At 46.1% G+C, this 66,574-nt stretch overlaps 2 protein-coding genes and 1 pseudogene across 2 annotated transcripts; 2 read left to right on the top strand and 1 right to left on the bottom strand.

Annotated features, from left to right (window-relative positions):
• Positions 1 to 444: 444 nt before the first annotated feature.
• On the top strand, positions 445 to 1,446 carry LOC142290064 (olfactory receptor 5B17-like). Its single transcript, XM_075334006.1, has one exon. The coding sequence runs from the start codon at positions 445 to 447 to the stop codon at positions 1,444 to 1,446; it is 1,002 nt and encodes a 333-aa protein (XP_075190121.1).
• Positions 1,447 to 11,483: 10,037 nt separating this feature from the next.
• LOC142290063 (alpha-actinin-4-like) lies at positions 11,484 to 38,526 on the bottom strand (annotated as a pseudogene).
• An 8,951-nt stretch (positions 38,527 to 47,477) lies between these two features.
• On the top strand, positions 47,478 to 48,479 carry LOC142290758 (olfactory receptor 2A25-like). The gene has a single exon (XM_075334750.1). The coding sequence runs from the start codon at positions 47,478 to 47,480 to the stop codon at positions 48,477 to 48,479; it is 1,002 nt and encodes a 333-aa protein (XP_075190865.1).
• The last annotated feature ends 18,095 nt before the right edge of the window (positions 48,480 to 66,574 follow it).

Genomic DNA, 66,574 nt, shown 5'->3' with positions numbered 1-66,574 from the left:
GTATGGGGACCTCCCGATTTTCCCCAACAGCAAATGTTAAGGGAGCTAAAGATTGGGCAGTTCAATTTATATTGACCGATTGCTATCTTCTCGAGGGGTAAGCCAGTAGAGTCTACCAGCAGCTATCTCCTCAGTTCCCTACACAATCCACTTTTTTTTTCTTAGGGGGAGGGGAAGAGTTGAGAAAGATGGTTATCAACTAAATGACTGTTCTTCCAATAGCTATAGTGCCTAATGTGTAGATAGGCATCGGCCTGATCTTCAGTGGTTTTAATTGAAAAGATGGGCTTCACTTTTAGTTGACGATCCCCATTTCTTTTCCTTGATGATTCGTTAAGGATAAGTATAATGTGGATACAGTCGTATGACTATCTGACAGGTCTTAATTTCTGATATTTAGGGTCCTATGTTTAAGCATCTCTGGTTCGGAAAGAAAAAAGCAACATGGAAAATGCATTCAACGTCAGCAAGAACCTGGTCCTCCTGGGAATTCTGGAAATGGAAGAACTCAAATATCTGTACTGCGTCCTGTCCATTGTCTTATATTTGTTCATTGTACTCTTAAGTATTATTATTGTGCTTGTGGTATTCTCAGATACAAGGTTACATGAACCTATGTACATCCTCATAAGTAATCTGGTCCTCAATGGAATATTTGGCAGCTCAGCATTTTTCCCAAAGCTGATCGTTGACCTCATCACTTCATCCGCCACCATCAGTCATGGGGATTGTATCGCTCAGGCTCTGTGTGTTACATTATTTGCCATCTATGAAATGAGCACATTCTCCCTTATGGCTTTTGACCGATATTTGGCCGTTTGTCACCCACTGAGATACGGCATCCTGATAACAAATGAGAAGGTCATAAACCTCATCGTTGGATCATTTGTGGTGGCCTTCATACTTGTTCTCACAGCCGTGCTCCTCACCTGGAAACTTCCTCTGTGCGGGAACAGATTAAACAATATTTTTTGCGACAATATGTCCATAATTGTTCTCTCATGTGTAGACTCTTCCATCAGTCAACTCTTCTCAGCTTCTGTGGTGGTCTTCTACTTGGCGGTCACCATCTTTGTCACTGTTTTCTCTTATTTGCAGATATTTCTTGTTTGCTTGAAAGTCTCAGAAGAATCCCGACAGAAAGCCGTCCACACCCTGGTCACCCATCTACTCAACTTTTATATCTTTTTGATTGGCTTTCTATTTATTTTCATCAGGTATCGGCTGAGCAGAGTAAAGTTGCCGGTTATCCTCCACGTTCTATTCTCGGTAACTACTCTAATTGTTCCACCATTGTTCAACCCTTTGATATACGGAGTCCGGACACACGCCCTGAAGACGAGGGTGATTTATTATTTACAGAAAACTCACCCTTGGCCAATGTGGAGTAAAATATCAAAGCCTTGTATGTCTGTATCTGTCATAAGTAACAGCCACAGTCATTGAGTAGAAGAAGCCTCCAGGGGATTATTAGGCTTAAGACGTATTTGTTTCTTTGGCTTTTTTTCTCTTGTGGAAGGAGCCTTGTCGTTCTTAATGTGTTATCTGAAAATTACTTATTGTTTAATCTAAGTTTTATGTTAAAAATATTATTTTTAAACATTTTTTAATAATTTGAATTTTCTGTATCTTTATATATTGAGAAAAAAAATAATAAACACTTAAAATCCGGAAATTTCCACTCCTTGTGCTATACGGATCATTTCCCAGCAGTTATCTCATTACCATCACAGAGAGGATTAAAATTAAAAATAAAAATAACATTGAATATTAACCTTTTCCTATCCAATAAAATGTCCTGTTCTGCCCATTGAAATCCTATTATAACTGGGAAAAAACATCAAACAGAATTTTGCAATATGAATGAATTTTGGAAAATAAACAATTTATTCACATGTGAATGATAAACAAGGCAGTGGCCGCTAGAAGGGACTTAGGACAAAGGAGCGTAACGGAATTTTTGGAATGTCCCCCCCCAGGGGGACTCAGGATAGGAAAAGGTTCAAAGTTTACACACCTTTGTTAAAATCCTACCAAGAAGAATCATTTCAGAACTTTTTCTACCTTTAGGCTATGTGCCCACGTGGCTTTTTCGTGTACTTCTTTATTGCACACAAAAAAGGATGTTTTGGCAGGAAAAGTTTTGGCAAAATGTTTTATTGTTTGTGCATTTTCTTCATTTGCGCTTTTTTCCTGCTTTTTTTTTTGTACTTTTTTTTAGTCATGGCGATCATGGGGGTTCACGCACTGTACCCCGGCGATTGCTGCCAGGTCTCCAGCTGATGTTACAGCCAGAACCCGGTTCTCACTGCCGTTCCCGTTCCGCTCCCGGCATTTTAACCCCCTGAATGCTGCAATCAGTGTGATCACAGCATTCAGGAGGCAAGGAGAGGAATCACTTATCTCTCCCTGGTGCTCGGTTCCCTGTAATATGATTGCTGCCATAGTAATCTTGGGTCGTCACCATGATGGCCCCGGATTACTGAGCTATGGACAGCCTCACACACCATGCATATTTGGCACCCCAGCATCTGGTCGCCACAACAGTGTTGCCCCTCCAAAGGGTTAATGCTGAGCCTGGAGGTAATTGGGGAAGTCTATTGGCCAGTAAATACCAACATTGAACACCGTTTCTCCCTCAGGCCAGCAGAGGGAGCTCTAAACCTGGAGTTCCAGAGAGCACTTCCTTAAGCCTAACCTGGGGGTGGAGTTAAGTAGTCTGTGAGGGAAGTTCAAGGAGAGAGGAGCTGAGTAGTGCGGTCTTGTGAGCTGGGGTTTGGAGCTAGGTTAGCTCAACCCAGGAAAACAGGAGCTGTAGTGAGGCACGTAGAGAAGACGCTAGAGGAGGACGGGTCAGAACCTGTTCGCCTCAGAAGAGCATGCAACAAAACATCAGACGTCGGATTCTGTGGTTGCCAGGGTATAAAACCCTTCCCCGGTAGCCGAATCCGACTGGCAGGAGGGCTGCAGGTCCCCTGGCCCTCATAAAGAACCCGAAGGTCCAGCTGTATCACAAGGGCCCGATGTGGACTCCAGCAGAGAAGCACCAGAGAGGGCCTGCGCAGCCAATCACACGGGGAAAGGGACGTACCACAAGTCCCAGCAGCAAGAGGGCCACTGCTAAACCAAGATTGCAGGGTCCTGTAGAAGCAAAGAAAGAGCAGGGAGTAGGCCTCATTACTCGACTGGCCAAGGAGATCACCCCAGGTACTTCCAGGCCGACCGGATCGCCCTTACCACCTGTGATGGTCTCCCAGGACTGAACTGTTGCCAAGTAAAAGAAAAGAAGGTAAAGAGACTGTTGTTTGTGTCGGTTCTTTACACTACCTGATTGGCCCTGCACCGCCCCCACCCTTGCATAGACTTTCATAAGCACCAATGGTTGCCCCGGGGTACCGCTCCACCTGTGGGGAGCAGAACCATCCCAGCTCCCATTACATCAGCCCCGAAGGTCCTATCCAGCAGCGGCGGCTCCATAGCCGCAATCCACAGGTGGCGTCACGAATATTTCCACAAACTGTAATTATAATCACCACCCCCACAGCCGTCATATTAGTTGACCCCGCCAGGGTCACAGAGCCGGGCCCTGCCCCCGCTGACTACCCTCGGACTAGTCTGGCTCGTCACCGGGTGTCCCAGAGCCCAGGGGTGGGCGAGTCACATACAGCATGGTAAGTGAGGATAAGTGCTGCAATATAATATCCCCTGTAGTGATAAATCATTGCAGGGGATTATAGAAACGCAGATAAAAAACACAGAAACAATTGACATGCTGCTTCTTTTTTAGCAACAAAATCTGCAGGGAAAAAAGAAGCAATGTAGACACAGCAAGTCAGGATTCTAATAGACTTTGCTGGCATGCCTTTTCCTAGTTTTTATTGATTAACCCTTTAGTGACGGAGCTAATTTTCACCTTAATGACCAGACCAAATTTTGCAATTCTGACCAGTGTCACTTCATGAGGTTATAACTCTGGAACGCTTCAACGGATCCCGGTGATTCTGAGAATGTTTTTTCGTCACATATTGGACTTCATGTTAGTACCAAATTTAGGACAATATTTTTTGTGTTTATTTATGAAAAAAATTGAATATTGGCAAAAATTTTGAAAATTTAGCAATTTTCAACTTTTGAATTTTTATACCGTTAAACCAGAGATTTCTGTGACACAAAATAGTTAATAAATAACATTTCCCACATGTCTACTTTACATCAGCACAATTTTGGAAACAAAATTTTTTTTCGTTAGGAAGTTAGAGGGGTTCAAAGTTTATCAGCAATTTCTCATTTTTACATCAAAATTTACAAAACCAGTTTTTTAGGGACCACATCACATTTGAAGTGACTTCAATAGGCCTAGATGACAGAAAATACCCAAAAGTGACACCATTCTAAAAACTGCACCCCCCAAAGTACTCAAAACCACATTCAAGAAGTTTATTAACCCTTCAGGTGCTTCACATGAACAAAAGCAATGTGGAATGAAAAAAAGCAAAAATTAAATTTTACCTAAAAATGTTGCTCTAACCCAAATTTATTCACTTTTAGAAGAAATAACACAACAAAATGGACCTCAAAACTTGTTCCCCACTTTCTTATGAGCGCGCCGATACCCCACATGTGGTCAGAAACCTCTGTTTGGACAAATGGGAGGGCTCGGAACAGAAGGAGCAATATTTGAATTTTGGAAAGCAAATTTGGCTGAAATAGATTGCGAGCACCATGTTGCATTTACAGGTCCGCTAAGGTACCTAAACAGAAGAAATCCCTCACAAGTGACACCATTTTGGAAACTAGACCCCTCAAGGATTTTATCTAGGGGTATAGTGAGCATTTTGGATCCACAGGTACTTCACAGATTTTGTTAACGTTACGTTGTCATATTGAAAATTTTAATAATTTTCTCAAAAATGTTGCTTTAGCATCAATTTTCTCACTTTTTCAAGAGGTAATTCCAAAAATTTGACCTCAAGGTTTGTTAACCACTTTTTTATGAGCGCGGTGATACCTCACATGTGGTCTGAAACCTTTGTTTGGACAAATGGGAGGGCTTGGAACGAAAGGAGCAATATTTGAATTTTAGAAAGGAAATTTGGCTGAAAAAGATTGCGGGCACCATGTCGCATTTGGAGGTCCCCTAAGGTACCTAAACAGCAGAAACCCCACACAAGTGGCCCCATTTTGGAAACTAGGCCCCTCAAGGAATTTATCTAGATGTTTGGTGAGTACCCTGAACCCCCAGGTGCTTCACAGAATTTTATAACGTTGAGCCATGAAAAAAAAAAATAAAATTTTACCACAAAATTGTTATTTCAACCAGGTAGCTTTTTTTTTTACAAGAGTAAAAGGAAAAAATTCAGCATAACATTTATTGTGCAATTTCTCCTGAGTTTGGCGATACCTTATATGTGGTGGAAATCAACTGTTTGGGCGCATGGCAGGGCTCGGAAGGGAAGGAGTGCCATTTGACTGCAAAATTGGCTGGAATCAATAGCGGACGCCAGGTTGCATTTGGAGAGCCCCTGAGGTGCCTAAACAGTGGCGGTCCCCCACAAGTGACTTCATTCTGGAAACAAGACACCTCAAGGCTTTTATCAAGGTGTATAGTGAGCAGTTTGAATCCACGAGTACTTCACAGAATTTGATAAGCTTAGGTTGCCATATTGAAAATTTTCATTTTTTTCACAAAACTGTTGCTTTAGCATCAAATTTCTCACTTTTTCAAGAGACAACAACAAACCGTGGACCCCACAGGTTGTTATCCAATGTCTTATGAGCACAGGGATACCCCACATGTGGCCAAAAACCTCTGTTTGGATAAATGAGAGGGCTTGGAATGGAGGGAGCACCATTTGAATTCTGGAAAAGTTGAAATAAATTGCGGGCACCATGTCACATTTGCAGGGCCCCTTGGGTACCTATACATCAGAAAACCCCCACAAGTGACCCCATTTTGGAAACTGGATTTTATTCAGGAGTATAGTAAGCATTTTGAATCCACAGGTACTTCACAAAAATGTTGCTGTAGCAACAAATGTCTCACTGTTAGGCTATGTGGCCATGATCCAGCGACACGGCATCTAGTACACAGTGTCAGCCTCCTGCAGAGATGTGAGTGTTGTCCACGGGAGAACGCAGCTGCCCAAGCCCACGATTTGGGTTCAGGCCGCTGTGGAGCTCTATGCTACCTGCAGAGAACACTCATCTCCGCAGCATAAATTGACATGCTGAGGCTCGGGAAGCTGCGCCACAGGTCGGTTTATGCTGCGGAGAAAAGAAGCACATTGGGCATGGGATTTCTAAAAATCCTTCCACTGTGCTTCTACTGCACAACGCAGCATTATGGACACAGGGAAAACACTCTGCGCCCAAAACGCTGCAAACCCTGATTGTGGGCACACAGCGTAAAATGCTACAATGGATGAATGGATAGATGTCAAACAAATATAACGTCCCATTCCCCTGCATATTCTAAGCTGGCGCCCTTTAGTGCCTTTCATGTGGCACTAAAGGGTGCCTAGCCTTGTATTTAGCCCCCCAAAAAATTAATAATTAAAATAAACGACGTGGGGTCCCCCCTATTTTTGATAGCCAGCTAGGGTAAAGCAGACAGCTGTAGCCTGCAAACCACAGCTGACAGCTTCACCTTGGCTGGTGATCAATTTGGAGGGCTCCCCAGGCGTTTTTTTTAAAAAAAAAAAAACGTGGGGTCCCCCCAAATTAGAACACCAGCCAAGGTGAAGCGGACAGCTGGGGTCTGGTATTCTCAGGGTGGGAAGAGCCATGGTTATTGGACTCTTCCCAGCCTAAAAATAGCAGGCCGCAGCCGCCCCAGAAGTGGCGCATCCATTAGATGCGCCAATCCTGGCGCTTCGCCCCAGCTCATCCCGCGCCCTGGTGCGGTGGCAGACGGGGTAATATATGGGGTTGATACCAGCTGTAATGTCACCTGGCATCAAGTCCTGGGGTTAGTGATGTCACGGCATCTGAACAGATACCCGACATCACTAACCCAGTCAGTAATAGAAAAAAAAAAGACAAAAAAAAAATTTATTTGAAAAAACACTCCCCGAAACATTCCTCTTTTACCAATTTATTGAAAATAAAGAAATTCCGGTCGCTGTAATCCATTTTGGAGGTCCCACGCCGGCTCTGGATCTTCTAGAATATGGGGGGCACGTTCAGGGAACGTATCCCCCATTTTCTGGAAGAGCAAGCTCTCCATGAGCAGTGTGGGTGCAGTAATCTGAGAATACTGCACTCACACTGCCCCGGTCCAACCTAGGGCAGAGTGACCTGCAGTAACCTCATTCCAGAATATGAGGGGCACGCTCACAGAACGTACCCCCCATTTTCTGGAACAGCAGCCTCTCCATGTGAGGAGTGTGGCTGCAGATCACTGCACTCACCCTCCCCCGGTCCACAGTGGAGCCTGTGCATCAGCGACGTCAGCAGGATTCCTGCTTGCAGGGATCCAGCTGACAGCCGCTGTCTGCGCATGCGCCGCCAGCATTGAAGAAGAAGGAGGCGGCGATCGCGGGCCCGGAGCGGCAGACAGGTAACGTATAACCGGGGGCTTGGGGGGGGGGTGACGGGGGGTGACCTAGTGGGACCTGGGGACACCTTTCTGCCGCATGTGACGTGTCACATGCGGCAGAAAGAGCAGAATGAAGGCGGCCGCGCGCTGTGCGCCGCCATCTTCCACGCTCCGGAGGGGGGAGGGGGGAGGCGGCTCTGGAGACCGGAGGGGGCTCCGGTGACCAGAGGGCTCCGGTGGACCGGAGGAGGGGTCAGGGGGAGGACATTTCCCTCCGATCTGAAATGTTTGATCATTTCAGATCGGAGGGAAATGACTGCAGAGCCGGCGCCGGCGGCAGTTTTCTGTGCGCTTCGGCGCCATTTTGGATGTCCAGTGGGGGTAGGGGTGGGGGTGGGGGGACTCTCCGGTACCGGGGGCTTTGGGGGCACTAGGGGGTTAGATTTCTTTCTCATCTGACATGTTTGATCATGTCAGATGAAAAAGAAATCAGTTTTACCGGCCATTTCTTTTTTTTTCATGTGTTCGTCGGTATACGGTGTATACCGCCGATCACATGATCGGGGTCCAAAAAAAACACCCCGATTCATAATCTGGGGGGTCTCAGCTACCCCCGGTAGCTGAAACCCCCGAGATTTTCGGTCGCTGGGGGGCGCTACAGGGTTTTTTCGGGCCGCCGCTTTAAAGCGGCGGAACAGAATAAGTACCCTGTTTTGCCGCCGCTTTAAGTCGTACGGCCGTCGTTATGAGGTTAAAATAGCAATGAAAAATGCATAAAAAAAGCAAAAAAAAAACGCCACTTGGGCACATAGTCTTAATGTATTTCAAAATCTGGACAAATCCATTAAGAAAAAAAACAAATAATTTTGAGGGGGGAAATAAAAATAACAAAAGTAAGATAATGTGGTTGCAGAAGTGTAAACACCCCCTTATTAATGGGGACCTGGTTGTGTTCAGAATTAGCCAATTTCATTTACGCTCATGTTACAAAGTGGTCAGTGCTCGGCCGCCATCATTTATAGTGATTCTGATAAATCCACCAGAAAGTTTTGCTGCTCTAAGAGGATTTTCCTGATATTGTCTTAGAAAAGAAAAAAAATTGGTCTAATGCATCTCCAACAAAAAATACATGAAAACCCAAAGGTGTAACTCTGGCCTAAGGCTGCAAACGTCTTGAGAGAGCTCACTGGTTTTACCCATTATGAGATGTTTCTTGTGTGGCCCCTTGGTAATGAGACACCTTTTTATAGGCCATCAGTTGAACCAGCTAATATTTTTCACTAAGTGGCAGGATTGCTTTCTAATTACTGATAGATTTCAGCTGGTGTCACAATTTTTCATGGGTTTCTGCCAAAAAAAGGATGAAAACGCTGGAGGGCAAGTACAAGACAGGGGGTAGGGGAGTTCGATTTAAAGCACTACCCCAGTGTTAAAAAAATACAAACAAAAAAACACTGAAGTGGTGCTTTAATTTATGGACATCTATGGTTTGTTTTGTCTGTGTGGATTCATTGGGTTTTTACAAACACTGTTATGATCTGGTAACCGTGGAAGATTACAACAAACTCCCATTGGTGAAAAAACACCAAGAAACAGGAGTAGTTTGGGCTGACCGCAATCCCCTATCAGACCACACTAGAAGTAGCCGTGGAGCGTTCCTAAAAACCTAGATGCCACATCACAGCCTGAGAAACTAGCTATGCCTCAAAGAATGAAATGAGAAAATCTACCTTGCCTCAGAGCAGTCCCCAAAGGAGTAGGAAGCCCCCCCACATACAAAAATTATGGTGATATAGGAAAACCCAATTAACTTGATACAAAGAAAAGGAAAGGAACTGATTGTGGTCAGTACAAAATCCCTGTAGAAAAACACCAAACTCCTGATAGTAAAAAGGCCCTGGAGGACATACGACCTCACCCCCACTATATCAGGTACTCCTGTAAATAATAACAAAATACCAAAAAAGATCACAAAAATACAGGAGAGCAAATAATAAAATCAGACAGGGATAAAATCTCTTTTTCTGCAGGAGAGCCAGCACAGGGGAAACCCCCATGCTCACAAAACCATTGAAACAAAACTTCACCTGCAAGAAAACAGAAACAAAGCAAAACAAGGAAAAACAACACCCTAAGGTGTAAACCAGGAAGAAAGGCAAAACTGAGAACTTATCTGCAGAAGTCTTGCTCAGGGATACAGGGAAGGACAAAGCTTCAGGCCAGGAACAGAGACCAGGGAATATACAATTATAACTGGTGTCAGCCGGGCAAAAAGTGCTCTCCTATATAGACCAGACTTGTCTGCAATAGGATTTCCCCAATTCCCAATTAACACCGACACCTGTGTGAGTCACAGGCTCAGAATCAGCTCCACTACCATTCCTGGCCACCAGAGGGTGCTTCAAAACAGCACCCACACAGACGACATTCACAACAAAACACATGGTGAGAAATTTATGTCAATAGCAGCTTTAGAAACGTATGACTTGTTTCACCCACTGAATACACACACGCTAGAGCAACATTTTAAAGTCAAGTAACTGCTAAGTTTCAGTCCGTAAGGTATCCTTTTATTTTCAGACCCACCTCTCTCATAAAAAAATTAAAAAAAATAAAAAAAAGTGAGCTGGAGTATGAGTTGGTATACATGCAGCTTGTAAGCTCATGTTCACATAAAGCCATCATACCCAACTGGGTGCACCTTGTCACGGTGGGATGGCTTTATGCTTTTTTTGATCAAAAAACAGTGTTTACTAAGTCCCTTATGTCTATTTATATGTATTATGCTTTTATTTAGTTACAGTTAGGGCATATGGCCATATTATTAATATCTTTGGTTTTTCACCCCTGTCACATGCAGTTAGCAAACATTTCTTGTAGCCCAAGCCCATGCTCCTTCTTAGTGTGTATATATATATTTTTACTACGCTGCGATCAATAGTTAAAGCAACATAGATGTGATTTCATTAAAACTTCATGTCTGCTGGGCATTTAGACTCTAAACTGCGTTTTATTTTTTTAAGTGAAGAATCAGAACATATTTCAATGAAAAAAAAATGCGGCAAAAATGAAATGATCACGCCTGGTTACTACTGCAGAATTGTAATGTGGATACCTGCAGACAATACACGTTTGTGCATGTGGGAACATTGCCCGATACATGCCGGATGCTGAGGTCAGGGACTCTTTCATTTCGCTCATGTATCGGCACAGCTTCCTTTCTGAAGTGATTTCTCATCCACTGCTCATGAAGGGTCCAGTGCTGTCCTCCCCATCTACATCTTAAGTGAGAGGTCTTCCTAAATAACATGAAAGCTTTTCCATAACTATCCTCTCTGCTGTATACAACTTCCTCTTTTCCTTATTATTAACATTAAAGCTGGCAATACACATTAGACAGCTGTCATGCTGGGGTGAAGGAATGTCCAAGGTACAGCGCAACAGAGGGAGAACCAGGAAGGCTCTAAAAATAGGAAGAGGGGATGGAGTTACCACCTCACACTCACCTGTAGCTGATTCCTGCACTGCCCAACATCCCTAGATGGGTCCTTCCCCCATGTGCAGTCACATGCCTACCTAGGCCCTCACTGAACCTGAAGTTAACCTGGCTAGTGGGTAGGCTAGCGAGACACTAGTCCCACTATTACAGTAAAACAACACAAGGAAGGAAAGACAAACAGGTGGAGAAACACACAACATATAGTACTCCTTGGTTTCTTCATCAGGAACTTCATAGCTGCAACTGAAACAACATCTCATCTTCTGCAGAGACAAACTCCTTCAAAGTGGTCAGTATAGAAGATCTATCACCGGCATGGAGTAAAGCCAGGAGTGGTTAAATACATTCATTGTGTGAACTTAGCCTAAGAATTCAACTTAACTGCAGCAAATGCAAAGATTGGCCGATCAAACCAGAGAATCAAAAAATACACACTGACCAGATGTATCTTAAAAATATTGCTTTTATTATTCTGTACAGAGATGAAGGAGGTGCAGGAATGATAGAAAAATGCTGCCTCTCTGACATTTCTCCTGGTGGGCCGCTGGTATGAAAAGATGAGATAAGGAATGTTACAGACCTTGTGATAAACATCTGCAACTTTTTTTATTTTATTATTATTATTATTATTTAGAAAACAAGAAAAAAAACTACAAATATAGGTTTTGCTAGGTGAATATACTTTATATTTATATCATAAATCCCCCTAAATTAAGTAAATAGTAATCCTCTTAAAGTTTCATATTTATTATAATTTGTTTTTTGATTATTTTTTTTGTCCTTAGGGAAAATAAAAATTAAATAAAACCATTATAGGGCTTAAAAAGTGTCCAGACAAAAAACAGAGCGCGTTCATGATGCCATGAGAATATGCAGAATACAAAAAAGAGGGTTCTTATCCCAGGAATGGGTGACTATCACCAATAAGGTCATGCAAATTGCGATATGGAATGATATGTGATGTTTTTTTTTTTGTTTTGTCCATCAGGAACGAGCCAGAGTTACGTGGGATGACATCATTTTTTTTTTTTCCGCCCGTTTCGGGTATTGTAACAGATCAGAGAATTTCAGACCAGCTGCCTCTGTGCCCCTTTCTTAAAATATTATATTGTAAAACAGCTGGAGGACGTAAAGCACCCCCCACCCCCTTTATTATGGACCTCTCCCCTACCTGCAGTGTGGAGCCCTCTATGCTTAGGGCCTCACCATGAGGTCATTTAATTATGAAACTATGATATAAGGAAAAAAATAACCACAAAGACGTTAGTACTCTACTGCGTGGGCACGGACCGCATGCCTCTCCCAGGGATTTTTAGGACGAAGAATAAATAAATCAAGAAAGGAAGAGGGAAGGGGGTCTGTGAGAGAACTGTACAAGGTGTGAAATATGAAATAAAAGATACCCAGAAGTGCAGTCTATGTGCCAGCCGTCCTGCAGCCTCTGCTGCGCCTTCTCCTCCCTCCTTGCAAAGAAAATCAAAGCTAATGTGATCCCCCTCTCTCTTCGCCCTTGACAAAAGGGGGATGATAGTGACCCCCCATCTTCCATGACCATCTGGCGCTTCATCCCTTAGGCAGCTGTAAGGGTGTGTAGGGCACCCACCACAGACCTGCAGACTGTGACTATTGCTTTGTTGTGCACTTTTATTGTTTGGCCACAAGATGGCGATGGTGTGCTCAGCCACTTCATTGATCCTGAGAGTTAGGAAAGGGTTACTGGGGGGGTGGCGCATCAGTAACAAAAGCAGTAGGAAAAGGGGAAATGGCAGGAGAGTCCCCGTAGGAGAGTACTTGTGGAAGGTGTGGAGTGTAGCTCCAAGTGCAGTGAATCACTGGACCCTAAGGGTCAATCCTGGACTGGAGGAACGAGGGATCCTGATACCAAAGGATTGTATTAACCTCGTCCACTGCTGTGGAGTACAGTTCGTCCAGTCGGGAAGGCGACCATTCCCTTGATGCAATTACCCGAAGATCCCCCAGGCAGGTGAAGGTCAGTTGCGCCCTCCGGAGTAGGGTAGGTCTGGTCTTGGCCAGAAACAGTCGTCCAAAGGGAAACAGGCTGTGGACCCCTTTCAGGCGTAATGCAAGTCCCAGTGGGTGGGATGAAGGGGGCCAGGAGATAGACTGATCTGAGCCCTGTACGTGTGACGCTAGCCAGGGGGATGAGGGGCCTAGGAGTGCTCGAAGGTACCGGGGTGTCGGGAAGCGGCCGGCCGCCAATGAGTACTATATGTCTGTGGAAGTGGAGTGGGAGAGGAACCCCTGTGGCACCTAAGTCGGTGCCCTGAAATGCTGTGACAGTTGTGTTGAATTACGGGCAAAGTATCTGATTACCAGTAAAATTTCTTCAGTTAAGAAGGCCCATCTGATGTGTCGTTTCCTGACTCAGTGCAAGAATGTGGAGCTGTGTGAAAGACACATGAAGTCCACTGTACATAGAGCAGAGACTGGGAGGCATGGGGTTGACCGCCAGCCATGTTGTGACCTGGTAACCCCTGAAAGAACAGCCAGTACTGCCTGCCAGTCTCTAGCCCACACAGCTGAGAGACATTAGTAGCTGATGGAGGGTGTCGGGCAGTGGTGATCTCGTCCCCATCCAGTTCTCACAGGTCACTCTTGCCATACAATGCAGTAGAAAAGGACATGTAATCCAGTGATCCAGGCACTCGATCGGGACCGTGGTATGGAGCCAAACGGGAGATGGAATATTCTGCTTGATGTGGCGGCAGCTCTCGGAGCAGCTCGGCTGCGGTGATGTAATTCTGGAAAATAAAGAAAAAGCAAAACGTTTTGCAAATGTGTCATACAAAAATCAGAATCACCAAGGCACCAGACGAATATAACAGCAGCCACTCACCTTATCTCCAGCGAGGACCTGAAAGGATGCGATAACTTTAGTTTGCAGTGTTAGTGTCTGTGGTCTTTTTTGACATGAAGTCAATGAACGCTTGGAATGTTACCATGCCCGAATTGTTGGGGTTGACACTGGCCATGATATGGTTAAATTCTGCATCGCCCTGAGGGTGGATAACAAGAGGATGATCAAATGGAGTAAGTAAAAGTTAAGATATTAGGAAACACCAGTGGCACCACAGAAATAACAGAAGCGAGAGAAGCATGCCAATCTGTATCTGTAGCGCGAGGGTCTCCGGTCTCCAGACCACCGTCTGCGACCTAGCCAACGTCTCCCAGGGAGCTACAACTCCCTCAGCTCCTCACTCTCTGAGGGCTACTACTGAACTGACTATGTCCCTCCCACCAGTACTTCCGCTGATACATCTCGTTACGCCCCCTTGGTTTTCAGCAGTCAGCTCTCCAGCTTCCGGCTGCTCTCTCAAGGCGAGGGGCACAGCTTCAGCTTCATGCTCTTTTGGTCAGGAAGATGGCGTAGTTGTCCTTTTTAGGCGCCAAAAATGGCGGAAAATGGCAGGAACGGAATTTTGACATTTGACACCACAACTTGGATTTTCAATGCTCACATCACCCAGGTTAGTGGGCCCAGTCCGAATCCTGTTTGTGACACCAACGTTTTCGAGTTGTACCGCCTCTACAGCAGTCGGACTGCTCGGATCCGGGGGTTGCTGTGGCTCGAGGGCCTCCAGACCTGGGGGCTTGTGGCCACTCGAAAATAAAAGGGGTCTATTTACAAGGGGTAAGAGTTTGTGACGCCACCCGTGGTTCACGGTAAGGGGAGTACCGCCACTGCCAATGGGAAAACTCGGGGGAGATGGAGTGGGGCAGCCAGATGACGTTTCCTCCACGGTTAGGGGAGGTCCCGGGACTCCGGATCGTAGAGGTGTGGGGGAGCGTGGTGCAGGCTATGCGGGAAGGCCAGGCACAGGGGAGGGCAGCGTACTCGCTCAGGCCGTGTTGGTGTTGATGCGACCATAAAACAGACTCTGACACAGGAGTAAACTAAGTCTCTGGGTGCCGCTGCCACTTCAGGGGAGCTCATCCGGGAATCTGTTCCTGTTGGTATTGCTAGTGGTCCGGAGCCTGCCTCCATGCACTTCTATTTAGATGTTCTGAGTGACCCCTCGGCCTGAAGCTGTCGGGGTTCCGCTCCCTATAATTAAATAGAGGAGCTGTGCACTCGATGGCTGACACTTGGGATTTTAGCAGGCCGCATAAGCTGGAAAGCCCTATGCCCCTCGTTGTGTTGGTGCCTTCGATCTCTGAGCTCTTGGGGAAAGTTTATAAAGAGACTATCCTCCGCAGATGAATTATCAGGTTGCGTGAATCTACTCCCTGATCTAGGGTCCAGTACCCCACCGTGCTCGGTCCCGGTTCGGTTACTAGGTACTCCGGTGTCGACCGTTCTCCCAAACTAAGTTTGGGCACTTTTCTCCAATACCCTGCGACCAGGTCTCCGACTCTTCCGATCCCAGACCATCGTCTGCGACCTAGCCAACATCTCCCAGGGAGCTGCAACTCCCTCAGCTCCTCACTTACTGAGGGCTACTACTGAACTGACTACATCCCTCCCACCAGGCTGCCTGACCCCTAGGCAGGTGGCCCTTTTCCAGCTAGACCACCCACTGGTGTGCCTGACAGGGCGTGGTGTGAGGTGTGGTTAGGATTTGGGTGCTGATGGAAGCAATAATAATGGTTAGGATCCCAGAACCATGGAGCGTTAGTTCTGCACCATAAGGGCAGGAGTGCAGTTCCCTGTGACACCCTGAATAGGTCAGGGGCGTCACATATCCAGTAGGTATAAGGAGAGCTCGAAAGTCATCGGCATCCAGAGCAGAAATTATCTTCTTTTCTAAGAAACAGTAATAAACATTGAACAGAGTAATAAAGAGAAGAAAAAAAGGGACAGACGTAGCAGAGGAAAAGGTGTGATAAATGTCAAAGGAGGAGCATTGGATGTGAGAAGACAGATCAAGGAAAGGAAAGTGACCAAACAAACAGAGAGAGGAGAGAGAAAGCGGCAGAGAATTAGTTTGACCTAGCATGATCATTTTGGTACCTGTCTGTCATTTTTCGCAGCATAACCCAGACTGATGAGACAAGCTTTGAATTCTACAGGTCCCAGGGCACGCAAATGATCCTGGCATGAGTAGAATATGATGGGGGAAGGATGTGATGGGTCCAGAAGAGCAAGCGGTGGGCAGGAGACGCAGGCGATGAGATGGAGTGGAAGCCAATGGGTGGACAATGGAAGAGAAACAGAACATTACATTACAAAATGGAAACAATGACCTGGGGGAAGTCATTCATCTTACTCCGAGGAGGGAGATGGATTTGGTTATAAATTGGGCTTCGCAACCTGCCTGTACATCTCATACTACATAACCACTCAGATTTCCCTCTCACCTTGTCAAAGTGATTGAAGGACGCTCTGAACTTGTTCATTTGTTCCTGGCTGATCCCCTTGGCGTCACATGTTAAGATCTGGTTCTGCATCTCGTTCATGGTCCTGGCGATGGTGGTGAGCAGATGTTCCCAACCAACACAGTTAGGCTGCAAAAGGACAAATGCAAGACATTACCGACTGCTAGGACGCAAAGCTCACATTAAACGGTTGGACGGCACCAGGCGTTGCACCTCCATGGTGTAGTTTGTGTGCTTGTTATCGAAGATCAGGGCTTCCTGGATGAGCTGATGCTGGTGTTCCAGCTTGTCAATGTTGGGCTTATAGTTTATCACTCTTTGCTCGTACTGCTTCAGGTGACTCATCTGATCCTCCAGGGTGCCGTGCATTTCAATGGCTATTCTTCCAATCTCCTGGAAAGAAAACATCACGTGAATGCTTCATTTTAACAGCCAAACAATAAGCATACATTGCTCACAGGCATGCAGATAAAAGGGAGGTGTGTTATGTGACGTCCTGGACTATCCAGGTCGTCCCAGGTAAACACAACAACACTACACACACCCCTTCCCAGTTAGGTAATATCAGTCAAACTTAAAAGCCTTGTCACCACCCTCCAGGTTTGATGCCCACACCAGGTGGGGCGGAGCCAGGCGGTTGGCTCCACCCACCGAGGAGTTCACAGGCCTGGAGGCGGGAACCCAAGTAGTCGAGCTCAGGCTCTGGAGGAGTCAAGTTCAAGTGAAGTGTAGAGCAGACAAGTTCACGGGCAGTCCTGTGTACAGGCTGCCCAGAGACTACCAGGTGGCTGGGTCGGAGCCCAGTCACCACTGGCAAGGAGGCAGATGGTAGTGGCCGCCTGCAGGAGACCGGGAAGACGACCGGTGGAACCGTAAGGGACCGGGACAGGGTAGTGGCCCGCCGGAACCGAACCGGGGAGCCAACTGGATACCGGAGCACCAGGCAGGGTACTCAGACCCTGAACTAGGCTAGAAGCCACCACCATAGTCAAATTAACTGATTGCGGTCTGGACCTCAGGGGTTCATTTCCACCTAAGTCCTGATTGAAGGCAACAGCCCAACCATTCCGGATAAGTGCCACCGCCAAGGGCAAGAGGTCCAAAGGGCCAGCGTCTTCGGGCAAACGGGCTCCTACGACAGATACACGTCGGGGAGTGGACTACCGGTGTCGAGGCACAGAGGTCAAGATTCACACACAGAGGTGCGTATTAGGTTCGTGACGCCACCCACGGTGTGTGGTGAGGTGGGACACCACCGCTGCTGTTATGGGGCACCCAGGGGAGATGTAGTGACAGCTGGATGTTAATCCCTCCGTGGGTAGGGTTGGTTGCCCCGGGACCCAGTGTCTGGTGCAGGGTATAGCGACGACAAGGGGATGCTTGGTACTCACAGTCAATAAATCACACGAGTCTCTGGTAAACCAAGGTGCTGGTGGCCGGTGCCGAGACCAGTTGCATTCGGATCCCCGACCCGGGTTGGTGGTCTCTATCCTTTTCCTCTGCACTCACTTTGTGTAAGGTGGACTTCCCAGTCTGGAATTCAGGAGTCTGCTCCCGGCTGGATGTGGCTTAAGGGGCTGTGCCCGCAGACGCTGGCTCGTGGGATCTATGGGCCCTGGCAGTGACCTCTTATCATTATTCGGTGGGCTGTTGTCTTCTATGAGTGACTTTCGGTGGGACAGGACATCTAGTCCTGGCCTCAATCAGTTAATTAACCAGGCCGCTGGTTTCCGGTCCTGGCTTCAGGGTCCAAGTACCCCCCTTTGTCTACGGTTTCCGGGTCGGTTCCCCGTGTCGGTACCGGCGGGCTACAACCCTGTCCCGGTCCACCTCGGTTCTGTCGAGCCGTCTTCCCGTCTCCTGCTGACGTAGACCACCATCTGCCTCCTAGCCAAGGCACCAGAGCTCCTACCCTGGTACCGTTCACTTGAACTTTCTCCGCTGGAGCTACACTTAGCTCCAGCCCACACTCCTCTCCACTTGAACTACAGATTAGACTAGCTACTGTCTTCCCACACCGGGCTGTCTAGACCCCTGGGTGGGTGTGTCCAACCGCCTGGTCACACCCACTGGTGTGTCTGTCTGTCACTAAGGGGGGGTGACTAGGGTTTCAGGTTGGCTGTGTGTTTCCTGTGTGAGGGTAGGTGTTATGCGGGGGCCTATCTGTGACTACCGGGTTTTGCCAGGGCGTCACATCTGCTTTTGTGATGCCCTGGCCAGGCTAAGTAGTCACAAATAGGGCCCTGCATTACACCTGTCCCTCATAGGTAACATACAGCCAAACACTAAAACCTAGATATCCCCCTCAGGGCTTGATAGACACACCAGGAGGAGGAACCAGGTGTTTGGAAGACGCCCACCGAGGAGTTCAGACAGCCTGAGACGGGAAAGTAAACAGTTGAGTTTCAGAGTTCAAGTTGGAGAGGTGTGTGGGCTGGAGCTGTGTGCAGCTCCAGCAGAGGCGAGAACCCAATTTGAACAGGTGCCAGGATAGGAGCCCTGGTACCTTTGGCTAGGAGGCAGACGGAGGCCTCTGTCTGCAGGAGCTGGGAAGACGGCTCGGTTCTGCCGAGCCGTCTTCCCGTCTCCTGCTGACATAGACCACCATCTGCCTCCTAGCCAAGGCACCAGAGATCCTACCCTGGTACCGTTCACTTGAACTTTCTCCGCTGGAGCTACACTTAGCTCCAGCCCACACTCCTCTCCACTTGAACTACAGATTAGACTAGCTTCTGTCTTCCCACCCCGGGCTGTCTAGACCCCTGGGTGGGTGTGTCCAACCGCCTGGTCACACTCACTGGTGTGTCTGTCTGTCACTAAGGGGGGGCGACTAGGGTTTCAGGTTGGCTGTGTGTTTCCTGTGTGAGGGATAGGTGTTATGCGGGGGCCTATCTGTGACTCCCTGGTTTTGCCAGGGCGTCACATCTGCTTTTGTGATGCCCTGGCCAGGCTAGGTAGTCACAAATAGGGCCCTGCATTACACCTGTCCCTCATAGGTAACATACAGCCAAACACTAAAACCTAGTTATCCCCCTCAGGGCTTGATAGACACACCAGGAGGAGGAACCAGGTGTTTGGAAGACGCCCACCGAGGAGTTCAGACAGCCTGAGACAGGAAAGTCAACAGTTGAGTTTCAGAGTTCAAGTTGGAGAGGTGTGTGGGCTGGAGCTGAGTGCAGGTCCAGCAGAGGCGAGAACCCAATTTGAACAGGTGCCAGGATAGGAGCCCTGGTACCTTTGGCTAAAAGGCAGACGGAGGCCTCTGTCTGCAGGAGCTGGGAAGACGGCTCGGTGGAACCGAGGTGGACCGGGACAGGGTTGTAGCCCGCCGGTACCGACCCGGGGAACCGACTCGGAATCTGGGCTCAAAGGGGGGTACTCAGACCCTGAAGCTAGGTCCAGAAGCTACTGGGGGCTAGCTAATTAACTGATTGCGGCCAGGACTAGAGGTCCTGTCCCACCCAAAGTCCCAACTGAAGGCAACAGCCCAATGAGGGGGATAAGCAGCCACCGCCACGGCTCAGAGATCCCACGGGCCAGCGTCTGCGGGCAAAGGGCTCCTTAGGCGACCACACGCCGGGAGCGGACTCCTGAAGTTGAAAGCACAGGCAGTCCACCATCCAACACAGGTGCGGGAGAGAGACCACCAGCCGGGTGGGGGACCAGACTGCAGCCGGCTGCGTGCACCGACCACTATCACTTTGGTTTACCAGAGACTCCTGTGTTTACTAATAGTGAGTACAACAACACCCTCCGGTCGCCCATCTACCTGCACCGCCAAACACCCCCAACGGGTCCCGGGGCCACCATACCAGCCCACGGAGGGGCTAACAACTTGCTGCCAAACATCTCCCCCGGGTGCCCCGTAACTGCAGCGGTGGTGTCCACCTTCACCACATCCCGTGGGTGGCGTTGTGAAGGTGGTCTGAGCTGTAGTATGTTTGTTTAAGCATAATAAGAATATCTGTGTATGTAAATAATCAAAATGTAGATGTAGTTGTATAACAATCTGTCTGTCTATGTAGCAATTGCACAAATCTATAATACTCCCTGTTCAAAGTTGTATAGTCATGAAGGGGTTACCAAGGATAAGTGAACAGATGTACAAATAATGGAAGTTTTCAAATAATGAGCAAAAGTCTTATCAGTAATGTTCACACAGAAAGAATGTACAAGGAACAAAGATGTGTTTTACAAGATGCTGTGAGAAATTAAGGAGTGGAGAACTCCCAGTTTAGCTTCAAGGCCAAAGTAGCTTTTCTGTATAATTGGGTGTCTTCCAATACACGAGTTCAGTTAGTGATGCTGGCTCAAGGAGCATATGTCTTATGTATTCATTATCTGATACATTGATATATCGGCACTGGTATACAGCTAATACGGCATCATCTCTGATATCCCAAACGAAGACTCCATTAGCAGTCTTCACCCAAATTCCTCCTTTGACAGTTGGCGCCCAACGTGGGGCCCCACGGACGCATTGCCGACCTGGAAATACCGATGCTTTGGCCGTCGCGGACTGAGATCTCCCTATCCTCCAAGTAGACTGATCATCTCCATCCCACGGGTGAGTGTTACATACTGTGTATTCACTACCGTTGTGGTTGGTTTGGAGAGGAGGGAGTGACGGGCTGTGTGTCCTTATCGGTGTTAAAAGGTATCTGATTGTGACTCAGGGGTGATGCTCCCTGGGGCTCAGAGCACGATTCCAGCCCTGAGGTGTGGATCGATAGAGAGTGTCACACGGGATCCAAAGGACGGATGTTAGGGCAGGAAAGACGGTGGTGGCTGGATATAGCTAGTTAGACTGACCCGGTCTGTAATTAAAGACGCGGGGGAGTTCCTGTGACCAAAGATAGCGAGTTAGGACGTTTAAATATTGGTACAGCTGACCAAGTCTGGAGGCCGGGACTTTTTTGTATGTGCATATGCATTCTTGTACGACCTCCTCCATGACACGGAAGATTTTCACGTGACCGTAGATAGTGAGTTAGGACAATAAAAAATATTGGTGCAGCTGATCAAGTCCGGAGGGAAGACATTTTGTACCCCTCCTCCGTGACACGGGATACCCTTATTACTATATAGCTGAGGAGTTGCCAGCTAGTATAAAGGTGTGGCCTTAAGTTCTGGCCGGGCTGTAACGCACGCCGCGTAGTCATAAATTAGTGTACTCCAGACACCACCAAGATAGCAAAAATGTTTAGAACGGAGAAGACAAGGTTAAGAAACCTGAGGATTCACAGAATGGATTTAGTAAACATTCCTTAGGGAGGGGCACGTGCTAGAGACAGTTCAGCTGTGCATCATGCCCCGGAGAGTTTAAAAGTATTACTTGTTGATTGATGCTGAATTGTTTAACATAATAATGCAGATATTGCTATCAGACGGATATATTGAGGTCAAAGAAGAGGATGAGCGAGGAGATGTTGTGTTTTCCTATATGTCACCCAAGTCTGAGGATGGTTTTAGGGGCACTCAGGAAGGTTGTTTTGCTGCTACTTCGCAGCCTAATTCTGGACAAGCTCCGGAGTTATTCACAGATGCTGCAGTCACTAGACAGCATCCCTTAAAGCTTTCCACACCCATAGCCCTGGTCCCTCCCATACCTGCAATGCCATCTCTCCCCTCACCGGCCAGTCTGCCATCACGCTCCCCAGTTACCAATCCCCTCCCCTTGGATCCCCCTTTTTCTCCTAGGACACATAGTGAGCCTTACCCCAAACCTGACGAGGAACAGCCCTCATTTAAATATGTCCCTTTCAACCCTATCCAGTCAGCGGCATTAATCCCCTGCCTGCCAGATTCCGAAATTAACCCTATGCGATTGTATAGGAAGATGCTACAGGTCCACCAGTTATATTCAGCTGCTCAGAAGGACCTGGTTAATCTCACCAAGATAAAAACAGGAGACAGTTTTTGGCCCTTAATGGAGCCCCATCCCACAATACCCCAAGGCACTGATGACACCACTTTCCAAAGTGGACAACAGTATTGTGCTGCTTTAAAAAGATGGGCTCAAGATCAATTGGTGTATACAAATGCGCCGGTGCAGCCCCCGCCACAGCCAATGCCCCAACAGGGTCCAAACCCCGTATACGTAGCTCCCAATCAACAAAACCAGCAGAGCCAGCAACGGAATTGTTGGCGTTGTGGTCAGCCCAGGCATTTCCGAAGAGGATGCCTTGTCCCACCATTCCAGTCTCCTGTCCAAGGCCCCAAACCCAAAGCCAATCGCCCATAAATTTATACTCTAATGGTCAGATTAAATAAGAAGTATTGCAAGGGTCTCTTTCAAATTTATAGTTGACAGTGTTGTAACCAATTCCATTAATAAGGTATCTGATATAACTCCCGACCATATTTTGCTATTTTTGCCCCAATGGGAGTTGCTGGTTAATTTGTTGAATAAATTAAAGGCCGCCATAAATTATGATGGAGAAGGAGGTATTACTCTCACCCTGACTAAATTATATTTCCCAGAAGGGTGTGAGGAGACTTGCCCCCTATGGGCACTCCCTACTGTGATGCTCTCTATGCCATGTGCTAATAAATCTAATGTGGACTATTATAGTCAAAATGGCCTAATGTTGTGAGTAAACTCCCTGTAGATCCAGTAATGATCTACCTGAAGCCAGGTGTGCCTTTTCCCAGAGTATCACAGTATCCCTTTAAAGCAGCCCTAGGAGATCTCCCAAGATACTGCCCACAGTCCGGGCTGCACCCACGAGTCTGCCCCAACCTTCCCTAGTGACACAGAGGGGAGCCCGGACTGCTTGCTTTTTTGTTGCAGTGATTTCAAGTCCCAAGCTACCCGCTCTAATGATGCTCTCCATTCCACTCCATCAATCTTAAGGCTTCTGTAATATATGTTTCTGTAGTAGTTTTGTCTCTGCTGGCTGACACAGTACAGAAATATATTTTATATATATTTCTATAGTGAAAGTTCTGCCTATGGTTTTTCTTGTATCTGTTTTTCCCACCAGCTATTCTAACATCGCGAACCCTGAAGAACAAGTGGGGGCCATAAGCCCGCAGGGATGTGTGGGAGGGTGTACTTATCACAAGTTGTAAAGAGGAAAAAAAAAAGGAACAAAGTAAAGAAAGAAAAGAAAAAAAACAAAAAGAATGGCTTCTGCAAAGATTTGCGGGACTGCATGTGTTTTATATACTAACAAGTGCTTTTTCCAGCTGGTGGAGTAGATTTTGTTTAATCCTTATAGTTCAAAATTTCACAGGAGATTATCACTAGTATCCTACTAATACCTAAATAGTTACATTAATTTTGCAGGGAAAAGTATATTTCTTAAAATATACAAATTAGGTTTTTTGTTTTTATGGTTATGTTTTTGTTTTGTATTATTTTTGCATACAAACTGCCAATATTAATTAGTTTCCTTTCTTTTGTAGATACAGAATATCTATGAACCGTGTTATAAGGTTTCAAAATTCCACAGTAAAGTATAGGTTATATTTATCGATTGTTTAATTATATTGTCTGCTGTTATAAACCTAAAAATTTTGCCAAAGTAGTATATAAAAACAAAACATAAAAAGGGGGGAAAAGTAGATATCTATTATATTTGTCCAGCAGTAGAAGGCGCAGCAGACATATTGGATAGGCTTTAAAGCTGGCCTTTCTTTTGCAACGGTTATGTCATGTTTATTGGACTACTATGAAACATGTCTGTTATAAAAATGATCTAATGCATATTTCTTTTAGTTTTTGTTTTTATAGATGAAACCAGATGGTGGTCAATTCTGCACTGGATATGCTACGGTTTGCACATGAGGTAGTCTAAATTTAGGCCACTCCCTCCCCTCCTATCGGTACAGGAGTAAGTGACGTAAATGCCTCTCTAGATGGGTGGAGCAGAGGGAGGTAAGATAGTCAAAATGTATGTAGGATATAGATCTTTCCTGTTGTCAAATAAGCTAGGTATGCCGAAAAGAAAGTCTAGATCTGAGCTGATGGAATCGGATGGAGATCCCCGCACAGGTGCAGCTGACCAAGAAGCAGTGAACGGGCCTAGAGTTGAGGAGTCCTTTACCAATGCAGACCAGTACCATATCTCGGTGACACCGGTCACGTTAGTGACTTCTGTCACTCCTTGTGTTCTTAAATCCCTACAGGAACAAGCGAACCAACAAGGAGTGGAGTGCAAGATGCAGGGAGCCAGCTGACTGAGGAAGGTCTGTGGACAAGGGGCGGTAAGCTTTCTCTGCCATGATATCTCTTCTTAATGATGGCCCAAGTAACTTATGGACTAAAATCTGTGAAAAACAAATATCAGTGCCCGCTTTGGTGATGACAGGGATCAGTACCCAGGTAGGCAAACTCACCCGGTCTTGTAAAACAAGTTCTTAAAACAATGAAGGAAAAAACTGTAAAGAGTCCGCAGAAACACCCTGCACCTGCTCTACCCATTCCTATAGACTGCAAATTGTTTATAGATGTATATCATGAACACGTTTTATGCAACTCTGTGCGTGTTGTGTAGATTTCTTTAAAGGTTTGGTGAGAGGCAGAAAACGACGTCATTGCTGAAAATCCACATAACGCAAGTGGTATGTAAAAAAAAACAAACTAATGTTATAAACCAATGTGTGTTTTGTTTATCTTTAGTAATAAACAGGTCTCTATGTAAAATGTTTTTTTGGTTTAGCACAAAGCACGTACAATTTTTATATGATTGACTAAATAGTGGAATAAACAAGTGTATTTTCTAATTCCAGATCCTAAATCAGAGTTAGTAGTATATGGTCTTCAGTCAGGAGACTGATTAATCCTAAAAGGACACACAGAAATTTCGATAAAGCTCAACGGCAGGACAACATGGATTCATGCCCTGCATTGCAGAAGGGTCAATCCCCCAGAGCTGCACTGAGCGTCCTGCTCATATTTATCCTTTTCAAAAAGACCTGTACAGTCTCAGACCATCATTGCCAAAACAGTTAGAAAAAAGGACTTAGAGAGCCTTGAGACATGGGAAAGTCCAACTACAAAGGGTAAGGACTCACCTAGGGGTCCTTGGTCTCAAACCGGTGAAGAAACCCCTTTCCCCTCTCCACCCATGCCTCAACGTTCAGTCAGGCAGGATTTCCCAACAGATCTTTCTTCCTCTTTTCCTAAGGGAACACGGTACCCTTAGTATTTGAAAATGGCAGGAGTGAGTCAATGGGGGACTGTTAAGGGTACGAATTGAGTAATTTAAAATACTTAATTCAGCTATTTCATAGACCCAAAAATGGTTAATGTAACCTAACAATTTATAAATGTTTTTGTCTCCTACTAACTCATATGAATATAAACATTCAAGGACCACATAAACTATCATATAATGCAGGCAACAACTCAGATTACATAAGAACCAGAGAGAGTGGAGTCTTTAGATTTGCCCAATAACAAAGACACACAAACAAGCCATAGTTAGAAATGTATAAAACATTTTATTATATAGATGCTGTAGGGTATAACAAAGACATATAGAGGACCAAGGAGTAAGAAGTGCTGAGGGGGAAAAGGACTCCACGTGTCCCGGAGGAAGATAGAGGAGAACAAGTCTCCAGGAGATCTGAAGAAGAATTCCCAGGGCTAAATGCCCACTGGGTAATCAGTAGCCCAAAAAGTGCAAAAGTTGCCAGCAACGAAACAAGATAGTTCCAGGTATAGCGTACAAAGGGCAGTTACCTACCAGAGATCAGATCACCAGAAAGCCGGGATAACACGTGGGGACACTGAATATATTCAGTGATTTTCCTTAATACAAAATGCTAGCTATGGACTCTCTCATCTAGGTAAAAGTTTTGGAAGAGCCTATCCCATCAGCCTGATGTCTCCCCGGCCTAGTCTGCTGAGCACTTGCAGTGACACGCGATTTAACGTCACATCTCAGAAACCAATGGACCCGAAACAACCGAAGCAGAAAGCGGCCGCTATTCTACCCATTATCCTAGAAGGTTTTTCCAAGTCAGCGCCACAAACTGTTCACATGAAGCCTTATTATGTTTTGTTTTTTATCAAGAACAGATCATCCAGGTTCACGAAGTGGCCCTAAGTAGACTAGCTCTGACCAAGCATCCTCCTTTTTGTTTCATATCCAAAAAGAAGAACCATAGACAATCTGTAGCAAATGTTTTTTAATTATGTGTTTTAAAATAAGGTCTAAATTCAATTTTCCTTAGTCAAAATAATGTGCCCTAATGAAAGTAATAACGCCAATTCTAATAGCCCCTATAATTCATAAAGTTATATTTAATAAATAAAATAAGTATTTAAGGGGGGAGTTAAAGTCTGAAGTGTTGTATTAGACAACAATCTCATGGAAAACCCACATATATATATATATATATATATATATATATATATATATATATAATTAGAGTCCCAAGGAGGGTAAGTCGCAAATAAGTTCCAAATAAAATATATCTAAATGGGGAAAATTTTAAAGTTTAAGGTTAATAATATTCACAGATATTTTATTAAGGGGGGACTGTGAAGGTGGTCTGAGCTATAACTTGTTTGTTTAAACGTAATAAGAATATCTGTGTATGTAAATAATCAAAATATAGATGTAGTAGCATAATTATCTGTGTGTCTATGTAGCAATTGCGCAGACCTATAATATAATTCAAAGCTGTATAGTCATGAAGGTGTTACCAAGAATAAATTAACAGATGTAAAAACAATGGAAGTCTTTTAATGATAAGTAAAAGTCTTATCAGTAGTGTTCACACAGAATGAATGTACAAGGAACAAAGGTGTGTTTTATAATATGCTGAGAGAAATTAAGGAGTGCAATACTCCTTACTCCCTGTTTAGCTTCAAGGCCGAAGTGGCATTTTTGTATAATTAAATTTCTTTCAAAATACACGAGTCAGTTGATGACGCTGGCTGAAGGAGAGAACATGTCTGTGTGTTCATTGTCTGATACATTGATATATCGGCACTGATATACAGCTAATACGGCACCGTCTCCGGATTCCCTGTATGAAGATACCATTAGCAGTCTTCACCCAAAATTCCTCCCTTGACAACCCTACTTGGAGTCTCCACATTTCCAAAAATTCAAGGTCAGACAACAGGAAAAGTGGCAACAATTGTCTCATACTTCAAATTGTAGAATGCCGCAACATGGATGTGTGGGACCAGCCCTGTACCAAGGTCTGAACCAGAAATTCTACCTTCACCAGAGACAGCAAGATGACAGCAAGTGTAGGTCTGGGGCTACCAGACCCCTGGCACTACACCATCGCCTAGTCTGCAAAGTCTGGGACTGGGTAGGCAAAGTCTTTGGACATCCATGAATTGTTCATCTTGATGAAAGTTAGGTGGTCTACACTTTCAGGGGACAATCAGATGTGCTAATCCAACATTATACTGCCAGTAGTGCTGAAAACATGTTCTGGGAGAATGCTGGCTGCCGGCATGCCAAAACCTCCTAAGCGTAACTGGCGAGCTCAAACTACTCTTCCATTCTTGAAAATGAAATGAAAAAGGGTCGACAACGACCCCTTATGGCATCGATATTGAGCTATAGACACTCCTGCACCATCCTCTCCAATTATGCATTATTTGTATAATATAGCATACTATAATTGGCTCCTGCACCTTGAGAAATGTAGATCTGACACCGCTGCTAGACATCGCCAGAGTGGTGGATGAGCATAGAGTGGTTGTTCTGGTTGCATCACTCCGTGTCTGTGCGGTAGCATCTCGTCTTCCTCCTCCATTTTCTCTGCTGAGCAACTCAGTTGAGTGCCTCTGAGTTCACTCCAAGTGGGATCTATAACTTCATTGTCATCCTCTCTGTTGTCCCACTCCTTGCCCTGACAATCACCCTCCTCCTCTTCTTGACTTGACATCACAGTAATGTACGCATGCGCCTCTGGTTTCTCATCATCATCACCTCCACCACCGAGCGTTAACGTCAGTTGACGAGGGTGTTGATCCTGCTTGGACCTTACTTCATCTGGGCCCGGATCCAACTGACAAAGATTTTGGGCATCGGTACAGATGCATTCCTTCTCTTTACTCTAAAAATCTTTGATGGAGACCTCTGATGCCCATGTGATAGAATGTGTGAACAGCTCTGCAGACTTGTTCATGTGTGGTTCCCCACAGTCAGTTTGCCAGTTGGAGGTTTGTAATGTAGGGGGGAAACAAGTGTAATTGTGGTGGCACCTCTGAGTAATGAACTGTGTGTGATGTTGACGTGCAGGAAGAGGAGGAGAGGCCACTTGATGCAGCTCTTGCCATCCACTCTAGCACATGCTGTTTCTGGCCCTAATTTACAAGTTGATGCGATGTGTAGCTGCCAAAGAAATGGAATGGAATAGCCGGTCGAGTAACGGAAATTGTTCTAATTTCTCTTGGGATAGGACGAGAAAGTGATTGCTCAGTAAAGCTTTGACTAACATTAGATTGTCCCACACGTACACCTCAAACACCCCGCCTATTCCCCCTACCACCAAAGCCTTGTGATTTACCACTCATGGTTGATGTACCCTTTCCCATTGAAACAGATGTTTTGCAACTCTGGGCCCACACCTGTCAGGCACCTGACACAAAAGTATAATTCGGTATTTCATGGTTGAGATGGCAATATTGGGTTGGCCCACAGAAGTACCAATACCTATTTGGATGGTTCATTGGCAACTCTTTAGCAGGCAATCACAAGTACCAATAACTATTTATACCATGAAATGTCGATTTGTGACACACAGCTTTCCCTACACTGCACGTCCCTGTTCTACACTATCACTCTCCTATCTATCTCAACTTCCTATGATTAAACCAATAGCTAAGCTCACTATCTAGCAGCCCCGGTGGCAGAACCTTCACTAACCTTCAACAATCACAAAATGGCGCTGACATCACATGTCCACATTTTATATGCAGAGGGACATGTCATGTAAGCAGCCAATCACAGAAGCCCTTGTGTCTGAACCTTTTGGATGTTTTCTGCACCGTGATTGGTTGCAGAAACATTCACAAATAAAGTTAAGAAAACAAAGTGTGCCACTCCTCTCGCCTCTCCCCACCCCCTCCCACACTTTGGAAACTGAGAACAGTTAGTGAACATGGCCGAACATTACCGATTTTTCACAAAAATGCTCCGGTACCCGAGCTCAAACCGAAATTAAAAATTGGCGAACGTGAACCAAATAAGTTTGCTCATCTCTAGTTGTCAGCAGTAAAGAATAATAATTATCATTATTTACAATGGTGATAAATTTGATTGGCTAGTTATGATCACAACCACATCCCCAAATGTAAGAGGTGGTCACTCTTATACTGTTGAGGATAAAGAATTGAGTATCCAAAAATACTTAATTCAGCCATTTCATAGACTCAGTTATATAGTTCAGTAGATGTGAACTAACACACACATTTGTGAATGCTTTTGCTTCTTACTAACATGTATATATGTATATTGCATATTCAGTGTATTTTCCTTAGACTCAGTATATACTAGGATATATATATATATATATATATATATATATATATATATATATATATGTATAGCTTGAAGATGGCTGCTATTTCCTGTCCTACACCCAAGACAGATGGACAAAAGAAATTCCTGGAGTCTGGACTGACCAATCCAAGGAGGATATGCAGATCTCTCTATGTCATGAAGCCCTGACCTACGATACCTGATTGGACTAAAACTTTTGTTTACACCCCTTTTACTTCGTGGTCTAATTGTCCGAGAATAAAGATTTTCAGTCTTGCCTCAGCCTTGGTCGTGAGAGGAAAAGTTATAATTGATTTCCAATTAATTATTATTCTTTTTCGCCGTGCACAAACGACATTTTAATTTGGAACAATGGTCAGATCGGAGAAAAAGGGATCACTTGTATCCCAACAAACATCCCCAACAAATTGGAGGCGCTGCTGAGATACCGTAAGAAAGATTGGCCGAACTTCTATCTCGGATCCGAGGGATCGTTTCCTAGTACCCACAGGCCGCCGAAACAGGAGCTGATCACTCAAAATCGCAGGTAAGTGTCATATATAATGTATATGAGTACTGCCTGCGATTTCGGCGATTTGTGGCGAGAGGTCTGATCCCTGAACTGAGGAAGTGGTTGACGCTATTGACCCTTAGCGGGCTTGAATCTTTCGCCGGTAGTCTAAGAACAAAGGGACGGACCCAGACCCCATAGCGTCATAGGGTCCGTGGGTCATACGATCTGATCGTCTGTTTGTTTATTGCCAATTGTAAACGGAGTTTTTAGCTTCATAGATAGCTTGTAGATTCTATGCTGTGATTTAGTTTTCAAAGAGTTAATTGCCTGCAGTTTTTTTCTTCTTCGCTGTGAATAAAGGAAGCAAGGAGAGTGTAGAAGTCCACAGACGCAGCCTACCCCCCTGCATTTCTTCGCTGTGTTAGAGAGAAGGGGGGTTGATAGTGCCCACACAGACGCAGCTGCTGTCTTTGTTCTGTGGAGGAGAAGGGGGGTCAGTGTGTGTTGGCCATTGCCCACCGGCTGCTTGAGAAAGAGCAGAGATCGAATTACATAGCTACGTCCCTGCTGTCTTTTAGCTGAGAAGCAAGGGGGGTGGAGGGTGAAGAGGCAGACACCGGGGTTTAAAACAGCGCAGCTCTTTGCAGTGAAGAGAAAGGAGGGGTCAGTGGGCTAACATACAGGAGATGGCGGCAGCCTTTGTATAGTAAAGCAAGTTGTAATGATTTGAAAGAAAGACAAGTGTTATTGTGGTTTGGATTAGAGAGAAATTAACTGGTTTATGCGTTTTTCAGCATTTTGTAATCGTTGGTTTGTTTTTGGAACAGAGAGATAAGGGAATTGGCGTGTCCCCCAGTGTTTTTTTATAACACATCGATTCTGTGTTAATAGCCGGAAATAGGAACACGTGGAGAACGGTATTAGTATCCACGTGTTGGACGCTGAAAAAGTGCGTCCTCTTACACGGGAAAGAGGGGGAGGGATTCCGGTGGTGGAGAAAAGTGTTTTGAACCAGCGTATTCCCCTGAGTATTAACTCATGCACTGCTATGTGAGAAGCCGGAAAAATAGGAACGTACGAGGAACGGTATTGTATTCGTACGTTGGACGTCGAAGTGTGTCCTTATTGCATAGTAGGGAAGTGGGAAGAGGGTTCAGTTGGATGTGGCCAATCCAACTAGATCACTGTATACTCTGTTCAAGAAGAGATTGTTTTTAGTAGGAGCTGAGAACGCTGTCGCCCTAGTTACAAAAAACGGAAAAAAATATAAAAGATTGCAAAAAGTTGTGTAAAATCGTTGACCTACCACTAGATGGCAGGCTGCAACCCATGTATTGAAGTTCAGATTAATCTCCAGTGAGAGTATACTGGAGAATAAAGACCCTATTCACTGTGTGTTGCTGTTTGTAGAATCACTAAATGTTTCTCTCTAGCTGTGCCTCATGGTTTTCCTTTAGAAGTCATCATATCTGGTGCTAATCAAATCTCTCTTTTCTATGCTGGAATGCAAATTTACAGGCACTAAAAGTATCCCTGGTTTACTACGTAGTTCCAGCCACTCCCAGTACACCCAGGGAGTCACAACATGGATGCTACACCCGGAAGTCAGGTGCCTGGAACTTCCTGTGGCAGCCGTCTTGCTACACCCACTGATGGCAGTACACCTCATAAGCCACACCCCTCGCAATGGCTCTTTGTTCAAAGCTCTCCACCCATCCCCCGGTGGGAGGTGTTCTGTGGTATAAATGACTAACACATTTGAATAAGTATAAATAGTATATTTGTTTACTCAGCTATCCCATACATGCAAGTCAAAGATAAGTAAGTGAAATTTTTACTGAATTGATGAATAGTCAGAGATAAGAATGGAATGTGTCTTTCCCCAATAGTGACGTAAGTTTGGTTTAACCCTTGGAGTTCAGGATTTCCCATTTTTAGTTTGCTGCTTATACCTGAATAGGGAATATTAAATTTCATGGGATGTGCGATTTAATTTTTGTGTTGTTTTGTTTTTAATGGCGATTTATTTGAACAATATATTTTTATTTTGTGACTTTATCACCTTTTCTGTTTTTATGATTATTTCTAAACAATTCATATATTTTTGCAGGTTAGTCGCCCAGTCACAGCTGTCATTTCGTTGTGTCTCAGTTGTTTCTGCTGTGAAGGGTTTTTCTTTTCTTTATGGATGCAGTGTTTATTGTAAGGTTTTAAAATTTCCCAGTAATGTATATTGTTGTGAGATATACGTTATTTTCAGTGTTTGTTCATTTTAGGTTTTAGTATGTGGCTAATTTATTACCTGCTGTTTTATCTTTTCTTTTAGGGAATACCAGTATAAAAACGCTGAATTTTGCCATATTAGTAAATAAACAATTAAACAAGGGGGGAATAAGATATTAATTATATTCTCCAGTTTCTTCGAGGGTGCAGTAGGCATATTAGATAGGTTTTGAAGCTGACCTTTTTCCCATAGGTTATGTTTATTAGATTACTATGAGGTATATCTGTTAACTGAAATAGGAAAGTCTTGTCTTATATATTTATTTGTTTATTTGTTTGTTTATTTATTAAGTATTCTCAGTCATGTGAAGTATAGATGACCGCTAACTGTATTATGATCAGAGATAAAGTTATAAGAATGATCTAATGTATATTTTTAAGTTCTTGTTTTTATAGATGAAACCAGATGGTGGTCGATTCTGCACTGGATATGTTGCTATTTACACCACATGAGGTAGTCTAAATTCGACCACTCCCTCCAATCCTATTGATACAGGAGACAGTGATGTATTAATGCCTCTCTTGATGGGTAGAACAGGAGTGGGTAAGAGTCTTTAGAGGTGTATGTAGGTTGTAGATTTTCTCCTGTTGTCAAATGAATTAGGTATGCCGAAAAGAAAGTCTAGATCTGAGCTGATGGATTCGGATGGAGATCCTTGCACAGGTGCAGCTGACCAAGAAGCAGTGAATGGGCCTAGAGTTGAGAGTCTTTCACCAATACCGACCATGCCTTGGTGACACCGGTCACGTTAGTGACTTCTGTCACTCCTTGTGTTCTTAAATCCCTACAGGAACAAGCAAAACAACAAGGAATGGAGTGTGACATGCAGGGAGCCAGCTGACTGAGGAAGGTCTGTGGACAAAGGGTGGTAAGCTTTCTCTGCCATGAGAGCTCTTCTTAATGATGGCCCAGGTAACATCTGTGAAAGACAATTGTCAGTGTGTGCTTTGGTGACACCGGGTTCAGTACCCAGGTGGGCAGATTCACCCAGTCTCGTGAGACAAGTGCCTAGAATGAAGTGAGAAAAAAACTGTAAAGAGTCCGTAGAAACACCCTGCACCTGCTCTACCCATTCTTAGAGACTGCAAACTGATTATAGATGTATATCATGAGCACGTTGTATGCAAGTCTGTGCGTGTTGTGTAAATCTCTCTCCAGGTTTGGTCAGAGGTATTCCAGTGCAGAAAACGATATTATTGTTGAGAAGCACATGAAGGTGGTATGTAAAGAAAAATGTGTTTACAAAAAGTGTATATTTTATAGAAAAGTGGAAACTAGTAAATCGTGTATAAAATGTATATGTTTTGTTTTCTTTTCGTAATAAACAGGTCTTTATGTAAGATGTTTTTGGTTTAGCACAGACATGTATATTTTTTATATAATTGACTGAATAGTGTGCTAAACAGGTGTATTCTCCAATTCCAGATCTTAAATCAGAGCTATTAGCATATGGTCTCCAGTCAGGAGACTGATTGATCCTAAAGGACAAGCGAGAAAGAGCTATGAGTCAACACTAGAGGAGCTGATCCAACCACAGAAACATCTATGGATCCACACCTCGCATTGTAGAAGGGTTAATCAACCAGAGCTGCACTGAGCGTTTTGCTCATACTTATCCTTTTCAGAAAACCCTGTACAGTCTTAGACCAGCATTGCCAGAACAGTTAGAAGAGAGGACTTAGAGAACCTTGAGACATGGGAGAGTCCAACTACAAAGGGTGAGGACTCGCCTAGGAGTCCTTGGTCTCAAACCGGTGAAGAAAACCCCTTTCCCCTTTCCGCCCATGCCTCAACGTTCAGTTAGGCAGGTTTTTCAACAGATCTTTCTACCTCTCTTCCTAAGGGAACACAGTACCCTTAGAATTTAGAAATGGCAGAAGTAAGTATTTAGGGGGGACTGTTGAGGATAAAGAATTGAGTATCCAAAAATACTTAATTCAGCCATTTCATAGACTCAGTTATATAGTTCAGTAGATGTGAACTAACACACACATTTGTGAATGCTTTTGTTTCTTACTAACATGTATATATGTATATTGCATATTCAGTGTATTTTCCTTAGACTCAGTATATACTAGGATATATATATATATATATATATATATATATATGTATAGCTTGAAGATGGCTGCTATTTCCTGTCCTACACCCAAGACAGATGGACAAAAGAAATTCCTGGAGTCTGGACTGACCAATCCAAGGAGGATATGCAGTTCTCTCTACGTCATGAAGCCCTGACCTACGATACCTGATTGGACTAAAACTTTTGTTTACACCCCTTTTACTTCGTGGTCTAATTGTCCGAGAATAAAGATTTTCAGTCTTGCCTCAGCCTTGGTCGTGAGAGGAAGAGTTATAATTGATCTCCAATTAATTATTATTCTTTTTCGCCGTGCACAAACGACATTTTAATTTGGAACAACGGTCAGATCGGAGAAAAAGGGATCACTTGTATCCCAATAAACATCCCCAACAATACAACCACATTATTTTAGTTTTAATATTTTTAATTTTCCCCTCAAAATTATTTTAGTTTGTTTCTCAGTGGATTTGTACAGATTTTATGTCACATTAAAAGTAGAAAAAGTTCTGAAAGCATTTTTCTACACCATGACAAAAACCTGGTATTTTATCAGGGGTGTGTAGACGTCATAGCCATGTGACCACAAGGGGCAGGGCCTTAGCCAACTGAAAATAATGTTGCTTCCTGGTATCAGCTATGTTAGCTGATGCCCCGCCCCTTCTGGTCACATGGGTATGAAATTAGCACAGGTCTTTCTAGCCACTAAGTTAAATGATTCTATAATAGAATTAGCATAAATAATAGATAGGGGGAGGAAGGACAGGCGGGGGTGGGAATCACTATAAACACACACCACAGCTATCAGCTGACTGGCACTCAAAAAGCTGATCATCTTACAAACTTTACTTGCTTGTGACGTGCCCATGGGGTCGGGGGGTTACTCGTCGCCTGGCCATGGTGCTTCTCCTGCGACGCCGCGGTGGCCTTGCCCGATTTCGTGACCCGGTTGTCAATAAAATGGCTGGAGATTGGGAAGATGGGGGTAGTTGTTCGTGACGCCACCTATGGTGTTCGGCAAATTATAAGCCGCTGCTGCGGGACTTCTCTGTTGGGTGGATGACAATGCAGCTCGGATAGTTCAGCTCTCCACAGGCAGAGCTGTGACCATAGGGAGGATGGTGGTGGTGGAAGTCTCTCAGACGCTGATAGCGCTGGGGACGCGATAGCGTGGGCGCCGGCAATAACGGGTTGACACAAGCGGTGCAGTTCAAGGTCTCTTTACTCACTGCTCACACATGAAGCCGTTGGAAGGTGCTGATCCACGCTGTGATGGGCTCCAGCCGATCCCGCAGACTTCGGCGGTCCCTTCAGTTAGTCTCCTTTCAATGGCCTCCCTCCACCACAGCTCCTGGGCCATGGAATGAGTCACAGGTGCCTGTTGCACTCCCTGCGAACCCTGGGATTACTCTTCTTTTCCTAAGAACCTAGGTCGAGCCTCCAGCTCCAGACGGGCCCCAAACTGTTTGTTGTCTCCTGCTCTTCCCAAGTGCGACCTCACACGGACACTGTCCAGTGCTGACTGCTTATAGTGTGTCGGATGGCTCCTAAATTGCCCATGTGGAAACCCCATCTCCCAGGTTCCTGACTAGTGGGCATGAGGTCCCATACCTCATGATGGCTACCCCAGCACCTACCCTAGCCCAGTGACAGAACCCCCCGTGTTATGTGTTGGTTGTTACCGGGAATGACCTCCTCCGTATCTGAATACTGCACCTTAAGTGCAGGTGCAGTTTCCTGTGGTGCCTGAAGCCGCAGGGGCGCCACACTTGTGTTTCAAAACCTATACATCCGAAGTGACACCTAAATCTATGTATAGAATCAGCCTGATAGTGCCAGTATAGCACTGGCTTTAGCTTATTTAGGAAAATCCTGGGGATTGGTAATTGGTGTGCTTTAATGAGTTTCTAGTTCTGTTACATTTTCATTATTTCTGATATATTCACATTTTTGGCATAACTTATTAGAGATGCACCTGCTCTCATGATTGTGCTCCATGAGTCTCATTTTTGGCCATTGTGTATTTGTGTTGTTCTCTCAATTCTTCCAAGTCAGTGACGGCCCTCTACGGGGGACGGGATATTGCGCCTCATTAGAAATCATAAATCCACATTAAACATCTTCATCTTCTCTGTGTCGTCCATTGAGTCTATAAATTCCCAGCCTCATTTACTGCTATTTTCTGTATCGGTTCCTCTGGAGGATTTTGCTCCCCTGTGATTCCAGTCTGGAGCATTTCCACTATATATACAGTATAAATATATGCAGACGCCGAGTGTGATCCCGACCGGCAGAAATCACTGGATGCAAGGTACTGCGCGGGGAAGACCGATAAGCCTCCGACCTCCATGTATTTGGCTGTTATAAGTTGCGCTTTATCAGCTCCAGTCGCCCTTCTTTTTAGGTATATAGGGTTAGGGTTATATTTTTTTCTGTTTTATGTGTCACAGCAAGCGATGCATTTTTCTTTTTTATTTTATCTCGAATTGTAAGTTTTTTCTTCCTTTAGATGTGTGCTTTTTTTTATTTTTTTGGTTTTTTTTGCTTATATTCTTTCTGGGGTTTTTGAGGTCTTTCCTGCATTTTGATTCTGATATATAAAAAAAAATTAACTTTTGGACTTTTACGCTTTGATTTGAAAAACAAGCTCGTCTTTAAAGTCTATAGTTAAAAAAAAATGTATCAAAAATTCAGAATATATGCACATTTTCACATGTAGATTTTACTATCAGCAGCGATGGTCAATGCACGCACCGAAATAATGCACAAAAATAACCTGCACCTTGTGCATTCAACATTGACAACATTGACATTGACATTCAACATGTTAATGCAGTTTCTTGTATTTTACATCCAAAACAAATACTCAAATTCTGCAAAGAATATGATGCATGGATGGATACATGCGATATATGGGTTGGTACATGGGATAAATGGATGAGTGCATGAGATATATGGATGGGTACAGTACATGCAACAGATAGAAGGACACATATGATATGTGGATGGAGACATGCGAAATACAGATGGGTACATGCAATGTATGGATAGGTACAAGTGATATATAGATGGGTTAATGCAATATAAGGATGTCTTCATGCGATATAATGCTGGGTACATGGGTGGGTACATGTGATATACATCTGGGTACATACAATATCTTGACCATACATGTAATATATGGATGGGTACATACAATGTATAGATCGGTATATGAGATAATACAATTGGTTTATTTTTATTTTTTTAATGGCCTTCAGCTCAATCTTGAGCCATGGTGACTTGATGGAAAAATGCCCTGTAGGAAGATCAATCTTGTGCAACCAAGATAGGTTCACCAGGGTCTTCTCCACCTAGATAGGTCCATCAGGGTCTTCTCCACCTAGATAGGTCCATCAGGGTCTTCTCCACCTAGATAGGTCCACCAGGGTTTACTTCACCTAGATAGGTCCACCAGGGTCTTGTCCACCTAGATAGGTCCACCAGGCTTTACTTCACCTAGATAGGTCCACCAGTGTCTTCTCCACCTAGATAGGTCCTCCATGGTCTTCTCCACCTAGATAGGTCCACCAGGGTCTTCTCCGCCTAGATAAGTACACCAGGGTATTCTCTGCCGTTATTTTGATGGTATCAAGCCATCAGGTTGCTGGTCTTCTGCATTGTGTTGTTTCTTCTACTCTTCTGACCATGATGTCCTTCTCCAGTCTTCGTATGATTTGTAGAGGAGTCAAACCTTGGTGATCTTTGCTTCCAGTAACATGTCTAACTTTATTTGTTCCAAAATTGATTTGTTTGTTATACTTGCCATCCATGGTGTGATAACATTCTCCAGCTCCACATTTCAAAGGTGTTGATTCTTCTTTGATCTTGTTTCTTTATCACCAGCTTTCCCATATGTTACCACATAAAAGACCGAACTATGAACGAGCCGTGTCTTCATCACCAGTGAAATGTTCCTCGATTTGTCCAGTGACTTCATTGTTGATTTTCCCATAGCTATTCTCCAATTGACTTCAGGTGTTGTTGCTGCATCTTGAGTGATCATTGATTCAAGTAGGTTGAAGTCCTTTTCAACTTTCAGTTCATTATCGTCCATCTCATATGTCCCGGTTGTAACTGGAAGGAGTCAATATCTTTGTCTTTTTTGCATTGAGTTGCAGTCCTATGTTCGAGCTTTCCATCTTGACCTCCGTAATACGTCCTTCATTCAATCTACGCTTGTTGCTATCAATGTTGTATCATCTGCATATTTAAGATTGTTCATGATTCGTCCAGCAATTTTGATTCCATATTCTTTTTTATCAAGTTCAGTCTTTCCGAAATAGCTTCTGCATATATTGTGTCATGTAAAATTTTGGGTAACCAAGGTCAAAATCACTGTTATTTTGAACAGTTAGGCACATTGAAGATGACATGATTTCTAAAAGGCATAAAGTTAAAGATGACCCATTTCCTTTATATTTTAGGCAATATATATTTTCATAATTGACATTTTAAAATGAACAAAAAAGGAAAATTGGCCAATGCAAAAGTTTGGGCACCCTGCATGGTTAGTACCTAGTATCATCCCCTTTATCAAGTATCTCACCTTGTAAATACTTTTTTAACAGTCAAGAGTCTTTCAATTTTTGTTTGAGGGATTTTCCTCCATTCTTCTTTAAAGACGTCTTCCAGTTCTGTGAGATTCTTGGCTCGTCTTCCTGTTCTGTGAGATCCTTGGCTCGTCTTCCTGTTCTGTGAGATCCTTGGCTCGTCTTCCTGTTCTGTGAGATCCTTGGCTCGTCTTCCTGTTCTGTGAGATCCTTGGCTCGTCTTCCTGTTCTGTGATATCCTTGGCTCGTCTTCCTGTTCTGTGAGATCCTTGGCTCGTCTTCCTGTTCTGTGAGATTCCTGGCTCGGCTTGCATGCACTGCTCTTCCTTGGAGACATCTTCCAGTTCTGTGAGCTTTCTGGCTCGTCTTCCAGTTCTGTGAGCTTTCTGGCTCGTCTTCCAATTCTGTGAGCTTTCTGGCTCGTCTTCCAGTTCTGTGAGCTTTCTGGCTCGTCTTACAGGTCTGTGAGATTTCTGACTCGTCTTGCATGCTCTGCTCTTTTGAGATCTAGCCACAGATTTTCAATGATTTTCATATAAGGAGACTGTGAGGCCATTGTAAAACCTATAGCTTGTGCCTTTTTAGGTTGTCTACTGTGTATTTTGTCATCTAATGTGTTTAGGATCATTATCCATTTCTAGAAGCCATCCTATTTTCTGCTCTTTTCTCCTCTTTTCAGCTTTCTTACAGATGGTGTTATGTTTGCATCAAGAATTTGTTGAAATTTCATTGAATTCATTCTGCCCTCTACCTATGAAATGTTCCCCATGTGATTGACTGCAACAACCCCAAAGCATGATTGACTCACCCCCATGCTTAATGGTTGGCGAGATATTCTTTTCCTGAAATTCTGTGCCCTTTTCTTCCACACATATGATTTGATCATTGTGGCCACACGGTTCTATTTTAACCTAATCAATCTACATGACTTGTTTCCAAAATGCATCAGGCTTGCTTAGATGATCTGTTGCAAATTTTTGACCCTGAATTTATGGTGAGGATGCAGGAAAAGTTTTCTTCTGATGACTCTTCCATGAATGCCATATTTGTGCAGGTGCCTCTGAACAGTAGAATAATGTACCACAACTCCAAAGTATGTTAATACATTCTCAAGGTCTTTTGCAGTCAGACAGGGGTTCTAATTTGCTTCTCTAGCAATCCTATGAGCAGCTCTCACAGAAATGTTGCTTGGTCTTTGAGACCTTATCTTGACCTCCACTGTTCCTGGTGACTGCCATTTCTATTTACATTTTGAATTGAGTAAAGGGCAACTTGAAAACACATTGCTATCTTCTTATAGGCTTCTCCTGTTCTGTGGGCCACCATCATTTTCATTTCAGAGTGCCAGGCAGCTGCTTAGAAAAACCCATGGCTGATGTTTTTTGGCATATGGTTAGACAATGCTGGATTTTTAAAAAGCTGTGAAATTTGAATCACCCAGCCGTTCCTAATGATGATAGTGAACAATCCATGAGCCTAACAGGTTAATTAAGGTCTGAAACTTTGGTCAAAGTTATCTGAGCACACAAATCTTCAAGGGTGCCCAAACTTTTGCACCGGACAATTTTCCTTTTTGTAATTTTTCAAATGTGAAAGATGAAAATATACATACTTGTTGCTTAACATACAAAGAAAATGTGTCCTCTATAACTTTATGCCTTTTAGAGGTCATTTCATCTTCAACTTGCCTAACTATTCACAATAACAGCCATTTTGATCAGGGGTGCCAAAATCTGTACCTGCCAGTGTAAGTTGAAGGGATATGGTGCTAGGATACAGCTTTGTCTGACACCTCATTCTACTTTGAACCGTGCCGTGTCACCATGTTCTGTTTGGCTGTTACTTCTTGGTCGTAGTAAAGGTTCCCGATGAGGCTGATCGGATTGTTCGGCACAACCATATTCCAAAGCTTCTGGTGATCAACACTGAAAGAGGCTTTGCTGTAGTCGACGAAGCAAAAAGTGAACTCTTTGTTTTATTCTTTGGCCTTTTCTATTATCCATCTAATGTTAGCAATTACAGTATATCACAAAAGTGAGTACACCCCTCTTATTCTTGCAAATACTTTATTATGTCTTTTCATAGGTAAACACTGAAGAGATCACACTTTAATACAATGTAAAGTATTCAGTTTATTGACTGTAAATTTGGTACCATCATAATAACCTAACACACAGCCATTAATGTCTAAACCCCTGGAAACAAAAGTGAGAACACCCCTAAATGAAAATGACCAAATTCTGTCCAAAGTGTGAATATTTTGAGTGGCCACCATTATTTTCCAGCATGGGCTTATCTCTCTTGGGCAAGGAGTTCACTAGAGATTCACAAGAGCCACTGGATCCTCTTCATCCTCCATGGCGACATCACGGAGCTGATGGATATTAGAGACCTTGTACTCCTTCACCTTCTGTTTGAGGAGGCCTCACAGATTCTGTAGCCCAATTTCCAAAGCGAAAGAGTCATGCTCTGCTTCAGTATGTCACAGTACATGTTACCATTCATGGTTCCCTCAATGACCTGTAGCTTCTTACAGCCGGCAGCACTCATGCAGCCCCAAACCAAGATCCTTCACCACCATGCCTGACTGTAGGCAGTACACATTTGTCTTTGTCCTCCTCACCTGATGGCCGCCACACAAGTTGACACCATCTGAACCAAATAAGTTTATTTTAGTCCCATCATAGCACATTACAGTTCCAGTAATTCACGACCTTAGTCAGTTCGACGTCAGTAAACTGTTTGCAGCTTTCTTGTGCATCATCTTCAGAAGAGGCATCCTTCTGGGACACAGCCATGCAGACCAATGTGATGCAGTGTGTGGCGTATGGTCTGAGCACTTATAGGCGGACCCCCCCACCTGTGTAACCTTTGCAGCAATGCTGGCAGCACTCATACTTCTATTCTGGATATGATGCTGAGTATGTGCACTAAACGTCTGTGGTCGACCATGGTGAGACCTGTTCTAATTGGATCCTGTCTTGTTATCTGCTGAATGGTCTTGGCCACCATGCTGCAGCTCAGTTTCAGGGTGGTGACAATCTTCTTATAGCCTCGGCCATCTTTATGTAGAGCAACAATTCTTTTTTTTTCAGATCCTCAGAGAATTCTTTGCTATGAAGAGCCACTAAATGTAACATCCCTGCCCCCCATTCACCCCTGAAACCTTGTCACACTAATGAGTCACATGATACTTGGGAGAGAAAATGGCTATTTGGGCACAATTTGACCCTTCTCAATTAGGGGTGTACTCACTTTTGTTGTCAGCGGGTTAGACATTAATGGCTGTGTTGAGTTATTTAGAGGACATCAAATTTACACTTATACAAGCTGCACACTGACACTGTATATTGTATCACAGGGACAGATCTTCAGTGCTGTCCCACAAAAAGAAATAATGTCAAATAGCCAACAAGGTCACAAGAAGCGTGTTGGGCAAAAAAAGCGCAAAATAACTGCCCATGAATTGAGGAAAATCCAGCGTGAAGCTGCCAAGATGCCATTTGCCACCAGTTTGTCCATATTTCAGAGCTGCAACGTTACTGGAGTATCAGAAAGCACAAGGTGTGCCATACTCAGGGACATGGCCAAGGTAAGGAAGGCTGAAAACCACCACCTCTGACCAAGAAACAAGATAAAATGTCAAGGCTGGGCCAAGAAATATCTGAAGACTGATTTTTCACAGGTTTTATGGACTGATGAAATGAGAGTGACTGTTGATGGGCCAGATGGATGGGCCAGAGGCTGGATCAGTAAAGGGCAGAGACCTCCACTCCCACTCAGACGCCAGCAAGGTGGAGGTGGGGACTGGTATGGGCTGGGATCATCAAAGATCAACTTGTGTGACCTTTTCGGGTTGAGGATGGAGTGAAGCTCAACTCCCAGACCTACTGCCAGTTTCTGGAAGACAACTTTTTCAAGCAGTGGTACAGGAAGAAGTCGCTATCGTTCAAGAAAAACATGATTTTCATGCAGGACAATGCTCCATCACATGCATCCAACTACTCCACAGCGTGGCCGGCCAGTAAAGGTCTAATAGATGACAAAATAATGACATGGCCCCCTTGTTCACCTGATCTGAACCCCATAGAGAACCTGTGGTCCCTCATAAAATGTAAGATCTACAGGGAGGGAAAACAGTGCACCTCTGGGAGCAGTGTCTGGAGGCTGTGGTGGCTGCTACACGCAATGTTGATGGTAAACAGATCAAGCAATGACAGAATCTATGGATGGTCGCTGCTGAGTGTCATCAGAAAGAAAGGGGGCGATATTGGGCACTAATTTTTTGGGTTTTGTTTTTGCATGTCAGAAATGTGTATTTCTAATTTTTGTGCAGTTATATTGGTTACCTGGTGACAATAAACAAGTGAGATGGGAATATACATATTTGGTTTTTATTAAGTTGCCTAATAATTCTGCACAGTAATAGTCACCTGCACAAACAGATCCTCCTAAGAAGCCAAATCTAAAAAACCCCTCCAACTGCCAAAAATATTAAGCTCTATTATTTACTAGAAGGTGGCCCGATTCTACGCATCGGGTATTCTAGAATTTACGTATTGTGTAGCTCATGTATGATTTTTGTTATATATATATATATATATATATATATAGATGTTGTTGTGTGTAGTTACCAAGTGTTTGTGTAGGGCGTTGTACATGTTCTGGGTGTTGTCTGGGTGTGGCGGGGGGTGAGAGCGGTGTTGTTTGTGTGTTGCGTTGTTTGTGGAGCGCTGTGTGTCTGTAGCGTTGTGTGTGTGTGTTGCGCGGTTTGTGTGTGTGTGGTGTGTTTTGGGGGGAGGTATGTCTTGTGCAATGTGTGTGTTGTGCGGTATGTGCGTATATTTGTGTGTGCAGCGTTGTCTGTGTGTGGGTGTCTGTGTAGGGCAGTTGTTTGTGGTTCCCAGTGTGTGTGTGTGTGTGTGGTGTGTTGTGCAGTGCACGCGCGCGTGTGTGTGTGTTGGGGGGAGGTGTGCACTCCCCATCGTGCTCCATCCCCTATGCTGCGCACCCCCCATCGTGCTACATCTCCCATCCTGCGCACTCCCAAACGTGCTCCATCCGCCATGCTGCGCACTCCCAAACGTGCTCCATCCGCCATGCTGCGCACTCCCAAACGTGCTCCATCCGCCATGCTGCGCACTCCCCATCGTGCTCCATCCGCCACGCTGCGCACTCCCAAACGTGCTCCATCCGCCACGCTGCGCACTCCCCATCGTGCTCCATCTCCCATGCTGCGCACTCCCAAACGTGCTCCATCCGCCATGCTGCGCACTCCCAAACGTGCTCCATCCGCCATACTCCGCACTCCCCATCGTGCTGCATCCCCCATGCTGCGCACTCCCAAACGTGCTCCATCCGCCATGCTGCGCACTCCCAAACGTGCTCCATCCGCCATGCTGCGCACTCCCAAACGTGGTCCATCCAAACGTGCTCCATCCGCCATGCTGCGCACTCCCAAACGTGCTCCATCCGCCATGCTGCGCACTCCCAAACGTGCTCCATCCGCCATGCTGCACACTCCCAAACGTGCTCCATCCGCCATGCTGCACATCAGCTTCTCTACCCGCAGCATCAGCCTCTCTGCCCGCAGCATCAGCCTCTCTCCTCCCAGCATCAGCCTCTCTCCCCGCAGCATCAGCCTCTCTGTCCCCAGCATCAGCCTCTCTGTCCCCAGCATCAGCCTCTCTGTCCCCAGCATCAGCCTCTCTCCTCCCAGCATCAGCCTCTCTGTCCCCAGCATCAGCCTCTCTGTCCCCAGCATCAGCCTCTCTGTCCCCAGCATCAGCCTCTCTGTCCCCAGCATCAGCCTCTCTGTCCCCAGCATCAGCCTCTCTGTCCCCAGCATCAGCCTCTCCATCCCAGCCTTCCCCAGCATCAGCCTCTCTCTTCCCAGCATCAGCCTCTCTGTCCCCAGCATCAGCCTCTCTGTCCCCAGCATCAGCCTCTCTGTCCCCAGCATCAGCCTCTCTCATCCCAGCATCAGCCTCTCTGTCCCCAGCATCAGCCTCTCCATCCCAGTCTTCCCCAGGATCAGCCTCTCTCCTCCCAGCCTCCTCCAGCACGCCATGCTCCTCTGCCGACACTCACACACCCGATCGCATACACTCACGCACACACACATTGACGATATTGCACATACGCGCTCATACTCACAACATCCGGAGATACCACATGCTTCTGGCCATGTGATCCTCCGACAGGTCCTGGAAGGTCACAACAGCACAGTATCGAGGCCGAGAAGCAAGCGATATCGCCGGATGGTGTGAGTGTGTGGATGCGATGTGATGTATGTGTGATGTATGTGTGAGGTGTGTGTGAGGTGTGTGTGAGAGTGAGTGTGAGCCGGTGTACACTGTTAACTATGATACACATCGGGTAACCAAGGGACCTTAGTTACCCGATGTGTATAATGGTTAACAGCGTTCACGGGCTCCGTGAAGATCCCAGCATCGCAAGGTTATGTGTGGCGCTGCTGGGATCGTGACGGAGCCGGTGTAGAAGCAAGCGATATCCCAGGATGTTGTGAGTGTGTGGATGTGATGTGTGAGGTGTGTGTGAGAGTGAGTGTGATCTGATGTGTGTGTGTGTACTTACCTGGGAGTCGGAGCTACGTGTCAGTTGGGCAAGAGCGAGCGTGCATTGCGTGAGGGGGGCGGGGCCTGCAGAGAGCCGGGGCGAGAGGCCAATCCGTGTGGGGGGGCGGGGCCATGGCGAGCCCAGCGGCCAATCAGCTTTGTGTCACCGTAAGGACACAATTTTGGAGCATGACAGACAGACAGACAGATAGACAGACAGACAGACAGAATAAGGCAATTATATATATAGATGAGTCTTTTGGGCTGATTGAGAACATAGTTGTTGATCAATAATAAAAAAAAATCCTCTAAAATACAACTTGCCTAATAATTCTGCACACGGTGTATATGGTTGCCTATCTAAACGGTTGCCTCGATTCATCTGGTTGTTGGTAATTGTCTTTGCCATGTCATAAAAATGGTAATATTTCATTGAGTTTGGTCTTCTGATAATATGTCCATAATTAAGATTAATGTTCTTTTTGGTATCTACCTTGAGTTTAATGTTTGTCGTGACTATATTAAGCATTGAATCAGTTTCTATCAAATGAATAGTGTTTGGCTAGACCTTCTTGTCTTTTATTCTTGGGTCTTCAATTACTTCTGTTGTTGTCCCCATATATCTCATTGTCTTCATCCCTTTAATCCACTTCTTCTTAATCTTCTTCATTGAGTTAAGACTTCTCATAATGTGTCCATAAAAAGATATTTGATATACCGCTCATGCCGGCGTCCTCGCATTCTCCTGCTCCTCTCCCCCAGTGAGGACATCAGTTTCCTCACCTGTCCAGGCATCCTGCAGCAGCGGTCCTGTACTCATCCCATGCTGCTACCTCCCAGAGCATCTGTATACATTGCAGGCTTACAGCCTCTGCACGTAGGGCACGCCTGCAGCCATTCCCCCTTTCTTGAAGTGCCAGCCTCCTCCTAACCCGGAAGTACCTCGCAGGTCAGCTGAGAGGCTACAGGTAGTTAATGCACCCCTTCCCTATTAGAGGTGCCTGGGCAATGAGTTAGTTTCATTGCTCGTTGTCAAGTCCCTTAGTGTTGCTGCTGATATAGTGTTGTCTGTTGTTGGTGACATTTGTTTGTATTTCAGTGCTGCGCTACTCCTCTGTTCTGCTGCTGCCTCAACCATCCGTCAGTCCGTCCATCCATCCATCCCAGAATGAACCCCAATACTGGCTGCTGCTGTAGTCTATCCTAGAGACTATCACTCTCATACCACTGGGGCCAGCCGTCGCAGCACCAGTCTTCCCAAGTGGCACCCAGACTCACAACTGCAGTGTAACACCCTCACCATCAGGGGCTTTGGAGAAAACTAGGTGTAGGTTGGTAGTCAAGCCCCTTTGGGTTTTCTGTGTGCTGTGGCCCAGTAGGTTCACTAACATCCCTGCTCGCCCGGTGAGCATAACATTTGACCTCCTTGATCGTCACATCTTTTTCTCAATGGTACTTTTCATATCTAGAAAATAATTAAATTCTGTATAATTCATTGGATCTTTGGATAAAAAAAAATAGAAGTCATATTTTTTCTCTCTTTTTTGTTTCAGGATCCCATTTTGAAGCATGTCTAGTGGGGAAAAAGCCAACATGGAAAATGCATTCAACACCAGCAAAAATCTTGTCCTTCTGGGACTTGTGGAGATGGAAGGACTCAAATATCTGTACTGTGTCCTGTCCATTGTCTTATATTCGTTCATTATACTCTTAAGTATTACTATTATATTTGTCATATTCACAGATACAAGGTTACATGAACCTATGTACATCCTCATAAGTAATTTGGTCCTCAATGGCATTTTTGGCAGTTCGCTGCTTTTCCCGAAGCTGATAGTTGACCTCATCACCTCGTCCACGACCATCACTTATGGTGGCTGCATTGCACAAGCTCTGTGTGCTGCATTATTTGCGTTCTATGAAATGAGCACATTCTCCATAATGGCGTATGACCGATATTTGGCCGTATGTCACCCGTTGCGTTATGGCATGTTGATGACTAATGAGAAGGTTTTAAACCTTTCCATTGGGTCATTAGCGGTGACCTCCATACTTGTGCTCGTTGCGATGATCCTCACGTGGAATCTTTCTGTGTGCGGGAACAGAATAAACAATATTTATTGTGACAATATGTCCATAATTGCTCTCTCCTGTGTGGACTCTTCCATCAGTCAACTCTTCTCAGCTTCCGGGACCATCACCTACTTGGGTGTCACCATTTTTGTCACCATTTTCTCCTATCTGCATATATTTCTTGTTTGCTTAAAAGTCTCAGGAGAATCCCGCCAGAAAGCCGTCCACACCATGGTCACCCATCTACTCAACTTTTCTATCTTTTTAGTTGGAGTCTTATTTGTTTTCATCAGGTACCGGCTGGGCAATGTAAAGCTCCCGGTTATCCTTCACGTCCTTCTGTCGGTAACTGCTATCATTGTTCCACCATTGTTAAACCCCTTAATATATGGAGTCCGGACGCACGCCCTGAAGACGAGAATTATTCTTTCTTTACAGAAAATTCACACAAGGCTAAAATGGACTAAAATACATATGCACTCTATACCTATATCTGTCATAAGTAACAACCCGAGTCGTTGAGTAGATGATACCTGCAGGAGATATAATCATGAACACACATACAACAATAAAGGTCATTATTAGGTATAGGATCTATTTGGTTTTGCATTTTTCTTGGTTTCCTATTGGTGACAGCTTTGTGATTCTTCTCTTATGATGAGCAGTGTGAGACTCTGTCCTTAATCATATTTGCTAGAAGCTACATTTTTCTTGGGGTGATCACCACTGGCTGCTGCAGTGAGCCTGCAGTGATCCCTGCACATGTCTGCTGATTTGTACAGCATACATGTGTGCCTCGCAGGCACAGGTGGATCTGTGATCCACCCGCACCTGTTAACCCCTTAGATCGTGTTGTCAAAATGTGCAATTTAAAGCGCCGTAGCGGGTAACGGATAACACGCAGTTACCTGCTGCCATCGAAAGCCCCGTGACATGATCAGGGTGATGACTGCTGTTGCTATCAATGCTCACTTCCTGTTACAGCCAGCAGACCACTGCCTGTAACAGAAGACGAGCATTTATCTTGGCCTGAACTGTGCAGCTCTGATCGATGAGAAATGAAAGAGCAATCAGACTACTGATCCTTATAGCCCCCTAGAGGACTAGTAAAATAAAAGAAAATGTTAAAAAAAACCCTAAAAGTTCAAATCACCCCTATTTGCACCATTGAAAATTAAAGGGTTAAAAATAAATTTAAAATTTACACACATTTGGTATCGTGTCGTTTAGAAATGCCCAATCTATTAAATATAAAATTAATTAATCTGATCGGTAAATGGTGTAGCGGCAATTCCAAATGCCAAAATTACTTTTTTTGTCATCGCAAATTTTGCGCAAAATGCAATAACAGAAGATCAAAACGTAGCATTGTGCAAAAATGGTTCCATCAAAAACGTTAGTTCGAGACACAAAAAAATAAGCCATCACTGAGCCCCAGATCCCAAAAAATAAGATCACCACTGCTTGCAGAAAATGGTGCAAAAAGTGCGCCACTTTTTTTGTACAAATTTCTGAATTTTTTTAACCCCCATAGATAAAAGTAAACCTATACATGTTTGGTGTCTACGAACTCGTACCAACCTGAGGGATCACACTGACACATCAGTTTTACCACATAGTGAACTCAGTGAATAAAATATCCCAAAAACAATCATACAATCACACTTTTTGTGCAATTTTTCTGCACTTGGAATTTTTTTGCCGTTTTTCAGTACCTATATGATAAAACTTATGGTTTCATTTAAAAGTACAAAAAACAAGCCCTCATATGGCAAAATTGATGGAAAAATAAAAAAGTTAAAAAATAATAAAAACGGAAAATCGCCTGGGGTTAAGATTGAAAAATTTGCAATTTGAGTCTCATGCATCACCAAAAAAAGCCTGCTGACTTTTTATACATTGGAGAAGATTAAATCAGCCACAAAAGGCTGATGTGACCTAAAGCTCAACTGAGGAGGCTTCCCTACAATACCTTGCAGCTATCCTGTCACATGGTAAAGCGCAGCCAATCAGAAGACTATAAAAGCCCATATAAAAGCTGAGAAAGGGAATGCAGCAGCCACTTTAAGGTGATTTAAACTAATTTAGTCTAATGAAAGGATGTCAGAGCTCACAGTTCAGCAATAGAGATAAGAAAAGCCTAAAGCATTAGACTAATACTCCAGAGTATTTTGTGCTGTACAACTACAGCAGTGAAGTTGATGAGAACAATAGTCTGAGAATAACAGAGATTCAAGAGATGGGGGATGGAAAAATAGATTTGCCAGCAGTAATGTCAGATTTATGTCTTTTGAAAATCAAATCCACCAACTTTGCTGAATTTGTCAAGAAAATTTGATTCACAGCAAATAGATTTGCTGCAAATTGCAAGTACTTCAAAGTCTCCAATTGACAAGAAAAGATATACAGTATGTAAGATGCTGCCGTCTTCTAGGACTGTATCCAACCCATTTCAAGCTCCATAATGATGACCTGCCTGGTCCAATAACACTATTAAGATGCAGATATAGGGTTAGTGCTATGAGTGCATGTTGAGTATTTTGTTGCAGAATTCTCTGCACTAAATCTTCATCTCCTGGCAGAAAAACGCATAAAAAACTAATCAAATCTGCATCGTGCTTGTGGTGCGCTTTTGCAAGGAGATGCATTGAACTCAGTGAACTCACCTCAACTCACCTCAGCTGAGTATATTATATACAAGGGATAAAAATAATGCCACACAATGACTAGACCACATATTACCACCACATAGTGACCAAACAAACCTACATATAAGGGACAGATACCACCACACTGCGACCAAACCAAATATTACCAACAGAACGCTCGCTGTACAATCAACAAATGTAACTTACAGCTCCTTCATGTAAAGAAGAAGCCTTATATCAACACAATCCAGAAACGCTGCCATCTTCTCTTGGCCAATGTTTATTTATAAAGGATGGAAGTGTCGCGGGCGGAGAGGGGTTTTGGGAAACGCCGCTCACCTGGGGGTTAGCTGGCACTCGGGTCTGGTGCTTCTGCTCCTCGGTGGCTCGAGCACGGGGCCGGACCCGGGGCTCGAGCAGTGCCTCCTCGCCTACGAGTGAAAGGGGAGGGAAGGTTGGTTGGTGATGGGATGTCGGTTGTGATGCCACCCACGGGTTGTGGTGACGGTGGGCACCACCGCTGCTGGTGATGGGGGTTCCCGGGAGCGATGGCGGAGAGCAGCTGAGGTGTTGGCCGCTCCGTGTGTAGGGGCGGTTGGTCCCGGGGCCCCAGTTCGGGGAGTAGTGAGGAGAGGATTGGTGCAGGTGCCGATGCGGGGAGGCAGCGTGGATGCGGGGGCAGCGTTACGGTGCAGCGCGGTGCCGGATGGCACTGGTGTACTCACTCAGGTAGTCAAGAACAGAGTCACTGGTAAACCAAACGGCTGGATGGACGGGGCCTGCAGTCGGCTGCGGTGTCTTCACTCTCCCCGGACGGGTTGATGGTGGCTGTCGTTCCCTGCACCTATGTGTAAGTGTTTGACCCCTATGGATTCCCACGGGTGGTCCGCTCCCCGGCTTCTACGTGTCGGGAAAGCCCGCTTTGCCCGCAGGCACTGGCCCTTGGATCTCTGGCCGTTGGCGGCGGCTCTTATCCGGACGGGTTGGGCTGTTGCCTTCTGACGGGACTTGGTTGGGAATGAACCCCTGAGGTCCAAACCGCAATCAGAGAATTTGACCTTTACGGCGGCTTCCGAGCCTAGCCGGGGTCTGAGTACCCTGCCTTGGTGCTTGGCTTCAATCCGCTCCCCGGTTCAGTACCGGCGGGCCACCGCCCGACCCCGGTCCTACGGTTCCGCAGACCTCCACCAACTCCTGCAGACGGCCACCACCGTCTGCCGACCTTGCTGATTGTGCCTGGGCTCCAACCCAGACACACACAGTTTCTGCTCCTCTCGCTACAACTCAACTCAACTCCTTTTCTTAACTGACTACTTTTCCCGCCTCCAGGCCTGTGAACTCCTCGGTGAGTGGGGCCAACTGCCTGGCTCCGCCCCACCTGGTGTGGACATCAGACCCTGGAGGGAGGCAACAAGGGTTTTGTTTGATTGGTGTTGTTGACCTGAGGGGGGGGGGTGTATGTGATGTTATTCTATGACCCCTGGGGCCCAGGGTGTCACACTACCCCTTGGTAAAACGCAGACCGTTCGCGGGCTGCCCGTCCACCACTGGTTTTATTTTTTTTAAAAGATATAAAAAACAAAGAACAGTATGCATTTTCAAATCTTCCCTTACGGGAGGCCTGTTACTTAAACGTTGCAAACATTAATAAAAACACTTTTAATAACACAGACGGGTCCCATTTCTTCCGCTTCCCCACCCAAACAACCTAAACCTTGATGCTGCCCCTAAGAAATGGGCAGCACCCATTTTCCCCAGTCCGGAAAACAGAACCTGGTTCAGGTTGCCCAAGCGGGAACGGGTACGGTGTCTCGCACCCGACTGTCATTCAGGGGGCCCCACGTCCAGGGGGACCCCTGACCCCGGAGGATGGTTACCGGTCCTGGTGGTGACCGGACCCCAGTCTGCTCTGCTGTGGGTCCCTCCTCCAACCTGCCTCTCCGGAGGCAGTTAACGGGACTCCAGCCCAGAATTATTTACAAGCCCACAAGTTCATGGGTGGCCTGCTAGTTCACGGCCGTGTTCATGAGTAGTTCCTCATGTGGGCATGGGATTTTAAGGCAAGCATGTAACTTAAGTTCCCAATGGGGGCCAAACTCTTCATAGCCAACGGGCTACCACACTGTAGGTCCCAACGGGGACAATGGTTCCTTTTAATCAGGTGACAGTCTCGGATAATTAGTGCTCATTCATTCAGATATTTACACAATCAACATACGGCACCCCTGGATGGCAGTCTCCCTATACCTAAGCGGGGGCCTACCTAGGTTGGGACGTGTGGACCTTCTGGGCACAATGTCATCAGTGGGGGGCACTGGGACAGAGGAGACAACTGGTCCCTCTTCCCGTCTGTCGGGCATGGCAGGTGGAGACCTACGGGGGCTTGGTATAGGTGCAACCCTGGGCACTGGTTCAAGCGGTTCCCTGGCGGTTATTTCCGTTTCCATCTCTTCCACGGGTTGTGGGAACATTATCACTGGAATAATCACCGCGCCGTTCTGCATAGGCCAGTCAACTGAGAAGTCGCCCATCACTGTGTGGATCACCTCTTTCTTTTCCCCGTTCGGTATGGGGACTGGGACTTCATTTGCCAATCATAAGGGGTGTGGGCATCTCTTCAGGTGGTCCCTGGAAACTGTAGCCGTGGTTTTCCCCTGGTCGTGACTAATCAGATAAGTCTTCTCATTCTCCCATCCAGTATGATGTATGACATACGGGGTTCTTTCCCACTGATCATCAAGCTTATGGGTTCTCCTCTTCCATTTCAGCACTACATCTCCAGGCTCAAAGGGAACAGCTGGGGCCCGTCTGTTGAAGCGCTGCTCTTGTTTTTCTCGGCTCTGGTGCAGGTTCTTTTCCACATACTCCTGGATTCGTCGGTACTGCACCTGCCGCTTGGTATCCCAGTTTGCAGTGGAGGGAAAAGCCTCTGGAGCGTCCAGGCCCATTTTCAGGTCCACCGGCAGCCGGCCCGGTCGGGCTCTCATCAGATACGCGGGTGTACACTTGGTAGAACCACAGGGAATGTTGTTGTACATGTCTACCAGGTCAGGCAACTTCTCCGGCCACAGGTTTCGTTCTTCCAACGATAGTGTCGTGAGGAGTCCCAGGACCAGGTGATTCATCTTTTTACACATCCAATTGGTTTGGGCATGGTATGGTGTGGTCCTGATTTTCTTGCACCCGTACAACTGGCAGAACTCCTGGAACACTTCTGCTTCAAAGGCCGGACCCCGATCTGTGAGCACCCTCTCCGGGTACCCATGCGGTCGACAGAAGTAGGCCTGGAATGCTCTAGCTGCTGTACGGCCTGTTAGATCTTTACCTGGAACAACCACCATGAACCGCGAGTAGAGGTCTACGATGGTCAGGGCATAGGTATACCCGTTTCGGCTGGGTGTGAGCTTGACGTGGTCCAAGGCGACCAATTCCAGCAGTTGATGGGTGACGATCGGCTGTAGGGGGGGCCTTCTGGCTGGCTTCATCCCTTCTTCTCAGTGTACAGGGACCACATTCTCGACACCAGGCCTCCACAGACTCCCGCATCCCACTCCAATAGAACCGCTCTCTCAGCAACATCTCCAGCTTCCTTCCAACCGAAGTGTCCAGCGCCATCATGGTACGCCTGCAGGACTTTGGGCATGCTGGCCTGAGGGACCACCAGCTGGCGAACCTTCTCATTAGTTTTCAGGTTGATCAGCTCCCGATACAGCTTCCCTTGATGCAGGTATAGCCGGGCTCTTTCTTTCCACAGCTGCTGGGCTTCAGAGGGGGCTGAGGAATCCATTTTGGAGGAGTCCTGTGAAATCATGGTTTTGATCAACTGGACGGCAGGCGTCTGGTCCTGGGCTTCTTGCCACCCCTGGCTGGGTAACGGGTTCAGGTTCGCCTGTTGCTGATTGACACAAAGTTTTTCGTCCAGTGGCCGGTGGAACGCGGGCAACTCAATTTCCTCAAGGTCGTCGTCTTCCGACCCCCCATCAGGCAGGTGGGGCATCCGGGATAACGCGTCCGCGTTGGTGTTCTTGCGGCCAGCTCTGTATTTGATAGTGAAGTCATAGTTAGACAGCCGAGTCACCCACCACTGTTCCAGTGCGCCTAGCTTGGCCGTATCCAGATGGGTCAACAGATTATTGTCCGTGTAGGCAGTGAATTTCGCCGCCGCGAGGTAATGCCTAAACCTTTCGGTGATAGCCCACACCAGGGCTAGGAATTCAAGCTTGAAGGAGCTGTAATTCTCGGGGTTTCTTTCCGTGGGACGGAGTTTTCTGCTGGCGTAGACGATCACTTTCTCCTTCCCATTCTGGACCTGGGACAGGACCGCCCCCAGGCCCACATTGCTAGCATCGGTGTAAAGGATGAACAGGAGGCTGTAGTCGGGATACGCCAGGATTTCTTTCCCTGTCAAGGACAACTTCAGCTGGCAAAAGGACTCCTCATGCTTCTCTCCCCACACAAATGGGGGTCCAGGGGCCCTACCACCCTTCGTCTGTCCCACGAGGAGGTCTTGCATTGGTGCAGCCATCTTCGTGTACCCCTTGATGAAACGGCGGTAATAACCTACCAGGCCCAGGAACTGCCTCACCTCCCTCACTGTGGTCGGCCGTGGCCAGTACTGGATAGCAGTAATCTCAGGATTGGGGGCGACACCTTTTGCACTCACCACGTGTCCGAGGTACTGCACCTTAGGCATCAGCAGATGGCACTTGGAGGGTTTCAGCTTCATCCCATACTTAGCAAGGGACGCAAACACTTCTGCCAGGTGCTCCAAGTGAGCCTCATACGTCTGGGAATACACAATCACATCATCCAGATACAGTAAGACAGTTTCGAAATTAAGATGTCCCAGGCAGCACTCCATAAGCCGTTGGAAGGTCCCAGGGGCATTCATTGCACAGCCCAAACGGCATGCTGTTGAACTCGCAGAGTCCCATTGGGGTGGTAAATGCAGTCTTCTCACGATCTTCTGGTGCAACCGCCACTTGCCAGTATCCGCTGGTAAGGTCAAGGGTAGAGAAATACTTAGCAGTTTTCAGCGCAGCTAGCGACTCTTCAATACGGGGAAGAGGATAGGCATCTTTATGCGTTATTTGATTGATCTTCCGGTAATCCACACACATTCTCATGGTGCCATCCTTCTTCTTCACCAGTACCAGTGGGGCTGCCCAGGGACTACAACTATCCCGGATGACCCCTGCCTCCTTCATGTTTCTCAACATATCCTTAGCGTATTGATAGTGTGCTGGTGGGATTGGCCTATACCTTTCCTTGATGGGTGGATGTATGCCCGTGGGGATATGATGTTGCACCCCTCTAATCCTCCCGAAGTCTAGCAGGTGTTTGCTGAAAACCTGCTCATACTCCTGTACTACCCTGTATACCCCCTCCTTGTGATGCGTGGGTGTAGCTTCAGTGACTACATGTAATTCCTGGCACCACTCCTCTAGTTGTTCGGGGGGGTGCCGCTATTGGTGGAGGGTGCAGAGGTAGGAGGGGTGGCTTCGTGAATGGCGTGGGGATCTATGGTAAGCAGCTTGGCAATGGTAGCGTAACGGGGAAGCCTAACTTCTTCCTCCTCACAATTCAGCACTCTCACAGGCACTCTCCCCTTCAATGACGTCAATCACCCCTCTGGCCGCCATCACTGTGGGCCAGTGTTCTGAAGGCGTGGGTTCCACCATCGCCGGGTAATTGCGCCCTTGGGGGCCTACTGCTGCCCTGCACCAAATCATCATCTCGCTCCTTGGTGGCACCACCAAAGGGTCCACGTCCATCATCTGCACTCCACCAATCTCTCCACCCGTCAAATTCACTTGCTGCCGATGCAGGAGGGCCCGAATCTCACGCTGCACTGCCCTCTGTTGGCCTCCTCCTGCAGTGGCGGACAACTGCTGCAACAGATTCAGCACTTCCCCCATACAATGCTCAATTACATTAGTCCCTAGAATTACTTTTGGGTTACGGTCACTGGATTCATTCAGCACCGCAATCATCCCTTGGTGTTTTAACTCGGTACGTCCCACAGTCAGGGTCACTTCTTTAAGCCCACCTGTGTCATAGGGAGCCCATTGGCCGCAATAATAGTCAGGCTGTCATCAGGGGGGGCAAGTTCACTATCATCCCAATACCGCTGGTACAACGTATATGGCATAGTGGTTACCTGTGATCCTGTGTCCAATAGGGCCATGGTCGGGATGCCGTCTACCGCCAGGGGGATAATGGGGCGGCCTCCAACGTACCGGTCTCGCCAATCGGTAGGGCCGTTAGGGTCTACTCCTGAGGATTGGCCCTTGGCCCCAGGGGTTGCTCGTTTAACGGGCATCACCGGGAGTAGTGACCAGGCTTGCCGCACCTGTAACAGGTAGGGGGTCCATACCACTGGTTGTTGATCTTTTTCCGCTGCATCCAGGGGACGTCCTCCGGGCTGTCGGTGAGCTGGATCTTCTCCAGAGGCTTGACTCTCGTCGGAAGCTGGAGTGCGGCGAGGATCGGGGCGAGGTCTCCATCCATGCGGTGGACTTGTGCGGCCAGCTCCTCCATCAGTCCACCGGGCGCTGCAGGGGGCGGTAGAGCCAGGGTGGGAGGTGCTACCGAGACAGGAGAGGTTTCAGCCGGCCATGGGGCCACATCAGGAGCGTCAGGGTTTGGGGCTTGCAGGGCCTTGATGGCCCGCTCTTTCAATACGGTAAAGTCCAGATCGGGATGTTCCAGGGCCCACAGCCGCAGCTGCTTGCGGTCCTCTGTGGACCCCAGCCCCTGCAGGAATTGTTCCACTAGCATCTTATTGCTGTCCACATCGTTAATGGTGTCCACTCGTTTCAGTGTACGGAGGGGAGTCTGCAGGCGCAAGGCATAGTCTCTTATGTTATCTGCAGGTCGCTGTCGGCACTGATAAAACTGAATCCGCAATTCAGCTTCTGTGCGGGTCTCGAAAGCGGTTTGGAGTTTCTCAAAAATGGTAGTCACTGAGGCCCGGTCCGCGTCGGTCTAGGTCTCGGTCTCCTGCTTAGCCACTGTCTGCCAGTCATGGCATACAGGTCAAGAACCGGGCTAATCTTTTTCCGGAACGCCTGCAAAGCATCAAGCTTCCCATCGTATTGCGGCAGCCAGGTAGCACCGGGCACATAGGGCAGGGAGATCGGCATTACCTGGGCAACCGCCGTACCCGTGGCCCCCCCCCGCGTCTGCAGCTGGAGCGAGGGCTGCCATATTACCATCTCCGGGCGCCGCCGCGACCATGACCAGCGCCCCTCCGACAGCCCCGTCAGGCGCAAACATCTTTTTCTCGCCCCCCCCCCCCTTGGTTCTCTCTGGCACCTCCTTCTCCTGGGGCCTGGGCTTCGCTCTTCACGCCTTCTCTGCTCGGGGAAGATGATTCGAGAGGGAACTTTTCGCGCCCAAGATGGCGGAATTCCAAAATTTTTGGCTGGACACCGCCGGCGGGGACTTCAAGGTGCACTTCTACTGGTAAGTAGATGGGTAGGATCCTGTTCGTGACGCCAAGTTGTCGCGGGCGGAGAGGGGTTTTGGGGAACGCCGCTCGCCTGGGGGTTCGCTGGCACTCAGGTCTGGTGCTTCTGCTCCTCGGTGGCTCGAGTACGGGGCCGGACCCGGGGCTCGAGCAGCGCCTCCTCGCCCATGAGTGAAAGGGGAGGGAAGGTTGGTTGGTGAAGGGATGTCGGTTGTGACGCCACCCACGGGGTTGTGATGACGGTGGGCACCACCGCTGCTGGTGACGGGAGTTCCCAAGAGCGATGGCGGAGAGCAGCTGAGGTGTTGGCCCCTCTGTGGGTAGGGGCGGTTGGTCCCGGTGCCCCGGTTTGGGGAGTAGTGAGAAGGGGATAGGTGCAGGTGCTGATGCGGGGAGGCAGCGTGGATGCGGGGGCAGCGTTACGGTGCAGCGCGGTGCCGGATGGCACTGGTGTACTCACTCAGGTAGTCAAGAACAGAGTCACTGGTAAACCAAACGGCTGGATGGACGGGGCCCGAAGTCGGCTGTGGTGTCTTCACTCTCCCCGGATGGGTTGATGGTGGCTGTCATTCCCTGCCCCTATGTGTAAGTGTGACCCCTATGGATTCCCACGGGTGGTCCGCTCCCCGGCTTGTACGTGTCGGGAAAGCCCGCTTTGCCCGCAGGCGATGGCCCTGGCCCTTGGATCTCTGGCCGTTGGTGGTGGCTCTTATCCGGACGGGTTGGGCTGTTGCCTTCTGACGGGACTTGGTTGGGAATGAACCCCTGAGGTCCAGACCGCAATCAGAGAATTTGACCTTTACGGCGGCTTCTGAGCCTAGTCGGGGTCTGAGTACCCTGCCTTGGTGCTTGGCTTCACTCCGCTCCCCGGTTCGGTACCGGCGGGCCACCGCCCGACCCCGGTCCTACCGTTCCGCAGACTTCCACCAACTCCTGCAGACGGCCACCACCGTCTGCCAATCTTGCTGATTGTGCCTGGGCTCCAACCCAGACACACACAGTCTCTGCTCCTCTCACTACTACTCAACTCCTTTTCTTAACTGACTACTTTTCCTGCCTCCAGGCCTGTGAACTCCTCGGTGGGTGGGGCCAACCACCTGGCTCCGCCCCACCTGGTGTGGACATCAGACCCTGGAAGGAGGCAGCAAGGGTTTTGTTTGACTGGTGTTCCTGACCTGAGGGGGGGGGGGGGGTGTATGTGATGTTATTCTGTGACCCCTTTTGAGTCAGGGTGCAACTGTCCTTTTGTGTTACTGCTATGTCAGCATTGGAAACTACACTGAGAATACAGAACTGCTATTATCAATGTAGTTTCTGCTGGAATTGTTAGTGGCACTTGAGGGAGAAGGGGCTCTGGGGAACTGCCAAGTATGACCATCTCCACACACTGGCCCTGGTTCTAATTTTGCCATATGTTGGGAATTTGAATTTTTTTTGTTTTTCCAAGTTTTCTTCCCAAAAATATGCTTTTCTGTAACATGTAAAACTCAGTATGACATATATAAATTTATTTCAAAATTCATACAGCTGCACACTAAAAAGTCAAAAATGTATATGGGAACTCTGGTATTGCCTTACTGCTATAGGAATATATGAAAAAAATAGATTTTTGGTTTATGAATTGGCCAATGCATGTGAGCCCGGTCACCACGGCAAGGTATATCTCTGTAATCCGGGAACCTAACTTGAAATGCCATTCCCACCCATACATGGAGGTTTGTAACCCATATAGAGGCATTACAAGTTAGATTTTTAGTCTAGCTGCCCAGAGAGGGATGTTTTTTAACCAAGAGAGTAGCATTTCAAGTTACAGTGGTGTTCATAAGTCCTGCATAGGCATAGGATAAATTGATTTTTCAGGTTTTAAACGTTTTCTGTGGAATATCTTCGATGCTAATATGACATATTATATATGGTTTTGTTCAGAGAACAATTTATCATTCTCTCCCTGTAATATTTTTAGCTTTTGAAGCAGTTTTGCCTGAAATTATTGCAACAATATGGGAATTGAAAGCACAACTAAATATTGTACAGCTTCAGATCCAAAATTAGCCAATCACAGATGAGGTTTTTGTGACCAATCATAACCTGGATATGGCAGCCAATCACATTCCATTACATTGCCTCACATCTGCTGCTTAGTTTTTTTATCTGTAGGTCTATCTACTGAATCATACTGTAGAGCTTTATGATGGGAGCCTTCAGATTTTTGTCAGCGGAGGATCGTGTGCGAGTTGTGGTGCTACATGAAGAGGGTTATACTGGCCCCCAGATCGCAAGGAAGGCCGGCTGTAATCAGAAACATAAGCAGCTTGGAATTACCCAGGACAGGCCCAGATCTGGTCGGCCCAGAAAGTCAAGTAAAAGGGAGGATAGAGACTGATAAGAACATCGCTTGCCAATGGAAAGCTCAGCTCTCCTCAGCTTCTGCGAGAATGGCAAGAAAAGTGCAATATTGAGGTAGCAACATCCACTGTTAGGAAGAGATGTCTGAAAGCAGGATTGAGAGGGTGCAAGAAAGAAGCCATTGATGACAGCCATACAGGGTGCAAGGCCCGAAAGAAGCCATTGATGACAGCCATACAGGGTGCAAGGCCCGAAAGAAGCCATTGATGACAGCCATACAGGGTGCAAGGCCCGAAAGAAGCCATTGATGACAGTCATACAAAGACAAAGGCGAAAACTGTGGGCATTGAAATTTCAAAATGGAGGAAGGAAGAGTGGGAAAAAGTGCTCTTTAGTGATGAAAGCACTATTTGCATTTTAGGAAATGATGGCAAGTCTTATGTGAGAAGGTTTCCACATGAAGAGCACAAGCCAGAGTGTTTGAGTTTCTCTGTGACACATGCGATGACAGTAATGGTCTGGGGCTGTATGGCCGCCAATGGTGCTGGAAGGCTTCAGATTGTGGAGGGTTAATGCAAAAAAATACATGGACATCCTTAATAAGAAAATGCTGCCTTCTGCTCCACACCTGTTTTCAGAGGATTATGTCTTCCAGGATGATAATGCTCCTTGTCACAGAGCTAAGACCGTAACGAAATGGAAAAAAAAGAACAAGGTGGCTACTACTGACCGGCCAGCCCAGTCCCCAGACCTCAACCCAATGGAAAATATGTGGCACAAGGTATCAATAGAGATATCTAAAAAACAGCCAAGGACCAAAAGAGAGTAGATTGAGGCTCTGATACAGGCCTGGAACCACATCATCACTCGTGAACATCTGCAGAAGCTTGTGCACTCAATGCCACAGAGATAAAAGTTGGTGCTCAAGAGCAAAGGCTGGAAAATAAAGTATTAGACGCTAAAGATGCACTCAAAAGGCCCTTTTCAGGACTCTGAATTACATAAAAAATAATACATCTTAAAAAGTAAAATTTACTTGCATTGGAAGGTAATAATGAACTTAGAAACCTGTTCACCATTCTACACACTGCACTGGTATAGGTATGGTTATGCTGTGAAAAAAAATATCAAAAATGCACATACCATAACAATTTATACACTTGGGACATTCAAAAATGAGTATGGCATACAACGTGGGATTACAAAAACATATATGTTCCACCAGTTTCACTGTAGAGATGCAGAAGTATGAAATATATAGTTTTCTTTAAGCCTATGCAGGACTTATGAACACCAATGTAGGTTCCCGGTTTACAGATATATACCTTACCATGGTGACCGGGCTCACATGCATTGGTCAATTCATAAACTAAATATCTCTTTTTTTCATATATTCCTATAACAGTAATGCAAAGCCAGAGTTCCCTTATACATTGTTGGTTTTTCAGTGTGCAGCTGTATGCATTTTGAAGTTACTATGTTTTTTCAGCTAGCACCTGTTCACACTTGTTGGATGTGTGGATCAGTTTTGTTTTTTTTGTAATCTATAAATTTATGTAATTTTTCTTCGGCACACGCATTTGGTTATTTCCTCCAGCACAAACAATAATATGATGGGAAAAGAAGTTGAAAACGTAGGTAAATTTAATGAACAAAAAAAACTGGGTACATCTGACATCAAAAGGTACAAAATTGAAGTGGTTATTTCACAAATATTAAGCTATCCCCTCTTTGTAGGATGGGGGATGACTTACTGTCTGCGGGGGAATCTGACCACTGCGGCGGAGGTCAATGATGTGGCAGAGCTCTTCAGAGCCTGGTTCACTGGTTCCAGAGCCATAATCCCGGCCCCACTGGTCACACCCAGTAATCAGTTAGAACGCTCAGGGCGGATGTAGTGGCAGTGAGTGTGCTTAGTGGACCCACTAGACCACAAGGGGAACTTGGGCTTACCCTTAGTGGGAAGGGCTTAACTAAACGCCCACCACGTGGCAGATGCCAGGTACCACTCCCAGGGCAGTGACCGGGACTGGCAGCTGATTGCCAGGGCAAGTGATGGATTCAGGAATAGCCAGGTACAGTTGGGGTGACTGAGGCAGGCTGGATAAGTGGGTACAGACAGGAATGGTGGGTATGACAGGGATAGACAGGTATGGGAATGCATGTGCTGGAGACGGAAACAAGGATAATGGGACAGGAGCTCAGAATCTGAAAACTAGCTAGGTAGCAGACTGGAGACTGACTGACATTGTGCAGGCACCTCCCCTAATGGGGTGGTGCCTTAAATACACAGTGCCTATCAGCCATAGGCTTAGAGGCATTTCCTGGAAATAGTACACCAGCCCTTTAAGAGGAGGGCCGGTTTGCACGTACCCTTCTTAGGTGCACTCCCGGGAGCTCTGTGCCGCATGTACAGAGCTCGGGAGGGGAAGGAGGCAGCAGCACATGTGGATGGCCGTGGGAGTGCGGGGGACAACGTGACCCGGCCGGGGCGGTGAGTAAGTCGGTGTCTCTGCAGAGATGCAGGGACTACATCAGTACACTCTATCCCATTTATAGAGGATAACTTAATATTTTGAGAATAACTTTTTAACTTTATCAACCAAAACCAGGCAGCTGCCTTAAGTCAAGTACATTTATAGAATCCATCGAGTAAAGCTTAGCCATTCATTGTGAGAACACAGGCCCTGGTGCCTTTACACCTGTTTTTAGACTAGTTTTGTGTGTTTTGCGTCTTTTTATTTTTCTTTGCACCCAGTTCATCTCTCTATTTTAGCCTTTTTAAGTCTATTTTATATGCGCTTTCCTGTTTGTTTGTGTATTTTTCACTTTGTTTAGCGATTCCAGATGTTTTAGGCCTCATTCACACATCAATATTTTTGATCGGTATTTCTTTGTCACCAAAGTAGTGTCTCTAAAACACAGAACAGGGGTCAATCTGTCAATGATAGTTTTTCTCTGTAAATTCCATATTGTGATTAAGTTGATTTACCAACTGCGACTTTTTAAAAATAAGCAAAATTTGGCTCAACTCTACTCCAGCCCCCCTCACAAAGTCACATCGTTTGCAACATTTTGATAATAACAACTTTTTGCTCTAAAATTACAAAGATGGTTAAAAAGGGAATTTTCTTTTTAGCCTTGCACCAAATTCATGACCCTAGTGCACCATTTTTATGAATTTGGAGCAAAAACATCAGAGAAAACCTCAAGACAGGAAATGAAAACTGATTTTCTTCGTTCTTTGACCGGGTATTATACTTTGGAGAGGGCTTCAGTTATTTCTTATTATAGATCAGCACTGGAGGATACTGTTTTGATATTACTCAGTTTATACCTTTCTTATATTTACATTTTTCATGATTTATTCTCATTATTATCTGGCTCCGATACTTGTCTTAATTAGATCTTAATCTTCCAATGTGTATTCCCTCGGCTCTTGCAGACAATTGACGATCCTCTCCGAGGGACGGGATATTACGCTTCATTAGAAACCATAAATCCGCATTAAACATCTTCATCTTCTCTGTGTCGTCCATTGAGTCTACAAATTCCCAGCCTCATTTACTGTTATTTTCTGTATCGGTTCCTCTAGAGGATTTTGCTCCCCTGTGATTCCAGTCTGGAGCATTTCCACTATATATACAGTATAAATATATGCAGACGCCGAGTGTGATCCCGACCGGCAGAGATCACTGGATGCAAGGTACTGCGCGGGGAAGACCGATAAGATTCCATGTATTACTGCTATTATTAAAGAGGACCTAAATGTGACGGGGTGTACAGCAGAGCAAGGAGAGACAACAGGCTGAGGATGATCCAACAGGTTTACTAACAGGAATACAGGAACAGCACACGACAAGTCCAAATAAAACAGATTCGGGGGCACCTCCCGATAATCCAAAGTGCCAGATCACGACGAATAGTCCTTTTCAGAGTCCCAGAAATCCCACACAATCCACTGGACGGCGAGATCTGTCCGCAGAATCAGATCTTGCTCCCTTCCTCTTCAAAACTCAGCTCCCAACTGCATTTAGAAACAGGAGTGAATTGTCTGAGCTCGTGGGCCCGCCCCTCAAGGGTAGGGGTCTATGCAATGGTTGGGCCCACTAGAAGATTCTAGAAGGTTGGCTCCGAGATGTCTACAGATTTGTGTAGTTGGCGTTATCCACTGCTTACGAAACAATGAGAAGTTCCCCTGGCTGTGTGGACAAGAGATAATTGCATTATGGGCCCAGAGACACAGGAGATGGGGGGAAGGTATGGTTACTTACATCCCAAGACATAGTATTACAGCAAATACAGTGAGAAGGTAAAATACATCATGACAATTCCTTCCCCTCCCAACTTGTGTACGTACTAGGGACCTCTACAGGTTGCTGGTTAAGTACACGCAGGCACGGCTGACAGGACTCAAGGCTCCTCTTGCCTGGACAGTCCATCAGCATTCTGGTGTTGGCTTCCACACTTGTAGTGGATGGAAAAGCTGTAGGTAATCCCTTGTAGAGCGATAGGGTTGGAAGGACAAGGTTCCTTTTGTGTCCTCCCTCACTCAAACTCGGCTTTCTGCACCCATAAATCGGCATTGTATATCTCCCACATCATTGCCTAGGAGAATTTCTGCAGGAAGGCCGCTCATCACACCGATTATGCATTGTTTTGCCCCAAAGCCATAATCCAGGGTTACACTTGCTCTTGGAATATATCTCTGAGTACCTCCAGCCAATTCAATGGCAATTCCTGGTCCCTTTTGAATTGCTTCTGGTTGAATTACTCGGGGATCTGCTATGGTGAGAAAAGCCCCAGTGTCACGAAAGCCAACAACTTTTTGGCCATCCAGCACAACCTCCTGTAGATGTTTATGCTGAAGATCATAAGAACGGGTGGCTGTGGCTCGCACTCCATAGACTCCTGGTAGGGAAGTCAACATATCAGAGTCACTTGGCAAATCATCAGGGCCAGAATCCAGCTCTTCTCCTGTTGAGGGTGTCTGTAGATAATGGACAGGCAAAGGTGGTCTGCAGCTGTTCTGCCTCTGAACACCTGGACAGTGAGCTTGCAGATGACCAGGCTGCCCACATTGATAACATCTGCGCTGCGTCTCACTCCTTCCAGTTTGCCTTCTGGAGAAGTAGGTAGGAGACCTTGGTGACTGATAGGGAGGTGCAGGTGCTGGAGGTGGTTGTCGATTTGGAGGATGACTCCACTGGATAGATGGGCATGTGGCCCGCAGATGCCCGGGATGCCCACAGCTATAACATCTTCGCTCTTCTACTTTCTCTCCTCGTCGCATTCCAGAAAATGTGGTAGAAACAACTGGAGGCACATACACACGGGTATCCACATGAGGTGGTGATCTTGGAGGTTGAGGAACATTGTGTACTGAAGGACAAGGAACCTCTGGTGTTGGGGAGCTGGTCATTTTTGCTCCTTCTGCTAGCAGCTTCTTCCACTGAGGCTTGATAGTGAGCACCTTATCAGCTAGAGCGGCAGCATGTTCCACTGTCTCTGGTCTCCTCTCACGCACCCATTCCCGGATCTCAGCGGGGCACTTGAAGTAAAACTGCTCTTTTAGGAGGACCTGGAGGACGGTCTCCAAGGTTAAGGCCTCCTCTGCCTCCAGCCAACGATGCCACAGATGTTTGAGTTTGTGGGCATACATCTTGAAAGACACTTCCTCATCACATGCTAAAGTATGGAACTGAGTCCTGTAAGTGTCTGGCGTTACAGCATAATGTTCTAGAATAGTCTGTTTAATATCCGCATACTCACAGTTCCACCGAGGGTCCATAGCTCTATAGGCTGCGGCAGCTCCACCCTCTAAGAGCCCAACCAGATGCCGGACGCGCTCCCTTTCTGGGACTTCCATTAATCGACACTGATGCTCAAAGTCCTGGAAGAAGCCCTCAATGTCACCAGCAGCCTCATTAAACTGCTTGAAGTCTTTGCGGGACACTCTGGGAAGTTCCCTCATGATGAGTGCTGGGGTTACAGTCTGTCTGGAACCTCTAGCGGCTTCCACAGCGAGCTGCTTATCCAGCAATGCCATCTCCTCCATCCTGCGCTCCTTCTCTTTAGCTCCACGCATGACCTCCATCTTATATTCTATGGTGGTCTCCTCTCCCAACAAGGCCATCTCCTCCTCGTACCAC

The sequence above is a fragment of the Anomaloglossus baeobatrachus genome, chromosome 2, assembly GCF_048569485.1.
Source record: "Anomaloglossus baeobatrachus isolate aAnoBae1 chromosome 2, aAnoBae1.hap1, whole genome shotgun sequence".
NCBI lineage: Eukaryota > Metazoa > Chordata > Amphibia > Anura > Aromobatidae > Anomaloglossus > Anomaloglossus baeobatrachus.
Note: the sequence above shows the minus strand (reverse complement) of the source record. Positions and strands in the feature narration are given on the sequence as shown.

Excerpts from the sequence above, each read along its gene's own strand:
- LOC142290758 (XM_075334750.1), top strand. The coding sequence starts at position 47,478 with ATGGAAAATGCATTCAACACCAGCAAAAATCTTGTCCTTCTGGGACTT.
- LOC142290064 (XM_075334006.1), top strand. The coding sequence starts at position 445 with ATGGAAAATGCATTCAACGTCAGCAAGAACCTGGTCCTCCTGGGAATT.